Source organism: Corylus avellana, chromosome 1, assembly GCF_965113065.1.
Source record: "Corylus avellana chromosome 1, dhCorAvel1.hap1.2, whole genome shotgun sequence".
Taxonomy (NCBI): Eukaryota; Viridiplantae; Streptophyta; class Magnoliopsida; order Fagales; family Betulaceae; genus Corylus; species Corylus avellana.
The window spans coordinates 25,088,571-25,160,659 of NC_142490.1; the positions used below are offsets into that span (position 1 = coordinate 25,088,571).

The 72,089-nt window shown below is 35.1% G+C and overlaps 4 protein-coding genes and 1 pseudogene across 10 annotated transcripts; 2 read left to right on the forward strand and 3 right to left on the reverse strand.

Annotated features, from left to right (window-relative positions):
- Positions 1-1,418: 1,418 nt before the first annotated feature.
- On the reverse strand, positions 1,419-18,415 carry LOC132169546 (uncharacterized). Of its 5 annotated transcripts, XM_088516022.1 has the most exons (7): positions 17,899-18,415; positions 16,724-16,867; positions 12,557-12,700; positions 7,231-7,302; positions 4,224-4,295; positions 1,955-3,958; positions 1,419-1,771 (listed from the first exon to the last, which is right to left on the reverse strand). In XM_088516022.1, the coding sequence occupies exons 1-7, from the start codon at positions 18,413-18,415 to the stop codon at positions 1,419-1,421; spliced, it is 3,306 nt and encodes a 1,101-aa protein (XP_088372148.1). The 5 variants fall into 5 exon arrangements, with proteins under 5 accessions (XP_088372148.1, XP_088372152.1, XP_088372147.1 ...); XM_088516026.1 differs by lacking the exons at positions 7,231-7,302; positions 12,557-12,700; positions 16,724-16,867; positions 17,899-18,415 and adding an exon at positions 7,377-7,431; XM_088516021.1 differs by lacking the exons at positions 4,224-4,295; positions 7,231-7,302; positions 12,557-12,700; positions 16,724-16,867; positions 17,899-18,415 and adding an exon at positions 7,377-7,431.
- Positions 18,416-21,977: 3,562 nt separating this feature from the next.
- Positions 21,978-24,074, reverse strand: LOC148588168 (uncharacterized; annotated as a pseudogene).
- Positions 24,075-27,724: 3,650 nt separating this feature from the next.
- On the reverse strand, positions 27,725-37,025 carry LOC132168449 (protein DEFECTIVE IN MERISTEM SILENCING 3). 3 transcript variants are annotated; one of them, XM_059579437.2, is made up of 11 exons: positions 36,891-37,025; positions 34,029-34,169; positions 33,549-33,663; positions 32,744-32,972; positions 32,183-32,359; positions 31,773-32,093; positions 30,852-31,077; positions 30,503-30,591; positions 28,606-29,035; positions 28,414-28,518; positions 28,209-28,316 (listed from the first exon to the last, which is right to left on the reverse strand). In XM_059579437.2, exons 1-11 carry the CDS (start codon positions 36,909-36,911, stop codon positions 28,299-28,301), a joined length of 1,872 nt encoding a protein of 623 aa, XP_059435420.2. In that variant the 5' UTR covers positions 36,912-37,025; the 3' UTR covers positions 28,209-28,298. The 3 variants fall into 3 exon arrangements, with proteins under 3 accessions (XP_059435419.2, XP_088372159.1, XP_059435420.2); XM_059579436.2 differs by having other exon boundaries at positions 27,725-28,518; XM_088516033.1 differs by lacking the exon at positions 36,891-37,025 and adding an exon at positions 34,449-34,634 and having other exon boundaries at positions 27,725-28,518.
- A 14,077-nt stretch (positions 37,026-51,102) lies between these two features.
- Positions 51,103-52,722, forward strand: LOC132169549 (protein DEFECTIVE IN MERISTEM SILENCING 3-like). The gene is made up of 4 exons (XM_088514470.1): positions 51,103-51,123; positions 51,610-51,923; positions 52,425-52,593; positions 52,696-52,722. The coding sequence occupies exons 1-4, from the start codon at positions 51,103-51,105 to the stop codon at positions 52,720-52,722; spliced, it is 531 nt and encodes a 176-aa protein (XP_088370596.1).
- A 236-nt stretch (positions 52,723-52,958) lies between these two features.
- LOC148588169 (uncharacterized) lies at positions 52,959-57,865 on the forward strand. The gene is made up of 4 exons (XM_088516039.1): positions 52,959-53,025; positions 53,722-53,947; positions 54,171-54,235; positions 56,615-57,865. The coding sequence occupies exons 1-4, from the start codon at positions 52,988-52,990 to the stop codon at positions 57,708-57,710; spliced, it is 1,425 nt and encodes a 474-aa protein (XP_088372165.1). The 5' UTR covers positions 52,959-52,987; the 3' UTR covers positions 57,711-57,865.
- Positions 57,866-72,089: the final 14,224 nt, after the last annotated feature.

The window sequence follows — 72,089 nt, forward strand, 5'->3', positions numbered from 1 at the left end:
ACTCAACAATTTCCAACTCATGATCGGAGTCAACTCAAATACAATCTATTGCACATTTTTATCTAACAATCAGTTTAATTATAAAATTACCATAAAACCAATATTTTTAAAGAAATCAAATAATCAATTCTTCTTTGTTGTACAAAAAATAGTATCCATTTGTTTCCACGTGAAATGATTTATAGAAATTTTTTTTTCGTATTTTCGAGTATTTGGTTCTACGGAAAATAATAGTTAACGAAAAATATTTTTGGTTTAACCAGAATGCCTTTTTAATTTTGAAAAAATAGTTTTGATTTTTAAAAACTGTAAACCATTTTTCGAGTTTAACCATCTCCTTCTTAAATCAACAAACCCAGCCAAGATGTCACTGAAACCCCGTTTGGACCTAGCCAGGACCTAACCAGGACACTACTAGGACCCGGTTAGGACATTATCGAGACTTAGTCGAGACCCCGCTTGGACCCAGTCGGGACTCGTCAGGACTCAGTCAAGACATTTTCGTAATTTAAAGTGATTGAATATAAAAAAAATAAAAATAAAAAATAAAAAATAAAAAATTGATTTTCTATACGCCCCAAATACTGAAAAATGTTTTCCAAGAAATATTTTTCGGTTGAAAATATTTTTCGACCGAAAAAGTTTTACATCGAAAAAAAAAAAAAAAAGGAGCCTAAGCTATACGATATAAATCCAAAATCAACAAAAACACACTGAATTAGTGAATTTTTGTGTATATATATATAAGTTTTAGAAATATTTTTCTGTTCTATGAAATGTGCTATTCTCAATGCAACTTTCTATTCTATTCCAAACGGTGGCCATAACGTTTAGTCGGATGTAAATACATGAACAGACTCTCTGCCAAAGCAGAATCCTCTGTAAAACTCACATCCATGAGAACTCACGAAACGAAGATTAAAACACAAGTCCTACATAGTACCAAAAACAATAGTCTAAAACACAAGTCCTTATGATTTAATGCACATTTTCAATCAAAAAAATAATTTAACTATAATTTTAAATTAACATGTAACAAATATTTCAAGAAATCAATTCTACATAAAACAACAATTTTAAGCAATCAAAAAATTATGGAAGCTTCGTCTTTATTCTAATAGAAAATGATGATTTTAAAATATTATAATGTAGGTACAATCCCACAGTTGTTCTCATTTGTGTTCCTGAGAGCAAAGCTTTTGTTGCCTTCAACACTTTGAGACTAACTTGGAATACCCATTGGCGGCTAATTAAAGTAACTACAATCATGGACTATAACACTTACAATAATATTATTATCTACCATAGCAAAGCAATGGCTATAAACAAATCTCTTTAGAGGAGTCCCACTACTGTTATATTATTTCAAAAGAATAAACATTAAAAGATCTATAGACAAACCAGATGTTCTCATATAACTAGCTTCCTTCTGTATCTTTTAGAAATTTCGATTTGACCTTGTTGAGCGTGATTAAAATATCTTTTGCATTAATCCTATGTTCAGATAACTCTGCACAACAATGCAACGCCAACTCCATTATGGATGATATGCAATCTTCTATAGAAGTATAATCTCTTCCGGTGCTTAACAAAGTGGCATCGACTACATTAGTTGCAGAAAGGCGTGATGATTTCTCGATCCAACACTTCAAACTCATTTCTCCAGCAAACATGTCATCAGTAGGTTTCATTCTTGTGAAAGTTTCCATCAACAAAATACCATAACTATACACATCGCCTCTTGTAGAAACAATTCCTTCTGACCCATACTCTATTTGCAACATGAAAATTAATCATGAGAATATAATTTTGTATTGCGCAATAGTCAATGAAATTATTTTTAAAGATATAAAGTACTAAAGTCAATATTCTACCAAAAGGTTATAGTTATCTGTGTATGCATGAATAGAATGACAAATATTCCAAGTTCAAGTTGTAGGTAAAAAAACATCACCTGGTGCCATATACCCAATTGTAGCAAGAGTCATGGTTCGCATCATAGAATCCCCATCACCTAACAATTTGGCAATGCCAAAATCAGCAACATGTGCGACCATATCTTCATCTAACAAGATATTGTTGGGCTTCAAATCGCAATGAACAATAGGTGTTGAATAACCATAATGAAGGTATTCCAGTGCTGATGCGACATCGGTCATTATATTTAGTCTTTGTAAGATACTTAAACAATAGTTTTGAGCATACAACCACTTCTCTAGGTTCCCATTAGGCATGTATTCCAATACAAAAGCTTTGAAGTCCATGTTACTACATGTGCTGATGATTTTGACAAGATTCCGTTGTCGAATATTGCGTAGTACCTCACATTCTGTTTCAAAACTCTTGAATGACCCTTCTACTACCAAGTTAAAAACTTTTATTGCAACAATCATTCCATCTGAAAGTGTTCCTTGGTATACTGATCCAAAGCTCCCTTTACCAAGTAAGTTGTTTGCACTGAACCTTTCTGTTGCTTGTAAAAGTTCTTGTTGGGAAATTCTTCTCCATGTCACTAGTGGTAACAAGGTTATCTCCTGTGGAAGTTTTGAATTCCTTTTTCTGCATCTTGTCCATAATAATACAATAGCAACTACAAGTATTGTTAACCCAATTGTTGGTAATACATACTTTAGTATACATGATCTTGCAGTGTTTTTTGGTCGAGAAGCACCTTCTTTACATGGGGGAACTTGCAGTCGAGGAGGACCACAAAGTCCATCATTTGATATAAATGATGCAGCAGAGAAGTTTACAAATGGTCCTCTCATAGGAACTTTTCCTCGTAGTCTGTTAAAAGAGACATTTAGATATTTAAGGTATGATAGTGCTTCTAAGGACTTGGGAATCTCTCCAGATAAATTGTTACTGGAAAGATCCAAGAATTCCAAGCTTATCAATTCACCAAATGATTTAGGAATTGAGCCTTCTAACTGATTTTGCGCCAATGAGAGAATAGCTATATCTTTGAGGCTAGCAATTGTTGTTGGGATATTGCCGGATAGTTGATTTCCTGATAACACTAATACTCTCAAGACCTTCAAACTTCCAATCTCAAATGAGAGAGGGCCACTTAGAGAATTTGATGAGAGGTGAACCTCCAAGATATATGTAAGGCTCCACAAGCTCAAGGGAATCATGGAAGTTAATTTGTTGGAATATAAGTAAAGACCTCTTAGAAAAGTGAGATTATTTACACATGCAGGAATAGGTCCAGAAAGCTCATTATCACTTAAATCCAATACAAACAAGCTCTGCAAATGACAAAGATTAGATGGGATGAGACCTTCTAGTCTATTACTAGAAAGATTGAGAGCTTGAACCTTGTGCAATCTTCCCACTGTAGTTGGAATAGGTCCAGAAAATTCATTGACCATTAGGAGCAAACTGATCAAGTTGCTTAAATTGCCTATATCTGCAGGAATGTTGCCCTTAATATTGCAATTAACAATGTGAAGTGTTTGAAGAGAAGTAGACAGATTTCCAATGGAACTAGGAAGGATGTCATTCAGTGGATTATCTGACAATCCTAAGGTGCTTAGATATCTTAAATTTGACAAAGAAGAGAAAAAGTTGAACTCTGGAGTAGAAGATTCAATCGTCAAATTATTTGCTGTTAGGCTGAGATATTGGAAGAGCCTTAAATTACCAAGTTCTTTAGGAATTAAACCCGAGAATGAGTTGAAGCCCAAATCTAGATTAATGATTTGTGAAGCATTGGAGATAGAGCTAGGTATTGTTCCTCCCAGCTTGTTTGATGCAAGATAAAGACCCTGAAGATTTGGAAGGAAGAGGCCTACATTTGATGGAAGATGGCCCGAGAGGTTATTCAAATTCATATCAATTTCTCTTATTGTAGAGATATTAAAGATCTCAAATGGAATTGGACCAGTAAATTTATTTTCACCGATATCGAAGATCTCAAGGTTTCGTAGATTACCAATTTCACTTGATATTGCACCTGCAATGCACAATATGAATAACCATGCATTATTATTCGAAAGAAATACTAATGTGCTTTGTGATCAATAATTTCGGTATTTTAACAACAAATCATGGAGAGAATCAATTATATTTATGTTTTTTTTTTTTTTCTCTCTACTTCTTGAGCTAAATTATGATAGCATAACCTTAATAAATGACCTCGCAGGCAAATAAGAAGGCACATAACCTTAATAAATGATAGCATCCATATACTCAATAAGCTAAATTATGACTTAGCATACCTTCAAAGTTGTTGTTGCCAAGGTATAATTTTGTGAGCATAGTCAAGTTTCCAATTTCACTTGGTATTGCACCTGCAATGCACAATATGAATAATCATGCATTATTATTCAAAAGAAGAAATAATGTACTTTAAATGAGTCGTACATACACTCAACCAAAACTTCAAATTAAGATCTAATTAATACCTAAGCCAATCCACCCGCTATTTTCACTCACAAGCCTATTGGCCACCTTGTCAGTTAAGTGTGCATTTTATTAGTTAAGCTATGCAATAAATATTGTTAATTTTCTATTAGCATGAGCCATGGAAGTTGTATTTTGTAAGTCTTAGATTTAAATTTGCAAAGAAGAGGAGAAAGAAATAAAGGAAGAAAGAAAAAGAAAAAAAAAAATACAAGAGGTCAAGACACAAGTTTTTTAAGGTCACTTTTTGTTTTAAATTAATCAAGTACTGGTTTGGTTAGTGACTTAGTGTATTCAATTGAGTTACGCAAAATGCATGCCAAAATAATGGTGGGCACATTTCTTATTGTGTAAAACATGCTTTAAGAAGGCAATACACAATGGCTTAACTTGGTTAAGTACTGGGTGTGGACTAAGGAAGCAATGACCATTGCTTACTAGTCAATGAGCCCTAGGGTTTCACATCCGATGAAAAATTTCTCAGATGTCTTATTGAAGTAGTACATTTTTCTGTGACTAAAACTGCCAACAATGTTTTTTGATTAATTCCTTTTGTTTTTTACAACAACCCATGGAGATAGTTAATTATATTTGAGTGTTTTTTTTTTTTTTTTCTTTATTGAAAGATATATAAATAAATAGTTTTGAGATGAACTAAAGTCAGACTAAACATACCTCCAAAGTTGTTGTTGTTAAGGTATAACCATGTGAGCATGGTTAAGTTCTTAATTCCTGGATGTACTCTTCCTGTGAATTTATTATACGATAACTGTAAACTTCGCAATTGTTTGCACTTGAACAAAGTGGATGGAATCTTCCCTGTAAAACAGTTACCATTTAGAAACAAATATTAAAGTTTCCTAAAAGAACAATAAACATATTGTGAGCATGATATAGTTTCTAAATCTTGAAATATGTCTTCAAAAATTAAGAAGGCAATACACAATGGGCATTAAAATTGACGGAATCTGTGGCACTTGACATTGAAGCATTTTTCTAGTGACAAATTTAGCCTGAATTGAAATACATAGTTTGCAATTCCTTTTTTTAAGGAAAAAAAAAAAAAAAAATCCTTGCTAATCCTTGTCTCTATTTTCTTGTGCAAGGAGGCCACTCGCTTGTCAATGAGGATTGGTTGCTTATGGATATAGGGCCACCCCCATGTTGACGATGAGCGGCCACCCCTTGTTATATTGTTCGAGGGGCTGAGCAGCCACCCACCTTGTTGTGTTCTGCATGGCCACCCCTGTTGTGTTTGTGTAGGGGTTGTGGATGGAGGGAGAGCCTAAGTAGCCACCCATCATTGTGTAGTGGGTTCAAAATAGTTCGTTTAATGTGGGAGCTGGACAATGGGCGAGTATCGAGTAGGGGTGAAAAGATGGGCGGTTAATTAACCGCTTTTGAAAGCGTTTAGGAAAAACCACTAACCACTCCGCTAACCATTAACTGCTAATCGCCTTTTCACCCCTAGTATATCTAGTGCCAGGCATGCGACTCACTTTCGACCCATATTTAATGCTTAGATCTTACTCAGAAACCTAATTGTAACAAAGTAGTAGTTTAAGGGGTCGAGTTATAGTGAGTCATAGTTATAGAAGTGTAATTGCAAATGATGTGATAGTTTGAGGGAGGAATAACGGAATTAACCGAAAATATATATATATTATTAAATAACTTTAAAAAAAAAAATTTTGACATGTCCACACAAGAGGAGGGAGAGGGGGGATTTGAACTATTGACATCCGCTTCCTGAGGCGTAATTCCCGCCAATTGAGTTACTTCTTGAAAACATTAAATAACTTTAAATTATTTTCATCTTTATGTCAGAATACTTTCTCGAATTAAAAACAAAAAACTGACCATAAAGCACAAAGCACATTAATATATATATATATATATATATATATATATATATATATATATATTATGTTTCAAAAAAAAAAAAAAGAGTCTTTAATAATATAAATTGTATTGTACTATAAGGGTATTTTAGGAAATTCATTCACAATATAATTCCATTCACCAACATATTGCATTGTACCAAACGAAAGAATATGAATAGCTTGTTTATTCCAGCGTTACAACCAAACAAAGGAATATAAATAGCTAATATATTCTACATTCTTCTACTCCAGTAGTAGCTAATCATTTTTCAATGGACTAGACATTCTACAAACCAAACGAGGCCTAAGTTGAACAATTGATTTGGAATAGATTTTTGAACCAAAGGAACTAACTTAGGCACCGGAGGAGAATCCACCGGAACATTAGCGGTGAGTTTTTTTGATTGTTTATTGTGCTGTAGGTGTATTGGAAAGCGTGAAGAGTTGGATCGGGGAAGAGCTCATATACAGCATACCGGAAACTGTATAAACATTATGTATTTATGCTCTGTTATTTAATCTCTTTTCAGGTAAAATGATATGTGATTATTTTGTTGCTTTTGGTGAGAAAAACGAAGCATATATGTTTAGTATTTTGTTAATTTTTATTTTTATTCCTACAGACTACAGAGTGACTGGAATCACATCTTCACTGCATTGCTTGATTTGTGTTTGCAAGTAGCCAAATTAAAGAAGCCCAACCGACATACCCAACCCAATGGGGGCACACCATAGCAGCAATAGACAATTAGATTACCATCTGTCCATCCTCAAGAAATTTCGTTTTTTCCTAAACCTTTTGTTTCCTTGTATGTTGAGAATATTATTTTCTACTTTAAATTGAAAGGTACCCAATTCAAAAGAAACAAAAGGCACATATCCTATATCAATGATGTCATCCATATAAACAATCAACTAAATCATGACTAAGCATATATACCTTCAAAGTTATTTTGTTGAATCCATAAATGTTGCAGTTGATTGCATGAAAACAAAGTGGATGGGATGGTACCTATAAAATAGTTTCCATTTAGAAACATATATTGAAATTTAATCTACAAAAGGCTAAAAGAACACTAAACAAACCTTCAAAGTTGTTATCGCTAAGGTATAAGTCGGTAAGCATGGTTAAGTTCCCAATTTCCAGAGGTAGTGTTCCTGTGAAAATACTAACCAACAACAATAAATATTGTAGGTATTTGTATTTGAACAAAGTTGCAAAAAATGTTTTTAGTTTCCAATTTTCAAATGTACTATTCTTTTGAATTTATATAACAACAACCAAAAAATTTGTAGTTGTTTGCAAGTAAACAAAGTGGATGGAATAGTACCTATAAAACAATTTCCATTTAGAAACCAATATTGAAATTTAATCTTGAAAAGGCTAAAAGAACACTCAACAACCCTTCAAAATTGTTATGGCTAAGGTATAACTTGGTAAGCATGGTTAAGTTCCCGATTTCTGATAGTAGTTTTCTTGTGAAATTATTAACCCACAATAATAAATATTGCAGTTATTTGCACCTAAGCAAAGTAGATGGGATAGTATCTATAAAACAATTACCATTTAGAAACAAATACCGAAATTTCCTAAGTGACTACATACTATAAAAACACTAAATGTTATGAGTGCACGTGTTGATGTTGTACACCATATTGAGGAAAAATAAACAATGTGAGTAATTAATATACATAAATGAATCAAAACCCATTAGCTTAAGCTTTTGGGTAAACTCTGTAGCCTAGAGTCTAGCAGTAGTACTTAAGCTTCTCTTCTTTGTGTACTATTTTTTTCTTAGTTTTTTCTGGGGTTTCTCAATTGTTTGGCTTCTCTATTTTTCAATTTTGTTCATTTTAATATTTTTCCTTTGGAAATTTCTGAGTAAATAAAAACTACTATAGTTATAAAATAACAATTAGAGGACAATTGTAGTGTGCAATCAATTGACTTAAGACTAAATTTGATTGTTTTGATTTATTTTAAGTTTATTTTTTGGTTGTTTTGGTGCCTTAACTTACATGCGTTAATGCACATATAATAATTAATTTCACTTTGTGGATTTATCAATTGACTTAACACCTTGTTTCATTTCCACATAAAATTTATTCAAATTAGAAAAATCTTTAAGTGTAAACTAAAAAAAGCTTATGGTCTCACATAATTACCTCAATTGATAAATTTCATATATATATAAAATTAAAATTGTAGGGTTTTATATTCAAAAAGAATGGATCGATTATAAGGAAACCTTTTCGCCAGAAGCCATGCTTAAATTCATCTGAATACTCTAGGCCATCGCCACTCATTTTGACAATGAGATTTGGCGAATGGACGTCAATATTGCCTTTCCGAATAGGCAACTTCATGAGGACCTCTATATGATGTAGCTAGACGGGTTTATAGCTGAGAACCAAGAGGATATGGTATGTAAGTTACAAAGGTCCATCCATGGACTTAAGCAGGCATGCCAGTCATGGAATATCAGGTTTGATAAGACAATCAAACAGTTCGGCTTTAAACAAAACCAAGATGAACCATGTGTGTACAAGAAGTGCCAAGATAAAGTAGTTACATTTTTGGTGTTGTATGTTGATGATATCTTGCTCATTGGACATGATGTGGTGACATTATCAACAATAAGGATCGATCTGATTGTCTAAAAAGCTTGATATGAAGGACTTGAGAGAAGCAAGGTATAGCCTTGGAATCAAGATCTTGTGAGATCATAGGAATATGATGATAGGTTTATCCTAAACTGCATACATACACAAGGTCATAGCAAGATTTAGCATGCTATGACCTTATGTATGGAGTTCCTCTTACTAAGGAGCAGTGTCGTAAGACACCTCAAGAGTAAGAGCAGATGAGGGTTATTCCTTATGCTTTGATTGAAGGAAGCCTCGTGCATGCTATACTATCCAGTAGATGAGATATATGTTTTTTAGTTGACATGGTGAGCAAATATCAGTCAAACCATGGGCCACCACATTGGGTAGCGGTGAAGCATATACTCAAATATCTTCGGAGAATGAGGGATTGTATGCTTGTCTACCCTTGTAAGGATTTGACAGCTATTGGTTACACACATGTTGACTCTCAATCAGATCGTGATTCCCAAAAGTCTACCTCAAGGTATGTCTATACCCTAGGTGGAGGAGCCTTTAGTTGGAGAAGTGTTAAGCAATCATGTATTGCTAGCTCCACTATAGAAATTGAATGTGTTGCAGCTTGTAAGGCATCCAAGGAATCCAATATGGCTTAGGAAGTTCCTAGTTGATCCTAGTTGGAGAAGTGTTAAGCAATCATGTGTTGCGGCTTGTAAGGCAACAAAGGAAGTCTCTAGACTCTAAAAGATCAACAAGTCTCCAGCTTGTCCTCCTAGCTCGACAATCTTCATGGAGTGCATTTCCTTACCAACCATTCGGTAGACTTTTTTACGGTTGCAGAAGCGTATGGTGTGGTTTAAATCTCAGCAAGCCTTACTTGGTACAAACAACGGCAAAGGATATCACCTCTATGAGAGAAAATATCACAACCTTCTTCACCGGAAACCTCCGAACTCAGAAGAGCATAAATGGAAATGGAGGTTCAAAAAGTTCTAAAAACAAGACAGGCATTTATAGATCTATAGTTTTCTTTCCTTGCATCTTAACGGGAGTTAACTCTCGTTCTGACACGAAGAGAAAAATGTCATGGAGCTAACATTTTGAGATATTCTCGTTATAACGGGAGTTAATTGTCATTAAGACTCAATGAACAAAATGAACTAGATCTTAATACCTGTCATAGACCCGTCATGACGTGCCATCCAACGAGAAAGCTGAGAACTTCTTTTGGAGTCTTGTCACAAGCCCGTCATGACATGCCATTTGAAAGAAAACATAAAGCTTTCCTTTAGTGCTGCCACGAGCCCGTCCTGACGTGCCATCTGACGAGAAAATAGGGAGCCTCCTTTTATGTCCTATCATGAACCCATTCTGACGTGCCATATGATAGGAAAGACGAGAGCTATCCTTGAGTCACATCACATGCCCGTTCTAATGCCCCATCCAACGGGGAAGGTAGAGCACTTTATCAAACATCCAACGGGGAAAGTAGAGCACTTTATCAAACATCCAAATCTTCACCTCGACATTTGGGAAGAATGAGAATTTACAAAAACACATGTTTTGATTAATAAGGCCAAAATAAGCCTAACAAGGTTGAAAAATTTCTTCATGAGGTGCACCTTGTGTTGTCTGACGGCTTCTCATACATGCTCGACAAAGCTATCATTAGACCTGGTGTGGTCTTCTCCTTTACAACGTTATGCGCGATTGATTTTGACAATGATAATCTGATAACTGCTAGGGCATTACGATCAAGCAGAGCCCACTCACTATTATACATGTTGTCGGGTTGTTCTCCCAAAAGAGGTTGATGAAGGTCCTTCTCATAAAGAATATCTTCAATTTGAACCTTCCAATATCCAAAATCTGTGATGTTAAACTTCTCGATCCCTATCCTTCCTTCTTATCTTGCCATCGCTCCCACTCGAACCAAAAAGCTCTGATACTAGTTGTTAGGAAATTAATCATATTTCCCAAGACCCGTGAGATGCGAAAAATAAGAACGTAGAATAACAAAGATAAGCAATCACACATGACACAAAGATTTAAGTGGTTCGACTTAACAAGCCTACATCCACTGTCGGAGACAACCATAAAAAAAAAAAAAAAATTCACTATCAAAAGATGAGTACAAAAGAATAATAAGGCGAGAAAACCACTCAAACCCAAAGCCCTAATACACCAAATTCTCACTTTCACCCAAAGGAGGATAATAACATAAATAAATAAATAAAATAAAATAAAAAACGCTTTAGGTGCTCACCTTTTTTTTTTTTTCTCTCGATTGTTGGCACACCAAAACACAAGGCAAATTTTACTTTGTTTTTGCTATACACTTGCCGCACAGCACCTTGTCCATATATAGAACTATAGAAGCACATAGTCAGCTACTTTCTCCTAGTAAGTCCAACAAGGACACATGGAACCCACTACCACGTGGGACTAGTACTCGAACTTCAACTAGGAGAAGGAATTCCAAAACTTGTAGAACACAAAAGAAAACCGGTTGGGTCCCACCCACTAGATTCAAGGCACACATTCTAAACATCTCATTCGTGACAAAAAGGAGAATATTGAAAGTGGTTTGGGAAACATGCTAGGGAGAGATGCTGAGTTGAGGGGGAGCAGGTGCAGAGCTGACAAATATATACTGATTTTTGATGTATTTGTTTAGATTCTTGTCATGTACTAAAAATATTTGTTTGAGATGTATTGAGATACCGATATTTGTCGTTAACACAATTTTTTTGGACATTGATCTTGATATTTGATTACAATGTTTGATCTTGCATATGTAGATCCGAGCTTTTTCTGTGACTGGTGCAACCACCGGTGGTTGCACCAGTGGGTACCTACGGGTGGATATTACAATTGCGGTATCACTAAGCGTGCACACCCAGGGCATCAATCCAGTTGAAAGACTGGAAAGGGTGGCTTGCTATTGTACCAAATGTCTCATGGGACGCGCAAACCTCATAATACTAAAGTTATAACTACTTATAAGCCCAACTGCAGAAGGGGTATGATATTGTTATTACACTTATTATATTGTACACTTCCATCACCATGATTTTTTGTGTTAAAATTACTGCATCTTTTCTTTAAGGATGTGCCTTGAACTTCCTTCTAAATGTATTATTTTCCATTGGCATGATTACTGGTATATTTTCATTTGTGCATAAAATGTCCTTAAGATAGCCCAATTACAATTTAAATAATTTGTAACATTTGTGCATAAAATGTATTAGTAACCACTTCAACTTAATTACAATTTAATTAATTTGGAAGAGTTATGGGTGACACTCTGTGTTAATTTACAGTCAATTAACTTCAGCACTGATTCAAGTAAGATAGCCCAATTTCGTATACCTAATTCTAGGAAAGGAAATTGTTAGTATTGTAGAATTGTAGAATGGAGAGTCACTTTTACCAACCTAACGGGTCATTTATACGTAAATGTAGCAATAGACAAATATACTATTATCCATTCAAATTTCCTTTTTTACTACATAAATCTTTTTGTTTCCTTGTATGCTCGGGACAAATTTTTTGTACTTTTAATTGAAAGACGCCACATTGGAGGCAATAATGGGAAAATATGTTGAGTCAATTATGTTATTCATGTAATCAATCAACTAAAGCAAGACTAAACATACCTCCAAAGGTGTTGTTTCCAAGGTATAACTTTGTGAGCTTGGTTAAGTTTCCAATTTCTGGAGGTACTTCTCCTGTGAATTTATTACCCGATAAAAATAAATATTGCAGTTGTTTGCACTTGAACAAAGTGGATGGAATAGTCCCTGTAAAACATTTATCATTTAGAAAAAATAATTTTAAAGTTTCCTAAGTGAGTAAAAACTAAAAGAGCAATAAAAATATTATAGACTAGCTATAACTTTGTAAGCATGATTAATTAAGTTCACAATTTTCAAATGTACACTTCTTGTGAATCTATTAGTCAACAACAATAAAATAAGTAGTTCTTCGCACTTGAACAAATTGGATGGGATAGCAACTAGAAAACAATTAGCATTTGGAAAAGAATATTGAAGTTTTCTAAGTGACTAAAGAATTGAAGTAGACAAAATCTTGAGAGCGCACATGTGAGTGTTATTTTACACATGAGGAAAAATAAACACCATGAATAATTAATATATGTAAGTAGACTCAAACCCATTAGCTTAAGATTTTGAGTAACTCTGTAGCCTAGAGTCTAGCAATAGCACTGAAACTTCTCTTATTTGTGTACTATGATTTTTTTTTTTTCTCTCTTTTTTTTAAATCTTAGCTTTTTGGTGTTTCTGAATTGTTTGGGTTTTCATTTTTTTTAATTTTTTTTTCTTTGCTCATTTCGTGGGAAACTACTTTAGTTATCAAATAACAATTAGAAGCCAATTGTAGTATGCAATTAATTGACTTAAGACTCCATTTGATTGTTTTGGTTTAGTAAGCTCTGTTATATATTTTGGTTATTTTGGTGCCTTAACTTACATCCTCTAATACACATATAATAATGTATTTACATTTTGGTAGACCGTAATTGAAGCAACTCTTATACGCTTGTTGGGTCGATGCATAAGAAACTTACACGTGAGGGAGAGATTTTTTATAAGTGTTGTGTCCCACGTTGAAGAAAATAATGTTTAAGATGGAAACTATCCATATGCTATGATCTTTCGATTTATGCTTATTATTGTGATTTATTTTTTATTTGATCTCACTGCAATATAATCAGATAACTTTTTGTTTGATCCAATTACAATAATGTTAGAGATGGAAACTATCTATGCGCTATGAAGAGATGTGATTTTTTAATAAGGATTAATAACCTTTTTAGTACCTAAGTTTTCACTTTTTTTATTTTTTCCCGCTTAGGTCTTAATTTGTATCACAGATGATACTTAACTTATGGGTAAATACCGGTTTAGCATCACCGTCATCATTCCATTAATAAAACTAACGGACTGACATGCGTCGTAACAAAAACATATTACGTGTCATAACAAAAATAAAAAAATCATTAAAATAATTAAAAAAATTAAAACTTGAAAAAGGAAAAAGACAAATATGAGATGGCCCGACCACCCCATTTTGGCCAATGCGAGTGGTTGGCCACCCCAAGCCAAGCATGGGGTAGCCGAAATTAGTTCGGCTCACGGAATGTGACAAAGGTACTAAATTGGTCTTTACCCATAAGTCATGTACCGTCTGTAATATGATTTGAAACCTAAATGGGAAAAAATAAAAAAGTGAAATCCTAGGTACTAAAAATGTTATTAACCCTTTTAAGAAATAAGTAATTAAATTACTATTGAATAGAATTTTCTTTTTCCCAAAACTGCTTAAATTCTTTTTGTTTCCTTTTGTATGCCCTGGACAAATTATTATGTACTTTCAATTGAAAGCTATCGTTTTGGGGGCAATAAAAGAGAGTAGCGTAGAGAGAGCATAACAGAGTAGGAGGAGGGAGTTTTCCAGCCCCCTTTTCCTTCGACCTCTTTTTTCCCGCCTTCACAGTAGATCGACTAGGGTGCGTGTGTCAATGGTCCTCGGAATGCCTTTTAGCTGTACATGGCTGGCCGGCAGTGGCGCGTGGAACTCATGAGGGTGTATTGGGTTTTTGTTATTGTATTTTCGTTGTTTTTAAATAAGAATGTATTCTTTCTAGATCTACTTTTAATAGCAATGTATGAGTGAAATTTGATTCGTTTTCTTAGATTTTGGTTTCACAAATCCTTAAGAATAACAGAATTAGTTTCTAGTCGGTTTTTTGTTTTCTTATGGTTCCTTTTCTAGGAGCAAACTATAGACCAATAACGGAGGGGTTATCAGGCAATAAGAAGAATTGTCACTATGATAGAGGCAGCGAATGGGATTGTGATTGATAAAGCATTAGTAGAGGAGAAAAAAAAAAAAAAGCCAAGGAATCAATGACCTAGCACCGGATAGAGACGCGATTTGTCGGAATTTACTGTAGATTTGAAATTGATTAGGATGGTGACTTTTCATAGATATTGTCTTATAATAGCCCGAGAGACTAGTGTATATATCATAGATATTGTTTGAGTTATGAAGATTCCAAATTGTATTTTTGGCATTGTACTGAGCATTTTGCCTCATTTGATTGTTAAATCAAAGAAGAGATAATTCGTTTTTTTTTTAAAAAAAAAAAAAATTAAATAAATAAAAGGCAACTTTGTTGAGCCAATGTTGTCATCCATATAATCAATCAACTAAAGCATGAGTAAACATACCTCCATAGTTAATGTTGTGAAGGTTAATATAACTCTATGAGCATGATTTAGTTTCCAATACGCATCCAATGAAATCATTATTTGCCAATGATTAATATTTTGCTCGATTGCACTTAAACAAAGTCAATGGCACTGCCCCAAATATTTAAAATCCCAAAAGAATGCATTTTCTCAGGCATTAATCACTTCTATGATGCAATTGTTTCTTAAAATGTTACAACCTTTTTTTATTGAAAAACAACAAAAAATCTTTAACTTTTTAACTCTGACCAAAACATTCAACCATGGACCACCAAACGTTCGATGGAAACCCTATCATTGAACGTTCGACCCTGGACCACACAAACTTCCGACCTACAACCCCAGAACAGTTGGGTAATAGTATATTGAACGTTCGAAACATATTACCAAATGTTCGAGACTTCCTGTATTCCTTAAATTTGCCATTTTAAATATTCTAAATATTACAGTTGGGTTCTAGTATTCTTTAAATATTACCATTTTCTCCTTTTAACAATTTTTATTTTCCCCTTAGAGAATTCTAGTTCGAGACTTCCTGTATTCCTTAAATTTGTCATTGGCGTTTTCTCCTTTCAACTTTTCAACTTCAAGTATTCAAGCCTTCAAATCAATTTATTCAACCTTTTCCTATAAGAAATGAGGTATGTAATTAAATTTTTATATTTAAACTTTTTTTAAAATTAATTATTTTAATATTATATATTGCTCTTTTTGATATATATATATATATATATAGTTTTTGTTTCATATTTTAATTGTATAAAATATATAATTGTAGTTATATGAGATTATGGAAAACAACAATGATTCTATTAAGCTCCAATCAAATTCTAAATAAGCTCGTATCGAAATAGATTTAGAAAATATGCCAGGAAATTCTTGCTTAAGAAAAAAAAAATTTGCGATTATGATTCTAGTAATAGAGACCAAATTTGAATAGCTTATAGACAAATAGGACCTTGTCAATCAGTTAACCATAATTTTCTAGAAACCCCTTACTCGGCTAGCCAAATGTTGTACGTATATGCCCACCTACCAAAATCGTCATCTCCACTTCAAGTCGAAGGAAATGACTCCTGTCTGGGCCAACTGGGGTATATTCCATCGGGCGTGAGCGGTACTCCCTTACTCAGCTACCCAAACAGTGTATGGGTATACCCATGAGTCAAAATCATCATGTTTACCTTGAAAGTGTCGGCACTAGTTCCCGCCTAGGCCAACTAGGGTACATCCCGCCCGGTGCGAGCGGTACTCCTTTACTCAGCTACCTAAACAGCGAGTGGGTACAGGGCCCATCGCGACCACACATTTCCACCCAGGCTCATTCTAAGTGTTAAGGGTTATCAATTTTTTTTTTATCAACATGTGCTACCGCATATTCCAACCCAACGGGGTCATTTACACATGCTAGTAGCAATAAACAATTATGTTACTATCCATTAGAATTTCCAGAATTTAAAGATATTGCATTTAAGGCAATAAAAGGAAAATATACTGAGTCAATGATTTCATTCATATAATCCATCAACTGAAGTAGATTATGCATACCTTCAAACTTGTTGTCAAAAAGGTATAACCCAGTGAGCATGATTAAGTTTCCAATTTCTGAAGGTACACTTTCGGTGAATTTATTATCCGCCAACAATAAAATTTGTAATTGTTTGCTCTTAAACAAAGTTAATGGGATAGTACCTACAAAATGATTACTATTTAAAAACAGGTATTGAATTTGAAGTTTAATCTACAAAAGGCTAAAAGAACACTAAACAAACCTTTAAAGTTGTTAGAGTAAAGGTATAACTTGGTAAGCATGGTTAAGTTGCCGATTTCAGGAGGTATTCTTCCAGTAAAATTATTAGCCCACAACCATAAATATTGCAGTTGTTTTCTTTAGAACAGAGTGGATGTAATAATATCTATAAAACAATTACCATTTATAAACAAATTTTGAAGTTTCCCAACTGACTAAAGACTAGGAGAACACTAAATGACGTGAGTGTATGCGTGCGTGTCATATTCCACATTGAAAAAAGGTAAACAATGTGAATAATTAATATACATATGTAAACCCAAACTCATTAATTTAGCTTCTGGATAACTCTGTAGCCAGAATCTTGCAGTAATAAGTGTCAGAGTGAAGATAAGAACGTGATCGAGTCAGCCAACAAGAAGATGTGTGAAGATCAACGTGTGTGGAGAAAAGAAGATTATCCTAGCAGATCAATAAAGGGTAGTTCATCATATTGGCTACTAATAATTACTCTAAATTGACACTTTTTAATGTTTAAATTTAAGGGTATGATTGCAAAAATGATAAAAAATAAAATAAAAATAAGGATAGTAAGTAAAGTTTCCCTACAATTTTCATGAAGAAAAGTAGTTTTCAACTTTTTGAATCAAACCAAAATTAATTTGGATCTCAAATAAAAAACTTTTAGAGATGTGATTTTTTTAATAAAATCATAGCCCAATTACGTATATACCCAATTCTAGCAAAGGTTAACATTAGTATTTTAACTCATTTTCACCAACATTTGCAACCACGTCTCCCGACCCATCGGGTCATTTACAGAAGCTAGTAGAATTTTCTTTTTTCTAGAATTGCTATGGTCGGATTTGTACTTTCAATTGAAAGATACCACATTGAAGGCAATAAAAGGAAAATATATTGAGTCAATGATGTCATTCATATAATCTATCAACAAAAGTAGGATTAATCATACCTTCAAAGTTGTTGCCGGAAAGATATAAATCCGAGAGCATGATTAAGTTTCCAATTTTTGAAGGTAAACTTCCACTTAAATAATTATTCGTCAATGATAAATACTGCAATGATGACATGTAGGAAATATTGGAAGGCATCGGACCAGAAAGCATGTTATCACTGAGATCCATTCTTTTCAAGTTGTATATGTTAAAGATGGAGGATGAAATGGAGCCCGAAAGTTGGTTATAACTAAGATTAATAGTTTGTAATGAAGATATGTTAGATAGAGATGATGGAATAGTCCCTCTGAAATTGTTACCATGTAGCAACAAATTTTGAAGTTTGGTTAACAACCCAATCCATGTCGGGATTTCTCCGCCAAACTTATTGAATCCAAGGGATAGGTGTTGCAACTGGTAAAGACAGGCCAACTTGTTGGGTAGAGAGCCATGAAAACTATTGTTTTCGATGCTAAGACTGACAAGAGATGAAAGGTTTCCTATGTTTGGAGGAACGGTGCCTACAAGACCCATGTAAGAAAGGTTCAAAGCGATGACTTCTTGATGGCCGGAACCACAAGTGACACCAACCCAACTGCAAATGGAGGTGCTGACAGACCAGTTGCTTGTCAAAACATTATGAGAATCGTAAGAAATTTGAGCCTTTAAGGCAAGAAGAGCGTATTGATCGGTGGTAATGTTGGATACTGTTGCGATAGCTAAGCTTGCCATGTTTCATTGTGATTGTATCAAGAGAAGGGCCACAGAAAGGGAGAATAGGAAAGAAGTTTTCTCCATGAGTGTGTATGTTGGTTGAGGCGTTGGGGACTAGTGTGGCTACAAGTGAAACTTAAATATAGATCCGAAAATGAGAGGAAAAAAAAGTGTGGATTTTTTTAGGAAGAAGCTGTTTTATTTATAATAGTTATTTATTTTATTTTACATATAAAAGAAGAGGAAAACTATCAGACCTTAAACTGTGAACCAATTGAAGAGAACTTTGATGCTTCGAATGAATCCTCAGCTGAATGTGGAAATAATGTTTAAGATGGAAACTATCCATATGCTATGATCTTTCGATTTATGCTTATTATTGTAATTTATTTTTTATTTGATCTCACTGCAATATAATCAGATAACTTTTTGTTTGATCCAATTACAATAATGTTAGAGATGGAAACTATCTATGCGCTATGAAGAGATGTGATTTTTTAATAAGGGTTAATAACCTTTTTAGTACCTAAGTTTTCACTTTTTTTATTTTTTCCCGCTTAGGTCTTAATTTGTATCACAGATGATACTTAACTTATGGGTAAATACCGGTTTAGCATCACCGTCATCATTCCATTAATAAAACTAACGGACTAACATGCGTCGTAACAAAAACATATTACGTGTCATAACAAAAATTTAAAAAAAAAAATCATTAAAATAATTTAAAAAATTAAAACTTGAAAAAGGAAAAAGACAAATATGAGATGGCCCGACCACCCCATTTTGGCCAATGCGAGTGGCTGGCCACCCCAAGCCAAGCATGGGGTAGCCGAAATTAGTTCGGCTCACGGAATGTGACAAAGGTACTAAATTGGTCTTTACCCATAAGTCATTTACCGTCTGTAATATGATTTGAAACCTAAATGGGAAAAAATAAAAAAGTGAAATCCTAGGTACTAAAAATGCTATTAACCCTTTTAAGAAATAAGTAATTAAATTACTATTGAATAGAATTTTCTTTTTCCCAAAACTGCTTAAATTCTTTTTGTTTCCTTTTGTATGCCCCGGACAAATTATTATGTACTTTCAATTGAAAGTTATCGTTTTGGGGGCAATAAAAGAGAGTAGCGTAGAGAGAGCATAACAGAGTAGGAGGAGGGAGTTTTCCAGCCCCCTTTTCCTTCGACCTCTTTTTTCCCGCCTTCACAGTAGATCGACTAGGGTGCGTGTGTCAATGGTCCTCGGAATGCCTTTTAGCTGTACATGGCTGGCCGGCAGTGGCGCGTGGAACTCGTGAGGGTGTATTGGGTTTTTGTTATTGTATTTTCGTTGTTTTTAAATAAGAATGTATTCTTTCTAGATCTACTTTTAATAGCAATGTATGAGTGAAATTTTATTCGTTTTCTTAGATTTTGGTTTCACAAATCCTTAAGAATAACAGAATTAGTTTCTAGTCGGTTTTTTGTTTTCTTATGGTTCCTTTTCTAGGAGCAAACTATAGACCAATAACAGAGGGGTTATCAAGCAATAAGAAGAATTGTCACTATGATAGAGGCAGCGAATGGGATTGTGATTGATAAAGCACTAGTAGAGGAGAAAAAAAAAGCCAAGGAATCAATGACCTAGCACCGGATAGAGACGCGATTTGTCGAAATTTACTGTAGATTTGAAATTGATTAGGATGGTGACTTTTCATAGATATTGTCTTATAATAGCCTGAGAGGCTAGTGTATATATCATAGATATTGTTTGAGTTATGAAGATTCCAAATTGTATTTTTAGCATTGTACTGAGCATTTTGCCTCATTTGATTGTTAAATCAAAGAAGAGATAATTCGTTTTTTTTTTAAAAAAAAAAATTAAATAAATAAAAGGCAACTTTGTTGAGCCAATGTTGTCATCCATATAATCAATCAACTAAAGCATGAGTAAACATACCTCCATAGTTAATGTTGTGAAGGTTAATATAACTATGAGCATGATTTAGTTTCCAATACACATCCAATGAAATCATTATTTGCCAATGATTAATATTTTGCTCGATTGCACTTAAACAAAGTCAATGGCACTGCCCCAAATATTTAAAATCCCAAAAGAATGCATTTTCTCGGGCATTAATCACTTTTATGATGCAATTGTTTCTTAAAATGTTACAACCTTTTTTTATTGAAAAACAACAAAAAAATTTTAACTTTTTAACTCTGATCAAAACATTCAACCATGGACCACCAAACGTTCGATGGAAACCTTATCATTGAACGTTCAACCCTGGACCACACAAACTTCCGACCTGCAACCCCGGAACAGTTGGGTAATAGTATATTGAACGTTCAAAACATATTACCAAATGTTCGAGACTTCCTGTATTCCTTAAATTTGCCATTTTAAATATTCTAAATATTACAGTTGGGTTCTAGTATTCTTTAAATATTACCATTTTCTCCTTTTAACAATTTTTATTTTCCCCTTAGAGAATTCTAGTTCGAGACTTCCTGTATTCCTTAAATTTGTCATTGGCGTTTTCTCCTTTCAACTTTTCAACTTCAAGTATTCAAGCCTTCAAATCAATTTATTCAACCTTTTCCTATAAGAAATGAGGTATGTAATTAAATTTTTATATTTAAACCTTTTTAAAAATTAATTATTTTAATATTATATATTGCTCTTTTTGATATATATATATATATATAGTTTTTGTTTCATATTTTAATTGTATAAAATATATAATTGTAGTTATATGAGATTATGGAAAACAACAATGATTCTATTGAGCTCTAAACAAATTCTAAATAAGCTCGTGTTGAAACAGATTTAGCAAATGTGCCAGGAAATTATTGCTTAAGAAAAATATTTGCGATTACGATTCTAGTAATAGAGACCAAATTTGAATAGCATATCGACAAATAGGACCTTGTCAATCAGTTAACCATAATTTTCTAGAAACCCCTTACTCGGCTAGCCAAATGTTGTACGTATATGCCCACCTACCAAAATCGTCATCTCCACTTCAAGTTGAAGGCAATGACTCCTGTCTGGGCCAACTAGGGTATATTCCATTGGGCATGAGCGGTACTCCCTTACTCAGCTACCCAAACAGTGTATGGGTATGCCCATGAGTCAAAATCATCATGTTTACCTTGAAAGTGTCGGCACTAATTCCTGCCTAGGCCAACTAGGGTACATCCCCCGGGTGCGAGCGGTACTCCTTTACTCAGCTACCTAAACAGCGAGTAGGTACAGGGCCCATCGCGACCACACATTTCCACCCAGGCTCATTCTAAATGTTAAGGGTTATCAATTTTTTTTTATCAACATGTGCTACCGCATATTCCAACCCAACGGGGTCATTTACACATGCTAGTAGCAATAAACAATTATGCTACTATCCATTAGAATTTACAGAATTTAAAGATATTGCATTTAAGGCAATAAAAGGAAAATATACTGAGTCAATGATTTCATTCATATAATCCATCAACTGAAGTAGATTATGCATACCTTCAAACTTGTTGTCAAAAAGGTATAACCCAGTGAGCATGATTAAGTTTCCAATTTCTAAAGGTACACTTCCGGTGAATTTATTATCCGCCAACAATAAAATTTGTAATTGTTTGCTCTTAAACAAAGTGAATGGGATAGTACCTACAAAATGATTACTATTTAAAAACAGGTATTGAATTTGAAGTTTAATCTACAAAAGGCTAAAAGAACACTAAACAAACCTTCAAAGTTGTTAGAGTAAAGGTATAACTTGGTAAGCATGGTTAAGTTGCCGATTTCAGGAGGTATTCTTCCTGTAAAATTATTAGCCCACAACCATAAATATTGCAGTTGTTTGCATTAGAACAGAGTGGATGTGATAATATCTATAAAACAATTACCATTTATAAACAAATATTGAAGTTTCCCAACTGACTAAAGACTAGAAGAACACTAAATGATATGAGAGTATGCATGCGTGTCATATTCCACATTGAAAAAAGGTAAACAATGTGAATAGTTAATATACATACGTAAACCCAAGCTCATTAGTTTAGCTTCTGGATAACTCTATAGCCAAAATCTTGCAGTAATAAGTGTCAGAGTGAAGATAAGAACGTGATCGAGTCAGCCAACAAGAAGATGTGTGAAGATCAACGTGTGTGGAGAAAAGAAGATTATCCTAGCAGATCAATAAAGGGTAGTTCATCATATTGGCTACTAATAATTACTCTAAATTGACACTTTTTAATGTTTAAATTTAAGGGTATAATTGCAAAAATGATAAAAAATAAAATAAAATAAAAATAAGGATAGTAAGTGAAGTTTCCCTACAATTTTCATGAAGAAAAGTAGTTTTCAACTTTTTGAATCAAACCAAAATTAATTTGGATCTCAAATAAAAAACTTTTAGAGATGTGATTTTTTTAATAAAAACATAGCCCAATTACGTATATACCCAATTCTAGCAAAGGTTAACATTAGTATTTTAACTCATTTTCACCAACATGTGCAACCACGTCTCCCGACCCATCGGGTCATTTACAGAAGCTAGTAGAATTTTCTTTTTTCTAGAATTGCTAAAATCCTTTTGCTTCATTGTATGGTCGGATTTGTACTTTCAATTGAAAGATACCACATTGAAGGCAATAAAAAGAAAATATATTGAGTCAATGATGTCATTCATATAATCTATCAACAAAAGTAGGATTAATCATACCTTCAAAGTTGTTGCCGGAAAGATATAAGTCGGAGAGCATGATTAAGTTTCCAATTTCTGAAGGTAAACTTCCACTTAAATAATTATTCGTCAATGATAAATACTGCAATGATGACATGTAGGAAATATTGGAAGGCATCGGACCAGAAAGCATGTTATCACTGAGATCCATTCTTTTCAAGTTGTATATGTTAAAGATGGAGGATGAAATGGAGCCCGAAAGTTGGTTATAACTAAGATTAATAGTTTGTAATGAAGATATGTTAGATAGAGATGATGGAATTGTCCCTATGAAATTGTTACCATGTAGCAACAAATTTTGAAGTTTGGTTAACAACCCAATCCATGTCGGGATTTCTCCGCCAAACTTATTGAATCCAAGGGATAAGTGTTGCAACTGGTAAAGCAGGCCAACTTGTTGGGTAGAGAGCCATGAAAACTATTGTTTTCGATGCTAAGACTGACAAGAGATGAAAGGTTTCCTATGTGTGGAGGAATGGTGCCTACAAGACCCATGTAAGAAAGGTTCAAAGCGATGACTTGTTGATGGCCGGAACCACAAGTGACACCAACCCAACTGCAAATGGAGGTGCTGACAGACCAGTTGCTTGTCAAAACATTATGAGGATCGTAAGAAATTTGAGCCTTTAAGGCAAGAAGAGCGTATTGATCGGTGGTAATGTTGGATACTGTTGCGATAGCTAAGCTTGCCATGTTCCATTGTGATTGTATCAAGAGAAGGGCCACAGAAAGGGAGAATAGGAAAGAAGTTTTCTCCATGAGTGTGTATGTTGGTTGAGGCGTTGGGGACTAGTGTGGGTACAAGTGAAACTTAAATATAGATCCGAAAAAAATAATAATAATTAATTAATAAAAAAAAAAGTAAATTAAAACTTCTCCGGTGCAATTATTAACAAAGTCTAATACTAGTTATTTCCATGACTTGTCAATTGTTTGGGTGAGAACGCACCACTTTTCCAAACTAATCTGACAAGATTGTCATGAAAAATATGGCAGGGAATTACTCCCTAGCCCATAACCCATGGGATTGAGATCTTCTACCATCCCTAGCCCATAACCCATGTGTCTATCATAATTATTGGTCTGAGTTTTATTTCAAGTTTAATTTTTTTTCCAACAGGCCACTCCCTGCATCTGCAACTCCCTACAAAAACCAAAGTGGGGTGGGGTTATGCACAACACAACAAGAGGGTTGTATTTCAGCCCCTATGCACTATACAAAAAGTGGTAGCCGAGCAACCCCTAGCTGCATCCTATACAAGGGGGTGACCCTATATCCACAACAAGCGGCCACCACCCCTTATTGATAAGAAGCAGGTGGCTGCCCTACACAAGAAAATCAAGGGAGTGGCTACATGTACAGCCACTGCTTGCATCCATAACAGAGGGATGGTCGCGTAGCCACCCCCTAGAATAAAGGTGTTGTCACATGGCCACCCACTAGCTACACAACCTGGGTTGGCACTCCCTTGCATCAACAGGTAATCTTGTTCGTCGACTGACTAGTCCCTCCACTAGCGACACCCATCATGTAATTAAAAGATCAAGATAAAATGATGGAGAGAAGAGAAACCAAATATTAACTCCTCCTTTTTCTTTTTTGCTTTTTAAGGAATTGCAAACTATGCATTTAAATTCACTGTAAATTTGTCATTAAAAAATGCTTCAGTGTCACATGCGACGGATCCCGTCAATTTTGACACTCAAATATGACTTATGGAGCTACTTGTAACAAAGTGGTACTTTAAGGGAACGTGTTGCAAGTGAGTCTTAATTTAAAGGTGTAAATGCAAACAAGATAGTACGTAGTTTAATTAAGGGAGAGGGGGGAGGGGGTGGAAATGTAATATTTAACCCTATGTTTTGAAAAGATATATAGAAGAAGAGAGTTTTAAGAATGAAGTAATTTTTCTCTAAGAGCACATAAATCCGATATAACTAGTATTCATTTGACTATGCAACACAAAAATATAAAGATAAATTTCTGAAAAACTTGTGTCTGGATCACCTCTTGTAGTTTTTTTTTTGTCATTTTTTTTCCTCTTTGCAGTTTTAAATCTAAGACTTACAAAATATCCCATCCATGGAGCTCAACTAATAAAATAGTTATCACTTGGCACGTGAAACAAGGATAGAGGGCCAAGTGTTGGCTCTTAATTTGAAGTATTAATTAGTTTAATTTTTTATTGCTTAAAATTGTTGTTTTATGTTGAATTGATTTCTTGAAATATTTGTTACATGTTAATTTAAAATTATAATTAAATTATTTTTTTAATTGAAAATGTGCATTAAATCATAAGGACTTGTGTTTTAGACTATTGTTTTTGGTACTCTGTAGGACTTGTGTTTTGATCGTCGTCTCGTGAGTTCTCATGGATGCGAGTTTTACAGAGGACTCTGCTTTGGCAAAGAGTCTGTTCATGTTTTTACATCCTACTAAACGTTATGGCCACCATTGGGAATAGAATAGAAAGTTGCATTGAGAATAGCATATTTCATAGAACAGAAAAATATTTCTAAAACTTATATATATACCCAAAAATTCAATGGTGTGTTTTTGTTGATTTTGGATTTATATTTTATAGCTTAGGCTCCTTTTTTTCGATGTAAAACTTTTTCTGTCAAAAAATATTTTCAGTCGAAACATTTTCTTGAAAATTATTTTTTGGAAAACATTTTCCAGTGTTTGGGGTGTACGGAAAATCATAAATTTTTTTTTTTATATTCAATCACTTTAAATTACGAAAATGTCCAGATTGGGTCCTGACAAGTCGCAACAGGGTCCAAGTGGGGTCTCCACTAAGTCTCGATAATGTCCTAACTGGGTCCTAATGGTGTCCTTGTCCGGTCCCAACTAGGTCCCAACGGGTTCCAGCGACATCTTGGCTAGGTTTGTCGAAACTCGGAAAATGGTTTATGGTTTTCAAAAATCAAAACTATTTTTCGAAAATTAAAAAAGGCATTTTGGTTAAACCAAAAATATTTTTCGTTGACTATTATTTTCCGTCGCACCCAATACGAAAAACTTTTTCCATAAATCATTTTACGCCGAAACAAATGGATACTATTTTTTGTGCAACAAAGAAGAATTGATTATTTGATTTCTTTAAAAATATTGGCTTCATGGTAATTTTATATTTAAACTAATTGTTAGATAAAAATGTGCATTAGATTGTATTTGAGTTGACTCCGACCATGAGTTGGAAATAAATATAGAAGTTATTATTTGAATAGCAAGGGATGATCAAGATCATGATGTTGTTCATTTCCAGGCCGTGTGCCCATCAAGAGTGATTCTTTGCAACGTCATCAAAGGTTTTTTCTCGATTATTTTGTTGTTGGTTCACCAGTATATTTGTCAAATTTATTTTGAAGAAGGTTTCGGATGACTCATTCTCTTTTTCTTTTTATTCAATATACATTAAAAGTTCATGAATAATAATTTGTTCAAAAAATAATTGTGCTGGAATGCTCAGTTCGTCTTCCATTCAAACGATGACAGTCGCACTCAAAATGTTCGCTTCAAACGATGACAATCGCACTCAAAATGTTCGCTTATAGAGTAGCGACTGTTATAGACAAATATGTCAAGATTGAAGAAAGAAAGCGTCACAATAGAGAGTCTAGAAAATTTTGTTAAATAGGTGGTTTCAATTTTTTTCGACGAGTACTTAAGGTCACCGAACAACATTGGCATTACTAGATTGCTAGAAGTTGGCGAAACACATGGTTTTTCAATGATGTTGGGGAGCATTGAGCGCATCCACTAAAGATGAAAGAATTGTCTGAATACATGAAAATGTCTGTTTTTTGGTCATATTCATGAACCAACAAATATTTTGAAAGCAGTGGTTCATTTGATATTTGGATGACACGTGTTTTTTGGGTTACCCAATTCTCAGAATGACATCAACATGCTAGAAATGTCTTCTATATTTCTCGAGCTCGTTGAAAGGAGTGCTCCAATCAATTACTCAATCAATGGGATACTACTTGGGCAATGGTACATATCCACAGTGGTCAAGATCAATTCTATATTTACAAGGAAATATGAGAAAATATTTTGCTGCAGCCAAAGTCAACAAGGACGAATATATAATGCAGTAATAATAATGCATTACATGATCATTGAAAATGAATGAAATATCGACCATGTTATTGACTTCGAATATGAACAACTCAATGAAACTCCCCATATACCAATCTCTCACATTAGAGACGAAGAAACTCATTACAACTCTAATTGAAACTCGTTAAGCATTTGTGAAAATTGCAGTCAATCGTAAAAACTTAGTAATTTGCAATACTTATTTAGCATTATTGTATTTTTCAGTTTTTTCAAGCTTAATATCATGCCAATCCATTAATATCATTTGTCAAAACTAAAATTATTGTTATTAAATTTTAATTTCCTCGTTTAGTGTGTTTTTTTCAGAATCAATTATCTACCCAACATAAATTATAGACAGTGACTATCTATTTGATCACCAACTACATGACATATTATATAAAATTTACAAAGATGAACTAATCCCTACACATCATACTATCACTTCAATTTGTTCAACACCAATAACAAGGTAAGATATAGAATTTCATTTAACAATTACCTTAAAAGAAGATGAACTATCTTCATAGTAGCATGACCAGTTAAATACTATTTCCTCCTTCGACTTTCAACGATTTTCATTTGGCGATGTTGAATATATTCTTTTTGAACTTTAGACAAGCCGCTTGTATCCATCAGCATAATTTTGTCATCCTTCCTCGCTTGTTCCGCTCGAAGCTTTTCTTGCTTAAATCGAAGTCTCTCTTGCTCGTGCTCGAGCAGAATACGAAGTCTCTCTTGCTCTTGAACAAATGTTTCCCCAATAAGTTCCATTTTCTTCTCTTCATTTACCTCATTTAGTATCCCTGCAACATCCACACTCACACTATTTTTGCTATTTTGTTTATTCAATAGTTCATTTTCAACCTTCCCGCCTAGTGGTCTCTCCGAATCTACAAAGTCATTGGTGAAGATATCATTTTCCCCAATATTTATCGAATCTGGAGTAGGAGAACATGTCATTGCAAATAGTCTTTTTCTTGATTTTACCTTGTCATTAATCCATTTTGGTTGGCACCTCAACACATTCCAACAATGTTGAAATTGAAATGAAGTTTTCTGAAATTTGTGAAACATAAGTTTCGCCTTGGCAATCTGCAAAATTAACAAATAGAAAATAATTAGACCCCTATCACTGCTGGTGTATTGATGCATTGACGCAACATTCAATAGCATTTATACCTTGTCTTGCTCATTCATACCACTTTGATGCATTGCTTCAATCTCGGCCAAGTATCCACAAAACTTCGCTGAGCTCTTATTAATTAGCGACCATCGATTCAATAGAGATAGCTGCGTACGTTTAGAAATGAAGGTCTTATTCTCATGGAAGTACTCCCAAATTCTCCTCCAGTATGTAGTATGGTTTTGCTCATTTCCTTGCATTGAATCCAAATTAGTATTTAGCCACGCCGATACAAGGAGATTATCTTCTTCTATGGTGAAGTTACTACCCCGTCGTCTCCTAGCACTAGATTCTATTTCAACTGGGGACGGAGACATTTGATCCATTAGATTTGAAGATCCCATCAACTCATTATCAAGCTGAGACCCCTCATGCAAAAGATTGGTTAAGTATGAGTCTCCTTCCATTTGCGAGTCCATTAATAGCCTACACACAAGTTCATTTTGGAAAAGAGGTATAAATTAAGAATCATATTGTTCATTCTAAAAGTACATGGATGGAAACATAATCCATCATATACCATAAATCCAATATATTGCAGGTCTAAAACAACAGGAATAGAAACATAAACAGGTCTAAATTACTTGCACAAATTGAAGCAAGTAATGCACTCCATTGTCCTTTGCAATAAATGATAAAAACCCCCATTCTTTTCCACAACCCAAGTGATGAAAGGCTTTAATATGGAGGGGTATTAGCATCATCAAAGAATAACGAAAGAGGCTTTTAGAAGGTAAAAGTTGAATATCTATTCCTCACGATCTTCTCCTTTTATCAGTAGGAGCAACCTATCTTTGATTTGATATGTGATATTACACATGGCAAAGAATTGTTTGATTCATCTATCCATCATTTCTATGAGGAGAAATATACCCCACCATATCAAGTTGAATTCCAAGAATCACAAAGCATTATATGCTGCAAGGTCCGCATGCCCAGCTTTGAAACAGAAAAAGGTCCAACACCTATTGACCCTGTTGTGAGATCCCCCTTTGGATTCTAGACACATTCTACAGTGCCCAAAGGATGTGACTATGAAAAAGAAGAATCACAATGAGTAAAAATTGCCGACTAAAGTGAAAGATGAAAGCTAAAAAAGATAATTATCTGTAAGAAAAAGAAACAAGAGACGCAATCTTCTTCATCTTAAAAGGTACCAATCACGAAAAATGAACAAACAAAAAATTACAAGTTAAATGACAGAGGTATCTGAAATTTTTTTCTTGACCAACCAGTCAGGGTTCAAAGATATAAAACAGTCTTTTGAACCCGTTACTGCCAATATATTGCAGTTCAACCATCAACCGAAACACACACACACTATCAACCATCAAGCCAATATACTGTAATTCAATCATCTAACTGAAACACACACGCACACACTGCTTCTCCCAAAACAAGCCAAAACATTGCAAAATTTACCTTTGCAGTCCAACCCATCAAACTAGGACAGATCAACAGAAATTTTTGGAGAAACAAACACAAAAAAATCCATCAATACCCATTATAGAGCATTGATAATTTTTTCCAAACTACTCCCTCCTCCTTACAGTGAAAATCTCTTGGTGTTCGAGTAAATGACTTGAAAAAAAAAATTAAATTAAATTAATTATACTATGCAATGAATAGATAAGAGACGTGTGACATTAATTTGGTATGCTAAAAATGGTGAAAAGAGGCAATCAAAACAGACCTTATAATCCATTTATGTTGCATCTTCCTACTAAATATGTATCAATAAACCCAAACGTAAAATTTATGCAAATGAGGAAAAAAATACCCTTTGCCTAGTGATTTCCTTACTAAAGTAACACTCCGTGAATTCGAAGTTAAACTCAAGTAAGGGTACAAAAATAATGAGAGATATGGGTCTTGAGACTCGGATGAACTCACCTTGAAGATGGCATGCTCGTTTTGATTATAGGGAGTTCCTTTGTCAGGGAGAAAGAACTGCAAAGTGGAGGCTTTGGAGCAGAGCAGTTCTTCATAAACGAGAGAGAGATGATGAACGTTTAATGTTAAAATAATAAATGAAGATGCTTCGTTGATTATTTTCTAAAAAAGAACCACTGTAGCATTTTGTTGGTATGAAGAGGTGGAAGAGAGCCTTCTCGAATGAGGTTTTTGAGTCTTAATAGTTACAGTTCAAAGATTTTGGTCCTTTAAATACTCTTGGAGATGCTCTTACTTCCATTGGTAAGATTCAAATTATTGTTAATTTATACTAGTTCAAGGCAACTACCTGAGTTGCATAGGATGAGCTTTGAGCAAGGGACTTGAGAAACTCTTGCTTCTTTTTATCAAAATCAAACTTTGCAGCGTGCAATAATGCTTCTTCTCTCTTCATATCTTCCAGCATCTTTTCTTTTTTCCATTTCATCTCCTTGACCTGACTCTCAGCTTCAATGTAGTTTTCACATAGAGTTGATGTCACCAAGGGCTTGGGGAATTTCACATCTACATCTTCCCTAACATCAGACAGAATCCAAAACTAAGATGTAGCAGCATAGGAAATCCCAACTGATCAACCAGTGACATTCACATCCAAAAGGTTCAAAAAATTTATCTTTAAATTTACAACCGTTTATGACAACTTACCTGTAAAAAGAATTAAATTACAAAATTTTATCCATAATTTATAATAATTCACAAACCTAAGCTATAAAGTTCAGACATATTAAATATTGCTAAAGCCTTAATATTATAAAGTATAACATGAATTCTTCTCCTAATTGTGTCAAATCAACTTATATGGGAGAGGAGTTTTTAAGAAAGTATTAATAATTTTTATCCTAAAAAGCCACCATACTTGCATATTAATAAACGAATAACATCATTGATCCAGATTTTAGGACTTCACAATTCATAGATCAGTGGCTGAACAAGAAACATGAAAACCACAATGTTTTTAGCAATTATGATTTGACATTTGGAACACCAGAGGAATGAAAGAAACTCTACAAGTCAAGCAGCTGACCTGGCAATTTAACTAATTTCACTAAAATTCCACCTGGTTAAAGAGAAGAACCTTATTTATAAAGGCATTTGCATTACAAAAATACAGCCAACATCTGAGTAAGTACAACATTGAATTTTGAAGAGTGAAAAAATGGAATAAATGGTAATAAATATGCATTTCACTTGTGATAACAGAGTTTCTCACCGATTTCCCAGGGAAAAAACACCCGTACTCCTAATCATCCCTCCATCTAAAGAAAGAGCTCCATCACTTATACAAGGAAGAGCAAGTAACATTTCTGCCCTTGTTCTATATACTTGCAGACGAGAGAAGAGATTATAAAATAGCATCTCCCGGAGACCGTACCCGCTGGCTGTGAGACAAAATAAGTTTGTGTTGTCGACATTGATCATATTCACAGCAAACCCAAGAAACCCAGGTGGACACTCCCCATTAGGTAACCTTGGCTTTATAATATCGAGCCTTCTTTGTGGGTCACCAGCTACAAACCCACCCACATATGGTCTGTGAAAAGGGGGGAAAAAGATTAGAAGTTTCACAAACTACAAGTCCAGATTGTCTGAAAAAAAAAATACAGTAGCTGAGACTCTTACATTAGATTTTCAAGACAAATAACGAGAAATCGGCCATCCAAAGCCCCAAGCCTGTGAAGACCAGAACTTTTATTTATGCAGCCTTCATTGTCATATGTTTCTAGAGCTTTAACACCTTCGTATGTCTTACAGACGATCGCCAGCATGGTCTCCACTCCTAAGTACTCTGCGAAAAGCCTGCATTCCAAATAAGTAAAACGACCATTATGTCAAGCACAGTGTAGGACCATTAATAGTCAACTGTCACTGTGTCCCTCGATTAAGACACCCCATCCCCAACCAGGTAAGTAAACAGGCCACCCCAATCATCTGAACCTCACAATCAGTAAGTCATTTCTTGCAATATTTTATAGCACCTAAATTCACTCTATCCCATTCTAAAGTACACACAAAAACCCCTACAACAAAGCTTCAATGATGAAGCTAATAAACGATTGTTACTTATTTTGGATGAAAATATAACCATAAATGATCAAATGAGCTCATGATGAGATCACGACTATACAGAAAACCAGAAACTGAGAAAGACGCACAGAAAATGAAATGCAAAGTCAAAGAAACCTGCTAAGATTATCATCGTCTACTTTTCCAAGTGTAGCAACAATCCCCAGCACATCCTTGGTCAATGGAAGATGGGAAGCCTGAGTACCATCCAGTTTTTTCAATTGACACAAAATGCCAGCAGCAGATTTTTCATGCTGTAGAATCTGTTCAGTTGTTTGCTCCTCAGTCTGAAGTTGGGAGTTGTTCTCATGTTCAATCTTAGAAGTTCTTGAGGTACGACACTTGGCTAAATTAAATGAGGAAACTTGTAAGAAAATAAATTTGAAACAAAGAGTCAAAGACTTATACATTTGAAAATTTTAAACTTAAATTAATTGGTATCCAAGGTGCACTACATTGACGCCATTTTTTTTTTTTTTTTTTTTGATAAGTAATCGAAATGTCAATAGAAGCGTAAGGCGCCCCTAGGTACACAGGAAGTATACCTACATTGACCTTAATTCAAACACTTTTAAGTGCTTCATTATTGAGTTTATAACTTCTTTAAATTTATTGAGAAAATTTCCCATCTAGGTATAAACCTATACAATGATGTCAAGAATGAGAGATGGTTTCCCAAGTATCTTCTTGACAACCAACAATTAAACCCGTGTGACAGTTCAATCTAACAATTTGGGTGCAATATCTAACCAAAATTTAGATATTTTACATGATAATTATAATTATATCCTTGATAAGCAGAATTTTATCTCTAGTCTACAAAAACTCGTCATTTGCCAATTTCAACTGGATTCATTCAATTTTAAGATGGATTTGCTCTACATTCACCCTGAATCTATTGCAAATGAGAAAACGATTATACCTTGCAAATCAAGAATATAGTCATCTAACTTGTTATTTTGAGTCTTCAGAGATTTTATGTTTTCCTCGTGCTCTTTTATTTTCATCCCTAGCATATGTAGATCATCTTGAATCTTCTGCACAGATTAGGCATTGTGAAGTTAGTTTGGTTAACTTAAACAGAAAAAGAACTATTTCCTTGATACATTACCACTCAAAGTAAACTATTAAAAGTGACATATACAAATGAATTTTTTATTCTTTTTTTGATAGGTGAATAAACACTCATGCATCCGAATGGATTGAACTTGTGACGCCACTCTCCATCTAGTCCAAGGATCATTAGCGACATATACACCATGAACTAAGAAACAGATTGAAAATTTTGCATCATTGTTATGACTCATTACCTTGATAAGAATGAAAGATCCATTATTTTTATCAACAGACACAGAAACAGAAAACCACCATATTAAAGCAACTCTACAATAATAGTCACCACCTTAGAATGGTGTATGATGGTTTCGGCATGCGCAGATCCACCATTTTGCATTTCATCCTTCACAACTACATTGGTCTCGTTCTGATCAACTTGCATGAGTGTTGATGAATCTTTGATGGATATTGGCTTTTCAATCGCAAGCTGCAAAGAGAGGGAAATCATCAGGTATTTGAAGATACTCTTTGAAAGCGTAAACGCTAAAGAAGGGAACAGCCTGCATGAACACAGCTTTGTCCTCTCATTTTTTACTCTTCCAAAATGTGGTGTTTGAAGATGTAGAAAAATTAAATAAATAAATATAATTTACAATATATATATAACCATGTATTATGCAAAAGACTGGATAGTTCTTGTTTGTTAGAGTTTTATTGATTCCCTTGATGCTAATCATGCATATATGCATTAAAAATTTATTTTCACCATCAAGGAAATTGCCTTCAGGGAACATCCAATTCACTGGCCTAGTATATGCAGAGCTTCTACCCATAAATCAATGAGAATTTTAAGGCATCTGAAGGAAAGAGCAGACTTTAAGATATCCAATTCACTGGCCTCCATGAATCACTGATCAGAAATTGGTATCAGCACACAACTTGCTCAGTGAGAAGCTTTAGGCTCTGTATAACTAGTTTAATAGTCTTTCTGGCACTGAAAGGTCAAAATTAGACTTTCACAAAATGGTGAAAATATTGAACTTGACCGGAATTGAAACTTGCACAACATGCAGATGTAGAAAGTCTAAATTTCAAGCAGGAACAATTCACTGGTTGAAAATTTCAAGCAGAAAGGGGGCAGGAGATACACAAATGTAAACACATCCCTGACTTTAGAGCCCTTCATCCTATTACTTGAATGAAAATTCACTACCCAAATCCTCTCACTAAATAAATTCCTACAAATAAGGGAACATACTTGACATTACATCAATAGGATATTAACTTTTCATCATAAACTCAAGTATTCCTTGTTTACTTATCAAAAAAAAAAGTATTCCTTGTTTACCAATTAAAGGCAGTTTTGTATCATTCTCTCTATTAATTGCAACAACAATGCACTGTCAAATTAACTTCTCTTGTCAGTGCCCTTGTGGCTTCAGTGACAGATCATTTTCAGTTTTCCAATGAAAATTTATTTACTAATAAAAAAAATTTTCCGATTACATTTTACACTGGAATATCACTTTTATCATATTAGTGCATGATTGGGAGGTAAAGTTGATTTCTTCGTTCTTTACTCTTTTGTATTCTCTCAGGTTGAGAGGAGGTGGCGAGGAAAAAATCTATTGGACCCCTTCCAAAAAGATGGACGTTTGAACTCAAATCTTTTTATCATATGCTTAGTCCCCCTCTAATAGCTCTTCATTTCTTTGAAAGCGCATTTAGAGAAATAAGGCTCCTTTGAGGGTGGCATTCTTTGTATGGACGGGAACTTTGGAGAAGAAGTTAACTTTGAATAACTTGAGAAAGAGGCACATCATAGTGATGGAACTGTGTTGCATGTGTAAGAAGAGCGGGAAAGCCACTGATCATCTTTGCTCCATCGCAAAATAGCTGGAGTCTTGTGGGTATCGATTTTCCGTCTTTTTGGGATAGAGTGGATCATGCCCCAACAGGTGGTGAAACTACTGGCCCGTGGGAGAGGTCAGTTTGGAAGTCATTGCAATTTAGAAGTTTGGAGAATGGTCCCTTTTTGGTTAATGTGGTGTATTTTTAAGGAGAGCAACGATCAAAACCTTGAAGATTGTGTGAGGACGATGATAGAGTTACAAGTCATTATGTTCAAATCTCTTTATGTTTAGATGGTTGCTTACAACAGTTCCCAATTTTCTAATTTTCTAGAATTTCTATATTTGTGTTCTTTTTCTTCACTCTAATTGGGTGTTTTCTATTGTATACTTCTTGTGTGCTTGAGTTGCACCCTTCTGCGTTTTTTACAAGATGGAATTACTTATCAAGAAAAAAATGAGGGTAAGTTTCCTAGTTTAAAATTAATCAGCAGTAGCTTCCAACTTTTAATGCCTCCTAACTGTCCTACACCACAGAATGAATGTATATTTGAAAGCATATAAGCTACAAAAAAAATACTATTCCCCAATCTCTATCCACCAAACTACATAATGTGCTTGCTTGAGAAATCTCTTCAACCCATTAGGCCATTACAAGAGCTTCATAAACAAACAGCCAGAAGGAAATGTTCACTTCTAAATTAATATTTCTGTAAAAAAAAATATACAGCCCCAATTCAGTCACAAACTGCTGCCACAAAGAAATGAATAGTTTCATTCTATATATTTTTACAATAACAGTGTCTTTTCAATTCTTCTCTTCAATATGGCCAATGCAGTGTAGACATCTCATCACCACATACTCACAGACTGCTTAAAACTAAAAACCCACATAGTTTAAGAGTCACCCACTCTTACAGAGCTCTCTCCAGAACTGCTAATATCAGTACCATTACAAACCAAAGCTTCAATTTCAAATGAATTCACTTTATGATCATTTCAAAACTACCCAGAACAAAATACTCCAAAAAAAAATAAAGAAAGAAAGAAAATCAGAAGACTTGAGAGCCCACAAACTATAATTGAAGTTCCTTCGCATTTCTTGGAAATTAAAGCTCTAAACAACTATAAAGAAGAAAACAGACGCATGCATTAGAAACCTAATGGTCTGTTTAATTGCTGAAAAATGTGGGAAAAGAAAAGAAAGAAAAAAAAAAGAAAAGTATGGAGCCGTCCTGTTAGCAACAAATACAGACACTGTTTATGAGATTCCAAATTCTTTCCTTATCTCATTTTCTCAGATTTTCTCAGCAACCAAACACAGTGAGAATCATTGAAAGTGTGGAAAAGGGACTGACCTGGTTACTTGGTTGAAACATTGTTGAGTTTGACTCTCTCTCTGTCTCTCTCTGTCTTAATTTTGCTTGTATTCGTCTATTTCGTCTCTTTCTATATTAGGAATCTCCTCTGTTTTTTGGAAATATCACCGAGTCACTCACCTCCCTTGTACTAACTGAAATATCATTAGGTGAAAATTATGGGAAACATATATAATTAGTCCGCGTTTTTCTTTTCTTTTTTTTTTTAATATGTTCGTACAAAGGAAACAAAAGAGAAAAGGGAGATTTAAATAAATCCGCATGATAAAAGCGTAATTTTCAACTGATTGAATTTTCTTTTAAAAACTAGTCCACGTTGTTTCAGTGAGTACTGTGAGCTACAAATAACTCTGGAGGATATAAAAAAGTGCCCTAAAACTCTTCACGGTAAGAAAAAAAAAAATCATAAATTGGTCTTCGAATATGTGTTGTAATTGAAAATTGGAAAAAATATTCATACTCTCGCCAAACTATCATTAAATTGTCAATGTCTCTTCAAAATTACCAGTTGTGTCAATGCCTCCTTTAAACTGCTAAAACAATGTCAATATCCCTCTAACGAAAAAAATAATAATAATAAATTTTAAAAAAAAATATATGGGGGTTATTTTGATTTTTTTCTTTTTTAATTTTTTTTTTTTTTTTCTAATTTATAAGGATATTTTTGTCTTATTGACATTTTTTATAAGAACACTAACAAGAGCTTCCCAACCATTTTCCCTACATTTAAGAAATAAAACTACTCATGTCAAAAAAAAAAAAAAAAGAAAAGAAGAAATAAAACTACTCTTTTTTACTCTTATCTATATTATTTTTTTATCTTTCTTCTATTTATCATTACACTGTTTTCATGAGGAAGCGTGAAGGAGAGAGGAGAGAGAATGATTTGTTTATAATTTAATAAAACATTAGATAGGTACAGTGTTTCTTAATGCATTGGGAAATACTGTAGTTGGTGTAGGTTAAATATGGGGATTTGATGTGGGTGTGTTTTTATGTTTTTATTTTTATTTTTATAGGGTATTTGTTGTTAGTGCTCTAATACAATTGGTAGTTTGAGAGAAATATTAATAATGGGGTGGTAGTTTGATTTTTCCCTTGTGACACTTGTCTTCTATAATAAAAAAATATATGAAAGCAAAAATATAAAATATAAAAAAAAGAAAAAGAAAAGGAAAAAATAAAAAATAATAAGGGGGGGATATATTTTTTTTATTATAGGTATTTTTAAAAAAAAAAAATTGAGTTGGGGTGCACCGCAACAAATGAAAATATTAGAAATTGAATATAATTTTAAAAGAAGGAGAAATAATATTTAAAAGCAAGTAGAAAATATAATAGAAAATCTGTTGGTGTGTAAAAAGGGTAGAACCTAAAATAAAAATTTGTACTGTTTCATTAGGTATTTTAGCTTGAAAAATGCTAGGTGTTCTCATTTTTTTGGTTATAGATAGATATTATTTTCTAAAAATAAATAATAAATAGTAATTTTTTAAAAAAAAAATGCTGGCCCAACCAGTTCCTTATTTTTTTTTACCCAATTTAAAAAAATAATAATAGTATTTACCTAAAACCAAGAGAATACCTAGGCAGTGTAAATTATTAGGCTGACGAGTAAAAATAAAATAAATGGGCAACTTAACAAGGGTACATGTACATCAACGGACGAAATAGGAAAGTTGGTTAAAATATATTGGTGAGAGTGGCGTTGCGACAATGATTGTGTTATGAGTTGTGTATTGCACTGGGTGATACGGTGGTCCATCAAAGATTCAAAGGCATCGTGAAGGATGACTGGCAGTGACTTGGCATGGTGGATTGTGTGTGAGCTTCCTTTCAACAAGAAGAAGAAGAAGAAGGGTGTTTGGCTACATGTGAATTTCTATTCTTTTCTTTTTTTTTCTTTTTTTTTTTTGTGAGAACATAAGCAAGCAAAGCAGACAAAAAACAGGAGGGTCCTTCCTGCTAATGATAGGAACCGGATGAGGAGGAGGAGGAGGAAAATGGGAATGTGGCCAAAAAAGGATCTGGCTGTAACCTAATGTGCAACAAAGTAGACAAAGAAATTTACACTTCTATTGATTTTGATGGCATTCTAAGAACAGAAAGCTGAAATGATATCAAGAGTGTCTGAGATGAAGGGATAGATGCACCAGTCTTGAGGAATGCTAGGGTGTTGTGGAGCAGAAATGACGACTTGCAAGTCACCTTCCTAAATAAAGTTTTCAAGATTGAGAGAAAAAGCAAGTATCACGGCAAGGTGGGCAGCAAGGGCTTCACCATAATTTGACTGACAAGGAGGGCTAATATTGGAGATTATTCTGATAATGTGTCCCTTGTGGTTTCAATAGACAACTGCTTGTGCAGAGAAAGAGTCTCGAATGGCCATTGAGACTTGTAAGGCATCAAAAGTGAGGTCATCATGGAAAGCTTCGTTACGGAAGAGCCACATAAGATCACAAGACACAACAATGAAGATTTGAATCTCGTGGTGGTATTTTTTGGGAATACCAAGGGAGGTACTCAGTGAAATAATAAGTTTGATCTAGTCACCATATTAGAAAAGTTGAGAGCTGCCGAATTTAGAGGCTATAAGGAGTTGTGCCATACTACCCTGGCAAAGACACAATTAAAGAACAAGTGTTGAAGCAAGATGTTGTGACAAATACTACCTAAATTAATAGATAATATTTGCTACGTTTTAACTCGCAAATGCACAAAATCAAACAATGGTATAGTGTGGCAAATACGAGATCATTCCCACGACGATTGTTGATTTTGCTTAAAATTAATCTTCTAAATTAAAATCTCAAAATTGTCACGAAATTGATATTATGAAAAGAAATAAAGATAAATGAAAGGGTAGGGCTTTGATATCCACCACTAATCATACTCAAATAATATAACAATATGCCAAAGGTCCAATCATATCAAGATTACTTAATGTTTGTCAACCTAAGGGCATGGATGTCTACTCCTTAAGCTATTGATCTCCCTAAGCAACGAATTAGACATGCGTGTCTACTCTAATTCTTTTCTTTCTCAAAGGATTTAGCATGGATATCTACTAAGTTGTTCTTTGAAAAAAACATAAATTTGTGGAAATATATGAGGCCTATGATATGGGTGTCTACTCCCGATCGCCATGTTGATTAACCCAAAAACCCCAATGACGAGATTCCTTGTTACTCTATTAAGCCCAGGAGTCGATCATCCAAATTGACTTAAATAACTAATTCATACTACATGCATATGCTGGCCAAACACATTCATATGAGGAATTCAATAAAACAAGAATTAATCAAGTTAAACATCACAATATGATTATCACAAAGGCGCCAATATTGAAATATTAAAGAGACATAATTAGGGCTTCAATCTAGGCCTACTAAAATATTTAGTTACACATACGTTTGATGCTAATCATCTTAATAATAAAATAAAAAAGAAAAGAATAAACCTGAAAACACTTCACTGAAGAGTCGTCAATTCTTCTCCCAAAGCTAGTCTGGAATTGTATCTGGAGTTCTATATTAAATTGTTAGGCTTATAGGTCTATTTATAGGCTTAGAAAAACCCTAGAAGCTCTAGGAATCCCAGAAAAATTGGACTTCAATCTCCTAGTCAAATTAGGAAGCAATCCAAGTAAAAATCAGAATAGGATTCGTTCAGATTTGCGTTCTTATATTGCGGGACGATTTTGGCATAACAAACGTCTGAATTAGGAAAATTATATTTCATAATGATTTTTATTATTTTGAGTTAGCTTTCCAATGCCGCTATAATCACCTCAATTCGATATTGAGCAGAAAGTTATGTTTAAAATACTGAGATATGTGCAGAATCCAAATTTGAATCTAATCCGATTTTGACTCAAATTAGAGAAATTCTGATTTCACCATTTCCTTAATTTGATTAAACTTAACCATATCTTCTAGGTCTTCTCAAAGTGTGCTTTAAGCCCAAAACTTTCCAAAAACACTTCATTTTCTTCAATATCCACAAAACTGAAAGAAAATACAAAAAAGAAATAAAATAGCACAAAATAACAAGACTAAAAAATTAACAATTGTAAATTATGGGGCTTGTTGAAGCAGTTTTCCGAATGATGACGTGGAAAAAGGGGCCAGCACAATATTTGATTACCGAACGTTGAGCTGAGAATGAGATAGAAAAAAGGGATCAAAGCTGCCGGTGTTGTCCGGCCGGTGTAAGCTCCGATGCCTAAGTTAGTCAAGTTGTTCAAAAGGAAGATGAACTGGAAGATTATATATCAAGGAAAAGATAAGCAAGTATTTAAATCTGAGGGTCAAAAGAAGTTACCGAAATAATGAGAGGGGAGCCCCCTTTTATAGGCATCGAATTGTTCATGTTCATCTAACACTGTGGACTTACCGAGGGTCCACGTGTTGACAATATACTAAAACAAGATATTTATTTCTGACATTCTAATATTTCCGAGAGTAATACTCAGTACCTGCCTCAAGCTCGGTTGGCCGAGCTTGATGGCCGAGTGTCAATAATACAACCAAATAAAGCTGCCCTGTCGAACATGAGTTTGTTTTGAACAGTAAAAATGACCAAGTATGGGGAATGGGCCGGTAAATTAGAACTGGGCCCAAATAAGCCAAAATTTGACCCAACAGTTACCCCCCAATTTCCTTTTTCTCTTTAACAGAATAAGGAAATTATATGTAGGAAACCGAATGTAGGTCAGTTTCTATAAGCTCAGTTTTGTCGTTCGGCTAAATGATGCGAGTTGGCTCTTGAATTTCAAATTTTCAAATTTTGAATTTCAAAAAGAAATAAAACTGAATCGTTCGAGATCCTTACCTTCGCCTTTTGAGAACCACGTGTGGGTTTCTGGGTGGTTTCACATTTCCCGTAATGGCCACGCGTCAGCTTCTGCACCGAGCAAGAAACGTAAAAACGTCGCTTCGCCGAACCCTAGGCCCTAGGGTATTAAATGCGTCGCTCGGTTTTCCCCTTTCGCAGATCTTTTATAAAAACCTTCTTCTTCTTCATTTAAAACCCTACTATCGTATCTCGCAGAAGCCATTGTTGCTTTTTCGGATTTCCATCGACCTTCTTCTTTCTTCTTTCTTCTCAACTTGGTTTCTCTTTTGTTACCAAACTTTTCTGCTGAACATTTCTTTCTAAAGGCTTTGTATACTCCAGAATTTCGATTGAGTTTGCACCTCTTGCTTTGGGCATTTCATCTTCCTAAACCGTTTCGTTTTCAACTATCTCATCTTCTTTCTTCCTTCACGCTTTATTCCTCTTTTATCAATACCTGATGAGTCTTAAAGCTGAAGAAGTTCCTATGGAACTGGGCGAATCACACCCGGTTACTTGGCAAGCAAAGCTCTTCGAGCATGATGAGCCCAAAATACGTGAAGAATGGCAAATCCCAGATTCGGTTCAACCACGCTTCGACACCGACCGTGTTGGAGCAATAGCAGATGTCAATAGCAATGAAATTTGCGTATATCTGGAGATGTTCCGAGCGGGGCTGAGGCTCCCTTTTCCTAGAATAGTTCGGGTTTTTTTTTTTTCTAAATAATAAGCCATTGAAAAGCAATTTGATTAATAATAGATTATCTACAAAATAATAAGGCCTACAAAATAAAGATCTCCCAATTATTTCGGTTTTTTTTTTTTTTTCTCTCTCTCTCTCACCGATTTAACTTCTTTTTTTGTTCTCTCTCTTCCCATGTCTCTCTCTCAACTCTTCAAATATAATCATGTCAAAAAAAAAAAAAAATTCTTATTTTGAATTAAAAATAAGTGTATGTAGAAAAAAAAAAAAAGTATATGTAGAAAGTATACTTTTTCTAAATTTGAATTAAAAATATAGAAAAGTATTGTAGAAAAAAAATCGTCTTCTCTAACCTATTTTAAATTTGAATTAAAAATATTAAAGCGACTAAAAGTATTAATACATAATAATTTGCTTTGTATTATTTGTTTCCTTATTTGATTTGAACATTAATAATACTTAATATACGCATTAAATGTTTGAATTTAATGAAATCACATATAAAGAAAATTATTGAAATATAATTAAATGTCTTTAATTAAGCTAATTTAATGATCGATTCACTATTGAAAAACCGGTTTATTATTTACAAAAAAATGGTTCACGCCACATGTCGTAATATTAAAGCACTTTTGAGAGTGATTCGACTTATATATATATATATGAGATAAGTGTTGGGTGGTCTCTCTCTCTATAAAGAAGTCGCTCTTTCTCTCTTGTTTTTCTTTTTTATTGCCTTCCCTCTTTCTTTCTCTCTCTCTCTCTCTCTCTCTCTCTTAGTTTATCTATGTGGCTCCTTCACTAGGGTTTTTGCTTGAATGTTCAATTACTAAGCTTGGAACAATCAGCTAAAAGTCAAAATTCTTATTTCCAATGAACCCTAAAGAACTTAGTAAATCCATTAGCCCTTCCAAAGTAAATCACAACCTTAATAAACACTCGGCTTGCTACACCTATGTTGTCTATGAGTGGCTTTAACATAGCAACGGCGAGGTTTTTTTTAAAAAAAAGAAACACGTGAGTATTAGTCAAAATCACTAATGATTTAAATAATAGCTGAGATCTTAGCCTTCACTGTAAATCAAAGGATGATGATCCTAGTTTCCACACACTAAAAACATCTGACTTCTACAAGTTCAACTTTAAATCAAATTTTTTTGGGACTACACTATATTTCTGTAAAATTCAATGGATAGATCAATGTCGTGGTTTTAGAATCTACGATTTTAATAGGAACTACTGCACATAAAGCTTTAGGAATATTAGAGCCAATAGTACATGTAAATGAGTAATGCTATAAACTACATCGGCATGATTTTAAGAAATTTACATGTACCATTAGCTCTAACAAAACAAACCCCTAAATTGTTTGTGCATTGGATGAATATTAAAAGGAAAAAACACCTAACTTTTGCTCAGTCTTTTTAGGGGGTTTAGTGTTAGCTAGTGAAACAGTAAGCGGAATTTTTTTTTTTTTTTTTTGGTGTAATTTGGTGTAAGTGGAGGGATTCACCCACCAAAATAATAATAATAAAAAGAATCCGTCACTTTCCTAGTGGACATCAAAGGATTTATCAAATCCAATTTAAGATTTTGCACTTTTCTGGAAGGAAGAGAACTGTTGTGGTGGAATATGCCACGTAGGATTGGGCCCCACAGCTGCCCGATTGACTAGGGCTCCTTTCTTCCATATTTGTGGATTCGACTTCTATGCGGTAGTTTGCATAGCTGCAGTAGTGCAAAACTGCACCGTTTTGGGCTACCGCAGAAAGGAATTAAGGAATGGGTAATGGGTGAGCCCACCACTCAATAAAATATAATAAATTCATTATTAAAAAATAAATATTATATACAAATCAATAATTAAAAAACTAAAAATATTAAAAAAATTAAAACAAAAAAACCTTTCAAAATCATGAGCATCTTAAAGTTCTCCTTCTTCTCCTCTTCCTTCTATCCACGAGTTACAAAGCCTTGCCAAATCTCCATGTGCCCGCAAAAGCATCCCTATTCGATTTCCCTTCCGACAAGAAGGCCAAAGCTGCGGTTATCCTGGTTTCAACCCGAGCTGCAACGGTCAGAGTATAACAATTCTAAAACTTCCTTCCGCCGGAGCTCAACCCAGACCTCTCGAGTGCTCCCTCTCTCTCTCTCTCTCTCTCTCTCACACGCAGAGAAAAAAAGCTGCCCAATGCTCTCTCTCTCACACACACGCAACAGCAGAGAAAAAAATTTATGTGTTGCTCAGTGCTCTCTCTCTTTCTCTTTCTCACAACACTAGAAATGGCGATGTGGTGTGCCTGCAGAAGATCACATGGGTTTTGAACCGCCCTAGTATACTTGATAAAGAGACTACCTATTTATTTTTATTTTTATTTTTTTTCCTTTTCCTGGTTTTTGGGGAGGGGAAAAGTGGCTAGGAAATGTATAGAGAGAGAGAGAGAGAGAGCACACAACCAGAGATTGAAACACAAATTTTCGGTGACTCAGAACTTTTTTTGTTCTCTGCTACCACCAGTGAGAATGAGAGAGAGAGAAGGAGCACCAAAAATCAAGTTTGGTTTTCTTTTTTCCTCTATTTTTTTGTGTTAATTTTTTAATATTTTTAGTTTTTTAATTATTGATTTATTTATAATTTTTATTTTTTAATAATTTATTTATTATATTGATAGGTCCCAAGCAGTAAATAAAAACAAAACTAATATTTAATATAATATAAAGATAATACACGTTACAAATCTCTACTTATGGCTGGAGTTCTACCACAATACAAACACATAAACAAGATAATACGTTTTGATACCCTAGTAGGTCCCAGTCAGAGCAAGATAAACAAGATAATACTCCACTTAGGGTGGGAGTTGAACACAACAGAATTAGAACTCTACACCAAATCCTCCCCTCTCAAGATTTAGTCCCTAGTTTAAATACAATAACTAATAATCTGATAACTGATAATAACTTCTCCACTAACACATTACATAACAATTTTTCCCTACTAACTTTGAGACCTACGTGGGCCATGATGCCTATCATTTGTCCTCCCATCGAAAGGAACCTTATCTTTAAGGTTCTGTGTAGTTTGTTGCTTTAGTATGACCATATCCTCTTCGATTGCTTCATCTTGCCCACAGCTAGTTGCGTCAATGTTGCGGATTTCTTTTTCAATAACAAAAACGTGTTGAGCTGGACATTTGTGGCCTAAAGTATAGCGATCATTACAATGAAAACATAGTCCCTTCTCCTTCTGTCATTGCATCTCTTCCCATGTGATTTTCTGAACTGTCAGTACATTGGGTGGATATTTATTTGTGGTTTGCAATTCCGACTCATTGGGCCTCCTTTGCCGACACAATTGGTCATCTTTCATGCGAGCCAAACTGATAGTATCTTTGAGCGTCTTGGATTTGAACATTTGAACCCCTTATGCAATCTCTGGTTTAAGACATCCAAGAAAGTTGCCTATCAGGTGCTTTTGAGTACACCCTTGAACTTTATTCCTCAATCTCTCAAACTCCTTTTGATAATCACGTAAGGATCATACTCGTGTTAATTTCATCAAAGACTCGTCAAAATCTTTATTGCTAGGCAAAAACCCGCTCAACCTGCAGGCCCGACCCGCCCAGCCCGGCCTGTGCAGGTTTAGTGTTTCTTTTCGCGGGTTCGGGTTGGGAATATCCAACCCGTACGGGGCGGGGCGGGTTTCGGGTTTACTAATATTTCCTATGCAGGTACCCGCCTTGACCCGCTCCTAAAACACACAAAAAAAAAAAAAACCCTAGACTTAAGAGACCCATTCGGCTTTCTCCCTTTCGCCTAGCACTCAAGAGTCAAGTCCTCAACACAGCCGTCAGCCACACCGCACGAGTGCACGACCACACCTCTCGTCCTCTCGATCTCATCTCCCATCGGACCCATCTCACTCCCCGCACGGCACCACCGTCGACCACACCTCTCGACTCTTGATCTCCCATTGGACGATTTGGACCCATCTCACTCCCCGCACCGCACAACCGCACCTCTCGATCTCCCATTGGACCCATCTCACTCTTGAGTCTCGCCTCTCGATCTCTCACTCTCACCTCTGACCTCTCGATCTCAGAAGGGTACTCTCTCTCTCTCTCTCTCTTTTCTGTTTGGTTCTTGGGAAAGATGAAATGAAAGGAAAGAGAGAGAGAGAGAGTAAACCTGACCTGACCCGCAAACCCGCAAGGTGCGGGGCGGGTGGAAAAAAACCCGATACCCGCCCCGACCCGTGCCCAGCCCTAAAAATCTTCATAGTCAGTTGGCCCAAACCTAGCTCATAATTCTAGTTCAAATATTTCCCAAGTAACCGACATAGCTTCCTCTAGATGAGGCTTCTATAGCCACTGCAACCATTGGTTAGCCTTACCTTCAAGATGGAAAGATGCCAACACCACCTTTTGATCCGAGGGCGTGCCATGATAGTCAAAGAATTGTACCACCCGATTCAACCATTTGGTGGGATCATCTCCTTGATAAGGTGGAAAGTCCATTTTGGCATAACGTGGCACCACCGCTTGTCGCCCAGTTGCCCCTCCTTGATGAAAACCTCTTGAAGGACCACCCTGCTCATACGTGCAGTATGGTTGACGATTAACTGGTCCATGTTGTACTGACAGAAGAGTTGAGATTTCATTTAAGGCTTCTTCAATTCTTTGCATGCGATCGGCAGAGCTAGTTGCTCCTTCCTTCAAGCGTTGAATGCCTTCCTTAACGTCATATACGTCTGCCTCCAAAGATTCAATCCTCTCACGATTTGTCGCCATACCCTTGCGCTCTGATACCAATTGATAAGTCCCAAGCAGAGAATAAAAACACAACTAATATTTAATATAATATAAAGATAATACACGTTACAAATCTCCACTTATGGATGAAGTTCTACCACAATACACACACATAAATAAGATAATACGTTCTGATACTCTAGTGGGTCCCAGTCAGAACAAGATAAACAAGATAATACTCCACTTAGGGTGGGAGTTGAACCACAACATAATTAGAACGCTACACCAAATCCTCATCTCTCAAGATTTAGTCCCTAGTTTAAATACAATAACTAATAATCTGATAACTGATAATAACTTCTCCACTAACACATTAGAGCATTCCCAATGGAGGAGCCAGATTTTTATGTAAAATGGCTTCTCAAAACTCACTTTTATCTAGTTTACCTAAGCCATTTTTATGTGTCTCTACATTCGATTAGCTATATTTCTATTTATTCTATTAAAATATTATTAAAAGCAATAAAAGTTTTGGGAAAAAAGAGAACATGTGAGAAGAAAAATGAGAAAGGTTTTGAGAAAAAGAGAACATGCAGAGAAAAAGTAGGAAAAGATTTGGGAAAAAGAAAAAATAGGTGAGAGAAACAATGAAAAATAAAATAGCTCCCTTGAAAAGTGCTGCTACATTTAGCATTTTTTTTAGCTTTTCCAATCAAATATCTATTTTACATTTTCTTTTGGCTAATCCAATGTAGGGGTTTTTTTAAACATTTGAAGAGCTATTTTAGATAAAAGTAACATTTAACTCTTCCATTGATAATGCTCTTACATGGCAGTTTTCCCCACTAACTTTGAGACCCACGTGGGCCATGATGCCTATCATATATTTTATTGAGTGGTGGGGCCCAACCATTACCATCCATCTAATTCCTTCATGCGGTAGCCCAAAACTGCACCAAAACAGTGCAATTTTGCACTACCGCATAGAAGCCGAATCCCTCTCTTGAGTCCCTCTAAGAATGATGTGGCTCTTAAAATCATTATTGGGCTTGTGATTGATCATTATTGAATTTTGATCAAATGATGATTTTAATAGGTACATCATTTTTGGAGGGATTCAAGAAGGACACAATAGAAACTTCTAAAATTATTCATATCTTACATTTTACAACAATTTTTCGTACTCTCCAAAAAATTTAACTCCCAACATTCTTACTTTTTACATCACATCAATTAATTTTATTATTATTTAAATAAAAAAATTACTACAAAACAATTTTATTTTATTTTATTTTTTATCAATTTTTCTACGATTCATGTTCACTAAACTAACCATCTGTTGCCAAGTTACCCCGAGTCTGTTTTTCTTAAGGGTGAAATTTAAAACCACCTAACCATAATCGCAACCGCTATAACCGCCTAACCGCCTAACCGCTTTGAAAGCGGTTAGTAAAAACTGCTAACCGTCTAGGCGGTTGCGGTTAGCGGTTAGTGGGTTTTGGAAATCTGCTAACCACTAACCGCTACCCACTAACCTTTTTTTTTTAAATATAATATATATTTATATTATATATATATATTTCATATAATTAATCACAATGAGGCGTTGTAGCATAGTGGTACATGCACTATTTTTTCACCAACAATTCCGAGGTTCGATTCCCCCAAATCTCAATTTTATTATTTTTATTATATAGAAGTGCAAAACAACGTCGTTTTGCATTTCTATATATTCCTCTCTCCTAAACCTATTTCTTAGAGACTCAGCCTTTTAACTCGTAAGCTCCTTGCATCTGCGGCTCTGCTCTCAACTCTCAAGCCAAAAGCTCTGAAAGAAAAATTTTCACTAGATTTCTCTCTCTCTTCCTCCATATTGACACCATGCATTCTCAACCGTGTCCAATATAGCAGCATAGGTAAACAAAAAAATCCATACTTTTTTTTTTTTTTTTTCATATTCATATGACCTGGAAATATTTAGATCATTATATCACCGGCTGGTTTGATACCATCGGAACCACCGGCAAGTCATTGAAGCCGAGATTGGCGCTACAGATCGAGATGCAGACCACGCCGACCGTGGGTCATGGCAAGACCCATGCCTGAGTCTGCCGTGACCTAGGCATGGATCACGGCCTGACACACGCTTGGGTCGGGCTCCCCTCCGGCGTGGGCCTGGCTCCCCTCAGCCGCATCCCCTCCGGCGGCGTAGGTCTCTCTTCGGCTACCCACTGCAAAAAAACCATTTCCAGATCTCTCCGAAAAAACCAAAACCAGAGAGAAGAATGTGCATTGGGTTTAAGTTGATGGTTCATTGTTTGTACAAGAAGTTGAATCCTGGATGAGTGTGATTCCCGATCGGGGCTAGTTTTGATTGTTTCAGAGAGAATTCTTGGTGGGTTTTGTTTTTGTGAAATGGGTCAGGGAGAGTTTTGGAACCTCATGCTGGGGGTGGCCGGCGCACCACCCCTTGGCCATGGGGTGGCCTACGCCACCCCCAGATGTTGGCCCACAAGGCCACCCCATGGCTACTGGGGTGGCCGGCCAGTAGCAATTTTTAATGCTAAAATGGCCATGAAAAGGGAAAAAAAAAAAAAAAAAAAGGTTCAAAATGAGCAAAAAAAAAAGAAAAGATTAAAGTGAGCTCAAAACCGGTCCAAAAAAAAGCCCAAAAAAACGGTTAGAAAAAAGCGGTTATCTTAAAGCGGTTAATCGTTAATCGGGCCGTTAACCGCCTAGGCAGTTAACCGCTACCCAGTTAGCGGAGGCGGTTAGTAAAAATTACTAACCGTTTAGGCAGTTGCGGTTAGTGGTTTTAGCCACTAACTGCTATTTCAGCCTTACTTTCCTCGCGTTGTCAAGCAAATGAGACGATTCCCATTCTTTGTGCTTGGCCTGTTTCTCTTTAAGAAAGGTCTCTCCTTCGATGATTGTTGTTGTAGGTTTTTGTTTCTATTTGTTTTACTAAGAAACAACACAAATTATTAACTTAGAAAACACCTAAACAAATTTGGGCCTTTATTTATTTATTTTTTTTTTACAGCAGAAGATGTGATGTAGTTTTAGCTATGGGTGAACATGTCCCCAGATGTTTTTATTTTATTTTATTTTATTTTTATTTTTTTATATTAAAAGCCTAAATAAAAACAAAAACAAATTACAGGACCAAACAACATAAAAAACAAAACAAAAATAACTCAATCAAAATAGACTACAAGCTCTAAATGAAACTCAGGAAAGTGAAAATCACTTGAGAATGCAGTATGTGAAAATGGGAACCCACTAAAATTGATAAAACCATTGTCATTAAGAAAAGAGGAAGGATAGAGATACAATTTTAGCCAAATTTTTCTCTATGTGATATTTAAAAAAAATATTAAATAATAAAAAAAAAAAGACCACATTAAGGTGTTATTACTTCATTTTTTTTTTTTAAAAAAAAGAAATTATCTTAAAAGAAACCCAACATTCTATGAAGAAGAGAAAGAACAGCCAAGTCCCCAAGAGGTAGCTCAATCGGCTGGGACCACATTTAATAAAGTGGAGGTCACAAGTTTAAATCCTCCTCCCCCTCTTGTGCGAACATAAAAAAAAAAAAAAAAAAAAAAAAAATCTCCAACGCAGGAAAAATAAAATAAAATGAAGCTTAAACGGTTGGGATTCCACCGGAAATAAATGCAAGATAGAAACTTGATAGTTTCAACGCATTAATCTCTCGGGAATTTAAAAGAATCCATGCGCCCGCCTTTCAGTCTGTCTGATCACGAAATTTCTCTTTTATTTCCAAGAAAGCGTGCGAATTGACAGGAAATGTGTTGCCATCTGATTGCTGAGGTCTGCGAGGAAAAGATATATATGAAGAGTAATCGAGAGAGAGAGAGAGAGAGAGTTAAACTCAACAATGTCTCAGCCAAGTAAGCAGGTCAGTCCCTTTTCCACACTCGATGTTTCTCAGTGTGTTTGGTTGCTGAGAAAATATGAGAAAATGAGAGAAGGAAAGAATTTGGAATCTTGTAACCAGTGTCTGTATTTGCTGCTAACAGGACGGTTCCAAAGTTTTCCTTTTTTAATGCATGCCTCTGTTTTCTCCTTTATAGTTGTTTTTAAGCTTTAATTTTCAAGAAAAGCGAAGGAGCTTCAATTATAGTTTATGGCCTCTCAAGTTTTATGTTTTTCTTGATTTTTTTGGGACTATTTTTTCTGGGTAGTTTTGAAATGCTCATAAAGTGAACACATTTGAAGTTGATTTAAAATGCTCATGACAAAGATGCAAAATTTTCAATCTGTTTCTTAGTTCATGGTGTATATGTCACTTTAAATAGCTTACTTTGAGTGGTAATGTATCAAGGAAATTATTCTTTTTCTTTGAAATTAACCAAACTAACTTTGCAATATCTAATCTGTGCAGAAACTTCAAGATGATCTACATATGCTAGAGATGAAAATAAAAGAGCACGAGGAAAACGTAAAATCTCTGAAGACTCAAAATAACAAGTTAGATGACTCCATTCTTGATTTGCAAGGTATAAATGAGAACAACTCCCAACTTCAGACTGAGGAGCAAACAACTGAACAGATTCTACAGCATGACAAATCTGCTGCTGGCATTTTGTGTCAATTGAAAAAACCGCATGGTACTCAGGCTTCCCATCGTCCATTGACCAAGGATGTGCTGGGTATTGTTGCTACACTTGGAAAAGTTGATGATGATAATCTTAGCAGGTTTGTTTGACTTTGCATTTCATTTTCTGTGTGTCTTTCTCAGTTTCTGGTATCCTGCATAGTTGCGATCTCATCATGAGCTGCATTTGATAATTTATGGTTATATTTTCATCCAAAATAAGTGACAATCATTTATTAGCTTCATCATTGAAGCTTTGTTGCAGGGGTTTTTGTGTATACTTTAGAATGGGATATAGTGAATTTAGGTGCTATAATATATTGCAAGAAATGACTTACTGATTATGAGGTTCAGATGAATGAGGTGGCCTATTTGCTTGCTGTTACGATCTTTGTGTAGGTTAAGTCTAATTTTGACAATGTGTATATAAGCTCTTGGACACCCTTCCCTTGTAAGCTGGTTTTCAAGCTAGTTTTCAAGGGTGAGTTCTATCCAAAGTTTGTAACACTTGCCTCGTCAAAGGTTTGTAACACTTGACAGTTGACTAATGACGGTCCTACGCTATGCTCGACATAATATTTGTTTACTTATTTGAAATGCAGGCTTTTTGCAGAGTACTTGGGAGTGGAGACCATGCTGGCGATTGTCTGCAAGACATATGGAGGTGTTAAAGCTCTAGAAGCATATGACAATGAAGGCTGCATAAATAAAAGTTCTGGTCTTCACGGGCTTGGGGCTTCCATTGGGAGGGCTTTGGATGGCCGATTTCTCGTTATTTGTCTTGAAAATATAATGCACGAGTCTCATATGCTGTATTTTTTCCTTTTCCGGACAATTTGGACTTGTTCTAAAATCTTTTTCCCCCTTTCACAGACCATATGCGGGTGGGTTTATAGCTGATGACCGACAGAGAAGGTTTGATCTTATAAAGCCAAGGTTACCTAATGGAGAGTGTCCACCTGGGTTTCTTGGGTTTGCTGTGAATATGATCAACGTGGACAACACAAACTTATTTTCTCTCACAGCTAGCGGGTACGCCCGGTACGGCCTCAGGGAGACGCTATTTTATAAACTCTTCTCTCGTGTGCAAGTATATAAAACAAGAGCGGAAATGTTACTTGCTCTTCCTTGTATAAGTGATGGAGCTCTTTCTTTAGATGGAGGAATGATTAGGAGTACTGGTGCTTTTTCCCTGGGGAATCGGTGAGAAGCTCTGCTATCACAAGTGAAATGCATATTTATTACCATTTATTCCATTGTTTCACTCTCTCTTTAAAACTTAATGTTGCACTTACTTAGATGTTTGCTGTATTTTGGTAATGCAAATGCCTTTATAAAAAAGGTTCTTCTCTTTAACCGGGTGAAATTGGTTAAATTGCCGTGTCAGCTGCTTGACTTGTAGACTTTCTTTCATTCCTTTCTGATGTTCCAAAAGTCAAATCATGATTCCTAAAAACGTTGTAGTTTTCATGTTTCTTATTCAGCCACTGGTCTATGAATTGTGAAGTCCTAAAATCTGGATCCATGATGTTATTCGTTTATTAATATGTAAGTACGGTGGCTTTTTAGGATAGAAAACATTTATACTTTCTAAAAAAACTCGTCTCCTATGCAAGTTGATTTGACACAATTAGAAGAAGAATTTTTGTTATACGTGATAACATTAAGGCTTTAGCAATATTTAATATGCTCGAACTTCATAGGTTACTAGGGTTTGTGAATTATTATAAATTGTGAAAAAAAAAATTGTAATTTAATTATTTTTTGCGGTAAGTTGTCATAAACAGTTGTAAATTAAAAGATAAAAATTTTAAACCTTATGGATATGAATATCATTGGTTAATCAGTTGGAATTTCCTATGCTGTGACATCTTGGTTTTGGATTCTGTCTGATGTTAGGGAAGATGTAGATGTGAAATTCCCAAAGCCCTCCGTAAGATCAACTCTACGTGAAAACTACATTGAAGTTGAGAGGCAGGTCAAGGAGATGAAAGGGAAAAAAGAAAAGATGCTGGGAGATATGAAGAGAGAAGAAGCATTATTGCATGCTGCAAAGTTCGATTTTGATAAAAAGAAGCAAAAATTTCTCAAATTCCTTGGTGAAAGCTCATTGAATGCAACTCAGGTAGTTGCCTTGAACTAGGAGCATCTCCAAAAGAGTATTTAAAATACCAAACTCTTTAAAATTTAACTATTAAGACTCAAAAACCTCATTTGAGAAGGCTCTTCCAACTCTTCATACCAACACAATGCTACAGTGTTTCTTTTTTAGAAAATTACCGCTGTAGCATCTTCATTTGTTATTTTTCTAGCATTAAATGTTCGTCATCTCTCTCTCTTTCATGAAGAATTGCTCTGCTCCAACGCCTCCAAAGGAACTCTCTATGAGCAAAACGAGCATGCCATCATTGAGGTGAGTTCATCCGAGTTACTCAAGACCCAAATCTCTCAATGTTTTCTTGAAATTTCTATTGATTTGTTCAGAGTCATTTTAGAAGGGTTTTTTGGTGGTCATATGGGTTTTTGAGGGGTTTGATGTGTTGAAGATGGAAATATTTTATCCGTGATTTCTCTCATGATCTGGTATGATTATGTTTTTATTTTGTTTGATATGATTGTAATATTTCATTATTTCTTTCCATTTTAGTTTTAAGGTACATTGCAAAATATACCTTTGCAATCTAACCCTGCAGATTTGGTGGGTTAGATTGCAAACTTATATTTTACAGTGTTTTAGCTTGTTTTGCGGGAATTGATGTGTGTGTGTGTGTTTCAGTTAGATGTTGAACTGCAATATATTGGGTTGATCCGTTGATGGTTGATAGTGTGTTTGTTTGAACTACAAAATCTCTATGTGTGGGTGTTTCAGTTGATGGTTGAACTGCAATATATTGGTAGTAAAGGGTTCTAAAGATGGTTTTATATCTTTGAGAAAGAAGAAAAGAAGAAATTGGTCACTCAGACAGCTCATTCATTTAACTTGTAATTTTTTGTTTGTTCATTTTTCATGATTTGTACTTTTAAAGATTAGATTAGTTGGAGAAAAGAAGATTGCATCTCTTGTTTCTTTTTCTTATGGATAATTATTGCTTTTTAGCTTTCATCTTTCACTTTTAGTTAGCATTTTTTTACTCATTGTGATCCTTCTTTTGCATAGTCGCATCCTTTAGGCACTGTAGAATGTGTCTAGAATCCAAAGGGGGATCTCACAACGGGGTCAATATGTGTGGGAAGGTACTAAGGTGAGACAAGTTAGAAGGTCGATAGGTGTTGGAAGGCACTGTAAGATCGGCCTTGTCCACATGATGAGGGATGTAATATCTCGATTAGACAAGTTAGAAGGTACTAAAGCTGTTCTTAGAGATAGAAGGAACTAAGTTAGGAGAGGGCGATCACTCACGCATTGAGGGGGAGTGGTAAGAGACCTACTTAGTATAGGTGGTCTTTTAGCATGCTTAGGTTTGAGTCTCATGCGTATATATGCATCCTAGGACATGCATGTTTCATTTTTTTTTTTTTTTTTTTTTAAATTTGCTTCTATGCCTCGAGTATTTATTTTCTTTATGAGTCTTGTGTTTTATTTTAATTTTTAATTAAAAAAATAGGACAAATTGACCAATCTGCTAGTTGAATTTAGGACATAAAACCAGTGTTCCTAAATTGTTGAATTGACCAACCTACGCATATTAAAATAAACCAGTGTTCCTAAATTGTATTAATTAGTGAACACTTCACTGTCAACTAAGTTGTTTTCAATGTCCTTAAAGAAAAAGTCAAGTGTTTTATTCTTTGCGGAAAAAGAAAAATACTCGATGGACATTATTACAATTAGTGCTCGATCTTAGGGGAATGTGTGAATGAGTCTCTAGACCCTAGACATAAGGTTTGACTTTTGGCTTAAGTGGCTTGTCTTACTTCTCCTTAAGGTTTCTTTTCACAGCCTGAGCTCCTCACCAAAATCAAGTCTTAGAGTGCTTGTGAAAGCTTTCATACTATGAATTCCTTTTTTGTGTTTCTTTATGTCCATCAATAGTCTGAAACTTATGTTTTTGCTACACGTATTAGACATATTGGATGAGTTTTCAATTCATTGGGTGTCAATTGTTTTGAAATTTGAATTTATTATGCAAACTATCTTGGGTAATACCCCCGAGGGGGGGGGGGGGGGGTGCGGTGTGCTGAAGTTTCTACTGATTTTTGTGTTTGACTCTGCATTTTTGGTCAGTCACGTCTACACGAGTCCTAGTTTTTGGGCTTATAAATGTGTGCTTGTGTCTGGACCCTTTCACTTACCTGCTTGGACAGACACGATCCTGTCGGTTTTAAATCACTCAGAACCACAGTTTGTCCCTAATTTTTGTCGCTCTTCTTCTTGCACTCACCGATTTGTCCCTCAAATCATCAGTCTCTTATCACATCCATATTAAGGCAATGACGATTTCTCGTGTTTCTCTCTCCTTTTTTCCCTCTTCTGATTTCTATTCCACCTACACGAATTAGGGCTTAGATTCACACTTGAGACTTCATATTTGTTGTTATTTTTTATTTTTTTTAATTGTTTAAACATGGTGCATTTGTCATATCTAAGCATTGGAGTATGTGGTGTCCATTGGGAGCTTTTGCACACTTGGGTGCTTTTAGCTTAGGTGGTGGTCTAGACTAGTTCACAAATGTGCACGTTAGAGTTGGTTTGTGCGTCATCGTTTGGATCTATGATTTGTCAGTGTGTGCCTTAGGTGATTGACTTTTTTGTTTGGATTTGTGAGTTGGTTGATTTTTTTTTTTTTTTCAGGAATATGGACGAGTCATCCAAGAAGCGCTCTCGCGATACGGTAAGATTTGGAAGTGAAGCTGCTGATTTGGCTTATCATGAAAGATTTCAATCCCGGCCATTGATTTTAGAGAGACAGATTGCCGATTCTGACTTCGAGGAACCCCAATTTGCTTTCATATTACATACCTTTGAGTCTAGGGGTTGGGATTCTCTTGTTTTAAGACGATATTTTGCCTATCCTAAAATTGTTCGCGAATTCTACGCGAACATTCATAAGATTAAGATGGACCCTCCCTCTTTTGAGACTTACGTTCGGGAGGCCAAAATTGTGGTCAACGCCAAGCTTCTCTCAGAGGTTGCACAAATCCCTCTTGTCCCTGAGCCTGGCTATCCTTTTGGCAATCCTGAGCTACCATCCAAAGACACCATGATGACCAAGTTCACCTCTGCGGACGGTCCTTCATGGTATGAGCATGAGAACTCCATCCCTTTAGCCCGTTTCACTCCAACCATGTATCTCCTAGCTCGGATAATTCTCCAAAATGTGTGGCCTATAAATCAGCACACTGAAATGGGTGTTGAGAGGGCTAAGTTTATGTTTGCTATGGTAGATGAGGTACCCATTGATTTCTGCACTCATGCCATTGTGGCTATGATAGAGGCATTCCATGATAAAACTACCTCTCTTCCTTATGCTGGCCTCATCTCCCGGATTGTCATTCATAAAGGAATTCCCATCCCAGATTTTGAACGTCACCAATTTTCCTTGGGGTCTTTTGGGAAAGCCACTGTTAAGGAATCTCTTGCCCAGTGCTCTCTACAGCCAAAACAGGGATTGCCACAAGCTCATAAGTTCCCTGCACCAGCCGCTGGAGGTGCTTCATCCTCTGTTTCTATGTCTGCTCTCATGAAGGAAGTTAAAGGCCTTACTCGGATGATGGGCAACATGGAAAAAAGGGTGAAAAACATAGATGAGCGCACAACTAAGATGGAAAAGAGGCAAGAGCCCAGGGGAGAGCACTTTAAGCAACATTTGGCAGCAGGAAGGAATCAGCTGAGTTATTCATCAAAAAAAAGAAAACAAATAGTGGAGTCAGACTCAGACTCAGACTGATCCTGCAGTGGAGCAGTGATGGGATGCTGGCTTAGTTGCTTGATTGATTGTCTTTGTTTTCTCCCTTTTGGCCTTGGTGACAAAAAGGGAGAGATTTTTGGGGATGACTTGACTTGTATATCTTGATGATGTATGTAGATGATGGTGTTTTTGGCTTAATGGGTGATAGAGTTGAAAATGTGTATGATGAAGCAAATGTAATTATTATCTGGATGGAATGTTTTGAAGATAATTCATTTATGAAATTCAGGTACTTCAGCTTTATGTGCAATGCTTGTACTTTTCAAAATCCCCATGTGTTTTAAGAGTTTGTTCATGATTTTAGGAATTGAAAGTAATTGAATTCAAGTCTAACATATTTTAGTGGTTTGATTTGAATGCAAATGCCTTTATAAATAAGGTTCTTCTCTTTAACCAGGTGGAATTTCAATGAAATTAGTTAAGTTGCCGGGTCAGCTGCTTGACTTGTAGACTTTCTTTTATTCCTCTGGTGTTCCAAATATCAAATCATGATTGCTAAAAACATAGTGGTTTTAATGTTTCCTGTTCAGCCACTGATCTATGAATTGTGAAGTCCTAAAATCTGGATAAATGATGTTATTCGTTTATTAATAAGTATGGTAGCTTTTTAGGATAAAAATTATTAATACTTTCTTAAAAACTCCTCTCCCATATAAGTTGATTTGACACAATTAGGAGAAGAATTCGTGTTATACTTTATAATATTAAGGCTTTAGCAATATTTAATATGTCTGAACTTCATAGCTTACTCGGGTTTGTGAAATATTATAAATTATTTGTAATTTAATTCTTTGTACAGGTAACTGGGTAAGTTGTCATAAATGGTTGTAAATTAAAGGATAAATTTTTTGAACCTTTTGGATGAGAATGTCACTGCTTAATCAGTTGGGATTTCCTATGCTGCTACATCTTAGTTTTGGATTCTGTCTGGTGTTAGGGAAGATGTAGATGTGAAATTCCCAAATCCCTTGGTGACATCAACTCTACGTGAAAACTACATTGAAGCTGAGAGTCAGGTGAAGGAGATGAAATGGAAAAAAGAAAAGATGCTGGAAGATATGAAGAGAGGAGAAGCATTATTGCACGCTGCAAAGTTTGATTTTGATAAAAGGAAGCAAGAGTTTTTCAAGTTCCTTGCTCAAAGCTCATCGTATGCAACTCAGGTAGTTGCCTTGAACTAGTCTAATCTAACAATAATTTGAATCTTGCCAATTGAAATAAGAGCATCTCCAAGAGTATTTAAAAGACCAAAATCTTTTAAATGTAACTATAAAGACTCAAAAACCTTATTCGAGAAGGCTTTCTTCCTACTCTTCATACCAACAAATTGCTACAATGTTTATTTTATAGAAAACAACCAATGTAGCATCTTCGTTTATTATTTTAACATTAAACGTTCATCATCTCTCTCTCTCTCGTCTATGAAGAACTGCTCCGCTCCAAAGCCTCCACTTTGCTGTTCTTTCTCCCTGACAAAGGAGCTCTCTATAAGCAAAACGAGCACGCCATCTTCGAGGTGAGTTCATCTCTATTCTCAAGACCCATATCACATATTATTTTTGTACCCTTACGTGGGAATGTAATTTAACTTTGAATTCGTGGAGTGTTACTTTAGTAAGGAAATCACCGGGCAAAGGGTATTTTTTTTCCTCATCTGCATAAATTTTACGTATGGGTTTTTATTTATACATACGAGGCTTGATAATGTTTAGCAGGAAGATCGATGTAACATAAATGGATTATAACGTCTGTTTTGATTGCCTCATTTCACCATTTTTGGGGGAATTGATGTGTGTGTTTCAGTTAGATTTTTTATTTTTTTTTATATTTATTTATTTTTTATGAGTAATATTGTATATATCAAAAACGCAGAAGGGTGCAACCCTATTACACAGGGAGTATAAAAAGAGAGCGCCTAGTTAGAAGGAGAGAAAAGAATAAGAAATTCAGAAAAACTAATCAATAAAACAGAGCTAGCCAAGTAGCTGTCCAAGTGAATAGTGTAAAGAAAAAAAAGTGTTGAATTGTAATATATTGGGTTGATGGTTGACAGTGTGAGTTTGTTTGAACTACAAAATCTCTATGTGTGGGTGTTTCAGTTGATGGTTGAACTGCAATACATTGGTAGTAAAGGGTTCTAAAGATGGTTTTATATATTTGAAAAAGAAGAAAAGAAGAAATTGCTCACTCAGACAGCTCATTCATTTAACTTGTAATTTTTTGTTTGTTCATTTTTCATGATTTGCACTTTTTAAGATTAGATTAGTTGGAGAAAAGAAGATTGTGTCTCTTGTTTTTTTTTCTTACGGATAATTATCGCATTTTAGCTTTCATCTTTCACTTTTAGTTAGCATTTTTTCACTATTGTGATTCTTCTTTTGCACTGTAGAATGTGTCTAGAATCCAAAGGGGGATCTCACAACGGGGTCAATAGGTGTTGGAAGGTACTAAGGTGAGACAATTTAGAAGGTCGATAGGTGTTGGAAGGCACTATAAGATCGGCCTTGTCTACGTGATGAGGGATCTAATATCTCGATTAGACAAGTTAGAAGGTATTAAGGCTGTTCTTAGAGATAGAAGGAACAAAGTTAGGAGAGGGAGATCACTCACGCATTGAGGGAGAGTGGTAAGAGACCTACTTAGTATAGGTGGTCTTTTAGCATGCCTAGGTTTGAGTCTCATGCGTATACATGCATCCTAGGACATGCATGTTTCATTTTTTTTTTTTTTTTAAATTTGCTCCTAGGACATGCATGTTTGATGAGAATGCAAAATGTTAAACTTTTCTCCCTTAATGTTTAGTCTTTTATACTTATTTGGTGCCTAAATGTACTCATTATTCTTTTATTTTGATTTAGGATGCAAATGGAGGCATTAAATGCAAAAGAAAGCTAATTGGGCGGTTTTGGACAGTTTCGACATCGCTTCGTAATCTGGGCCTAACTCTCTCATCCAAGCTCCGATTAAGATGATTCAAGATTCTATGGAATACCAAGAAAAAATTCTACAACTTTCATGTTTTGAGTTTTGAGAGATACTGACCACATCAAGGTCGAAATCGGGCTTGAAGTTGCGGCATCTACACTGTTGACGTTCTGGAATGTTCCTTAGCATGCAAATCTAATATGTGGATCTGATGCAGTTTATTTGCGGAAGTTTTGATCTGGTGCACGAAAATTCCAGCTGCAAATACCACCTTCTTAGTTATATTAGTATTTTATTTTATTTTTAATATTTTCCTTAATTAGTCAAATTTGGACATTGTTATTTTAGGATAATATTTAGAATATTTTTCTAGGAGATTTTGGAAGCTTCTAGTATAGGGCATAAACGTGTATAAATAGGGGAATCATTAGACTAGAAGAGCATCTTCTCCCCTCTTCTCTAACTTCTCCTTTGAGTTTTAATCATGGCCTTGCGTGGCTAAACTTTCATAATTGGTCGAAGGAAACGGAAGCCTCGGAATCAATAAAACTGTGAGATCTAATTTGTTTTTGTTGTTCAATTTATGCTTTGAGTATTGGATGTTCTTCTGTGCCTATTTTTATGATTGTCTCGTTTAATTACTAGGAGGCCTACTAGTTTATTATTCGTTGCAATCTACTGCTAGGTTAGATATCAAATCCGTAATTGTTTGATCCCTCCAATTTATGAAGCAACTAAGATTTAATGATTTGCTGCGTCAGAAATTATTAGATTTTAGGAAGAACGTTCGACGAAATTAAATGCAACCGCTTGTGCTTGTGTTGTTTAGCTTCATCGATCTCTCTAATTCTTAAAGCTGCTACTAGATTAAACCCTTAGCGCTTGTCTTGGGTTGTTTAGTAGTTAAGGTTAATTAGATCGTTTGTTTTCTAATTAATTGCGACTAAGGAGAGATAGGAAAATAGTTCCAACGGTGAATATTCAAAGTATGAATTGATATATATTTGCATCGATGATCAGTTGTAAAATTCCGATGGTGGATGTTGACTTAGACCAATGTTTGTTCTTTTGATTGATTTCAATATTTTAATTTGAATTGTTCCTTAGTTGTTCTTCTTAAAATTGTTTTCGTTATACTAAAACCCCTCATCCTTGTTCACGTAGCATAAAATTAGGCTAAATACTCTCCGTGGGATCGACCCTTACTCGCACTACTACATGTATTTTTAGAAGTATAGGTTTTATTTTTGGGTGCCTACGACAGCACACCAATGTTTCATTTTATTTTATTTTTTAATTTGCTTCTATGCCTCGAGTATTTATTTTCTTTATGAGTTTTGTGTTTTATTTTAATTTTTAATTAAAAAAGTAGGCCAAATTGACAGCTAGTTGAATCTCGGACATAAAACTCATACACTACTTTTCCTTGACTAAGAGCACCTACGCATAGTAAAATAAACCAGTGTTCCTAAATTGTAAAAATTAGTGAACACTTCACTATCAACTAAATTGTTTTCAATATCCTTAAAGAAAAGGGGAAAATTCATTTTACCTTCATGAAATTTCAGGTGTTTTTCAATTTAAACCCCAAAGTTTAAACATTGGCAATATAACCTCCTATTGTTTTAAAAATTTTTAATTTAAACCTTCCGTTACTAATTTCCGTTAAATTGGACGGAAATTAAAAAAAAAAAAAAGCCTAAGGGTAATTATGTAATTTTATAGATTTCCATCCAATTTGACGGAAATTAGTAACGGAAGGTTTAAATTGAATTTTTTTAAAACATTAGGGGGGTACATTGCCAATTTTTAAACTTTAGAGTTCAAATTGAAAAACTCCTGAAACTTCATGGGGGTAAAGTAGATTTTTCTCTAAAGAAAAAGTCAAGTGTTTTATTCTTTCCGGAAAAAGAAAAATACTTGTTAGGGATAAAATATGCACATCCACTTATGTTTATTTACCATTTTGCCATTATCCACTCATATGGTGACACGTGTCACCATGGGCTTATAAAAGGAAAAAGGTCCCCTTTCTCCTTAACTTGGTCTCTCTCTCGGTCTCCCTCTCCAGGGGACTCTAGACCCTTTGTGGGAGGACCTCTCCCCCCTCACAAACATCTCATTCTCTCTTCCTTTCACATATCTAACTTCACATATACAAGTTATTCATATCATAGCTATATATTTTTGCCCATATATGAGACGCTAACTTGAGCGTCAGAGGGTCTTCGGAGCTACAATTGGAAACCCCTGACTGTGCTTTTATTTTGTAGAAACACCATTGATGTACATGAATCTCTTTCTCAGCGCAACAACAAAGAACCACTGGGGTGGACCAAAAATTGCACCAATAGTACTCAATGGACATTATTACAATTAGTGCTCGATCTTAGGGGAGTGTGTATGACAGTCTCTAGACCCTAGACATAAGGTTTGACTTTTGGCTTAAGTGGCTTGTCTAACTTCTCCATAAGGTTTCTTTTCACAGCCTGAGCTCCTCACCAAATTCAAGCCTTAAGAGTGCTTGTGAAAGCTTTCACACACTTCACACAATTCAACCTGCATCATACTATGAATGCCTTTTTTGTGTTTCTTGATTTCCATCAATAGTCTGAAACCTATGTTTTTGCTACACATTGGACCTATTGGATGAGTTGTCAATTCATCGGGTGTCAATTGTTTTGAAATGTGAATTTATTATGCAAAGTATCTTGGTAATACCCTTGGGGGTGGGGAGCTAAAGTTTCTACTGATTTTTGTGGTTGACTCTGCATTTATGGTCAGTAGTCCTAGTTTTTGGGATCATAAATGTGTGCTTGTGTCTGGGCACTTTCACTTACCCACCTGGACAGACAATCCTGTCAGTTTTAAATCACCCAAAACCACAAATTGTCCCTCATTTTGGTTCTCATCTCAAATGTTTTTGCATGACATAGTGCATTACTCAATGGTGTATAAACATGGTGCATTTGTCATATCTAAGGATTGGAGTATGTGGTGTCCATTGGGAGCTTTTGCACACTTAGGTGCTTTTAGCCTAGGTGGTGGTCTAGATTAGTCCACAAATGTGCAGGTTAGAGTTGGTTTGTGCATCATTGTTTGGCTCTATGATTTGTCAGTGTGTGCCAGGTGATTTGACTTTTTTGTTTGGATTTGTGTGTTGATTGAACTTTTTTTTTTTAATTTTTTTAATTTTTTATTTTGTCTGGAATTTGGCCAAGTCATCCAAGAAGCGCTCTCACGATACCCTAAGATTTGGAAGCGAAGCTGCTGATCTGGCTTATCATGAAAGATTTCAATCCCGGACATTAGTTATGTTAAACATACTGCTGATGAAGTCCCTGAAGTTTCTGTTATTGCGATCGGTTACAGTTCCTCTGAGCGATCGAGCGCACAAGTAACGACTACTAATTCTGAAGCTTCTGCTAGTGCGATCGAGCGCACTCACTACAAGGCAAAAGTCTCTTGTAGAGCGATCGATCGCACACGTGCATCCTGAACCCTCTAGTAGTGCGATCGAGCGCACTCACTACAAGGCAAAAGTCTCTGGTAATGCGATCGATCACACACTCGATCATCTGAAGTCTTCTAGTCTTATTGCATCTCTTTCTTCTAATACAAACTTACTTCTAATGCAAACAAATAACTCTTTAAGTCATCTGTTTGCATTCTACTTCTATTGTTCTCTTGCTTTTATTTTCAGATTAGTATTAGGTCTTATGTTAGGATTATGTTATTAGTTTTTGAATTCACATCAACTTATGTTATCAAAGTTTGTGATAGATTATAATTGTATTTTCTATTCTATTTAATCTTAATGAGAAAGCAACACAAATTATTTCGCAAAATCACGTTCTCTAAGAACTCTTTTATGGTATCAGGGCCATTATAGGCATATGCCCCATAGCTTTTCTTTCTTAAGTTGCTTTCTTTTCTTTTCTCTTCTTCTCCTGCATCACACAAACTGCTCTTCTATGGCAGCCAATACCTCCTTTTCTGCTCCTTTTTCCCCACCCCTTTCTCAATTCAATGGAAAGCTTGAAGGTCCAAACTATCTTGATTGGAAAACTCAATTCATGCATATCCTGCGCACCCATGAATTAGTAGGCATCGTGGATGGAACCGAACCATGCCCTGTTCAATTTATCACAGATGACAGTGGTAAAGAAACCTTCAATCCAGAATTCACCATCTGGAATAGAAAGGATTAATGCATCCTAAGTTGGATCAATGTCACATTATCTGAGAAGGTCTTGTCCCCAGTTTATGGACTTGATACTTCCAAACAAGTCTGGTCAGCTCTAGCAACCAGGCTAGCTAAGCTACCAATCCCCAGTGGTAAAGACGAGGAAAACAGATTATCAGATAAATCCAGAAACTCGAGGTGTCTCAAGTCAGCTACATTGTCAGGAATCTTGCCCGTTATGGAATTGTTTGACATGGAGAGCTTCACAAGCTTCGTGAGGTTTGCAAATACACTCAAGTCTGCATCAGCAGAGAGAGCCAAGTCATCAAGAACAACCCCAGCAACGTTTCCACCGTTACAGACAATTCCATTCCAAGAAGCAGGGCAGCCATTGAAGTCAATAGACTCCTCATTCCATGAACTAAGGACATAACCGGTGGGATCATGCTTGATACCCTTCTTGAATTCGAGCAGCGCCAAAATGTCCTGTGAAGGAAGCTGCCCCAAGGCACAGAGGAAAAATAGGGATGCCACTAAAAGCTTAATGAGCTTCATATAGTTGTGTCAATGGCTTCACCAAAGTAATGAAAAAGCTCAATGTGAAGAAAACAAAAGAGCTTTTCAGCTTGTAACCCACAGATTCAAAACAGAGCAGAACCCAGCAACAACTCAGCAACCCTTCCCTCCATATTATGAGAAATCAGCCTAATGTAGTCAAGATAATGGGGTTTCAAGCTCACAAAACCGCAAATTTAAACAAACCCAACCAAGTCGCAGACTATTTTTACAGTAAAACAAGAGGCATGCAACAACCCTTCTCCTAAAAATATGAGTAATCACCACTTCGGCAAGCAAAACAAGAACTTAGAACAAAACAAAGCAACCAAAACCCCCATATGTATTCACCAACCCAATACTTTTTCCAGACAAACAACCAAATGTTTGCAGTCCAGAGCCTCAAAAGACTGCTCCTCCTCCGATAAAACTCAGAAAATACATTATTGCTTCAGCAAACAACAATTATTAACAACACAAAGCTGACCCAGAGCATTAAATGACTGAATGTGCTAGGAAAACAGAGTCACTTTCAGAGATCTAACCAAAGCAAACAGAGCATTTTCTTACCAATACCCTTCATCGATGAACAATGTAGCTTCACCACCCTCCTTCCCAAAGATTCAGTCTTTGAAGAGACTAACAAAGTCACTTCCTTGCAAACCTTAGGGCTTTGAACAATCTGATACTATAAACTTCCACATGCACTACAGCAGCCAAAAAAAAAAAAAAAAAAAACCATGAAGAAACAAGAAATGGGCCTCCACCAAATACACAAAGGGAATGCATTCAAGACAAGGGACCCAGAAATTTTTTAGCCATGAGAGGCATAAAAGCTCTTAAAAACAGTACAAAAGCCCTAATCTTTCTTTAAGGAAAGTAACTACAAAACCCTTTTATGTAACAACAAAAACCTTTGAATGAAAAATGCCTTTGTCCCTTTCCACTACAATCTTTACACTTTACAGGTGCATGTGAGATTGTGAAGACAACAAAACAAACCCCAAATTGTTTGTGCATTGGATGAATATTAAAAGGAAAAAACACGTTACTTTTGCTCAGTCTTTTTAGGGGGTTTAGTGTCAGCTAGTGAAACAGTAAGCGGGAAAATCTTTAGGTTTTTTTTTTTTTTTTTTTTTCTTTTTTTTTGGGTGTAATGTGGTGTAAGTGGAGGGATTTACCCGCCAAAAAAATAATAATAATAATAAAAAATCCGTCACTTTCCTAGTGGACGTCAAAGGATTTATCAAATCCAGTTTAAGATTTTGCACTTTTCTGGAAGGCAGAGAACTGTTGTGGTGGAATGTGCCACGTAGGATTGGTCCCCACAGCTGCCCGATTGACTAGGGTTCCATTCTTGCATATTTGTTGGCTGGCCCCAGTCCAGATGTGAAATTGAGACACGGGAGGTGAAGTAGGTGGGAAGCGCAATGATAGAGGAATGGTCTCCATGGTTGGCAGTATGTAATTTCTGTCATTATTACGTCACCAAAAATGAATCATGCATTTTTAATTGTTTATTCTTTAATTTGGAATTTTTTATTAAATTTTTAGATAAATTAATTTGTATATAATATATTAATACTAATTTTAACTATAACATTAAAAAAATACTTTTTTTTATTTTTTTTTTTATTTTTAGTCTAATAACAATTTTATTTAAGTAAAATACTCGTACGTTCTTTTACGAGAATCTTTCATATTCATTCCTTGAAAAAAATGAAGAGTATAAAATTCTTACATCAGATAGCATAAAGCTTTAAGAGCACTGACAGCAGATTTCCAACCATTTTCCTTTAATTTAGGAAATAAAACTACTTTTTGATTCCATATACAAAAACATTTCACAATAAATTCCCTTATTTTTTTCTATATGAATTAAATACTACTTCTTTTTATTATTGCAACCAATGATAGAGGAGAGAAGAGAGAAAATCAATTTTTTATAATTTAATAATGCATTAGGCTTTTGATGTGGGTGCTTTTTGTGTTTTTTTTTAGATTTTTCCTAAACATAGGAAAGGGAATGAGCTATACAGAGTCTGCTGCTAGTGCTCTAATAAATCATAGAAAAGCTATGAGTTTACAATGTCATAAAGACAAACATAAAAATCTTGTAATGAAGTCATAGATATGACTTCATCACTCGCTTAACCCATATCCAAATTTCAGTTATAGAATGGATCTGCTCCAGACAGATTCAATCTAATACATAGGTAGCCTATATTCCCAACTTTTATTTTCTCGGCCATGGGAGTAAAACCCTCAAACCAAAACTAATCCTCATCGACCCAAAGGTCAGGATAAAAACATTCACCTCAAAATATCGCTCATGAAAGTATATTTAAGGAGAAATCAAAACCTTATTAAAAAACACAATAAAAAAAATCAGCAAACAACTACAACAGCTGGGCCGAGGGAAGCGAAGCACATTGGCCGACGCGTGGTGGACGAGGTGGAGCTGTTTTGCGCTGATAGGCAACTGAGGAGCCAATGAGCACAGTGGGCTGGGGTGTGACTAAGTGAAACTAGTTGATGAACCTAGATCTATATTTGAAAAATTAGATACAAAGCACAATCGATTCTCAGGAGGCGAAGAGTGGCATAGCACGGTGGAGGGCGGACGGAGGTAGCGCAGCATAAGTAAAGGGATGGCCGGAGCTGGACAGGTCCAAAAAAACCAAAAAAATAAATTAAAAAAAGAAAGAAAGAAAGCTCCCTCCTACCACAAAAATAAATAAATAAATAAAAAATGACCGTATAAAATAATTACTTAAAAATAAATATGGCATTATATGGCATTTCTAGCAAGTAAATAAATGTAGAAGACCAAAATAATCGGAAAACATATAGTGAAAATGGTTTATATATATATATATATCATTTCATCATTTCATTCATTATTGAAAACTATTTTGAAATTTCAATATCATAACACAGCAAGGAGTTTCCTCTATATAAATCACTTTTTCAATACCGTAGAGTGCACTCTTTCGTTCACCTCCCGTCAAACCAAGGGCGGAGGGAGGGATTGAGAGGGGTCAAATGCCCCCTTACCTTTCAAAAATTCTCCTAACACCCCCCTAGAATTTCTCTAATATCCTAGTTGCCCACCCCAACCATCTATCAAGAGGCAAGTATTTTTCAAGAAAAATAAGATTCACAACTTATGCCATTTTCGTTATGTTCTGTAATTAGGTCAGAGGTTCGGAGGAACTGATGAAGGTTGAAGACGAAGGATAAAAATTGTCTTTTTAGTTCATTAAAAAACACACCGTTTAACTTTACTAGAACTATCGTATAACTAAGGTAAATAAATGCACCGTTTAACTTGGTTAAGCTCAATGCACACGGCACCGTTTTAGTCTTTGGCGTTTGTTTTTGTTATTTTTATTCCCAGGACGTTTGTTGGAGAAGAGGCTTAAATTGTTTCAAATTAATATTTACGAGGTTTTTTTTTTTTCTTTGTTTAGATTTTTAGTAGGGCTTAAAAGGGGTCAAACTTTCAAAGGACGATTTTATTTATGAGAAATGCTAATATTTGGCCCATATTTTCTTACAATCAATCATTAAATTTATAGGGTCCACCATTGACTTATAAAGAATCTACATAAGTCTACAAATCTAATGGTTAATTGTAAAGAAATATGGGTCAAATATAAAATACTTATTAACTCCTAACATTTCTCTTTATTTATTTATTTCTGATTCTCTTTGGCCTTTTTCTTAGCATTTACTGATTTAGATTTACGACTAAAATTAGGAAATTCTGGCAATAATAGTTGGGAGTTGCAAAATCAAATTTTTACAGAGATTGCTTTTAGTGTAGGTAAAAATAGCACAACCAGATACTTAATTTAAGTACATTAGAACAATACATGAATTCAGAAACTTCATAAGTATTTTACGGTAAAATACATTACATGGATCATGTAAATCATATAGATGTAAATAAATGCAAAAGCTAGAAGTCTACTTCCACCCCACATGCACCTTGTAAATTATATAACTATATTAAGAAATGCACCGGATACAACATTTTAAAGCAATACGGTTGACAATCACATTAATGTAATCAGTTGGGAATAGAAAGTTTATGCAACAATTTCCATCAGGTATGAGTAGCTACCTAAGCTGCCTTACAAAGTCAAAATATCTTGGCCTCACATCCTTCTCTTCTCTTCATTTTTGACTTAGAGATATTGCCTAAGCTCCAGCTACATAAATATGCTAGAAGTATCCATTCTACATTTCTACGCAATGTTTTCTAATCAGAAATTCAAAAAACTTCACAATTCCCAGGCATTAAATTGTTGCAAGTACAGGCATAATGAGCATTCAGTATTGGATATGGTCAAAATCAGAATAAAAACCATTCCCCATCTTGGCAGTAGACGTCGATCCGTAGGAAAAACATGAATTAAAAAATCACCATATCAAAATGGCCCTTTGGGTTCAAAAAGTAGAAAACAACCAATAAAACCCTAAAAATACAAGACGGCCCAAAAGATCCACATTTTTTCCCTTTCCCTCATCTTTCTCAACAACCAAACATAATACAACTCAAACAAATGAGCCTATAATGCACTGTAAATACTTGAGATTAATTTATTAGACTCGAGAACTGAAAAAAGTATCAGAAATCAAATTCCAAATCCAAAATTTTAGAAGTACATATCAGAAATCAAAAACCTAAACTCCCCAGTATAAAAATTGCCCAAAATCTCAATACAAAATGAAATATGCATATACAGAGAGCCAAAAAAACAAAAAGGCCTAAGAAGGAGAGAATGAATCATTTTTTTGTTAATCGGGCAACAACCAAATTTGAACTAGGGAAGGAGGATTTGAAGTCCCCCGCCTTACCACTCGGCCATGTCGCCAAAATTTTAGAAGAACAAACCATTTTTCATTTTTGTAAAGGAAAAAAAAAAAAAAAACAGAAATAAAAGAATGAATTAAAAGAAAATAATGAACGCTCTTCATGCAGCAAAAGAGTTCTTTTTTTTTTAGCCAAAACCAAGATTGAATGAATCAATCTTCTAAAATGGAAATAACCATTGTTTAGACCTATGAAAAAGTTCAAAAATAAAAAATAAAAAACAAAAGAAGAATTTTATTTAAGGGGGGGTGCTGGTGGCTTTGCGGGGATGGGTGGCAATAGAATGTGCATATGATGCAGTAAATGAGAGAATATATGCATTGCATACATTTAATTTTTGCATGGCTACCATATTTGTTTTTAGTGCCTGAATATAAAAAAAAAAAAAAAATATAGTGTCATGGCCAATTATTCATTCCATTTGTCTAGAAAAAAAAAAAAAAAAATATATATATATATATATATATATATATATATATTTTTGATAAGTATATATATATATATATATATATAAAAGTAAAAACTATCTAAAAGGAAGAAAGACCAAGAGTTGTGGTACAGGATAAAAAGAAAGGGGTAAATAACAAACATTTCATGCATTTGAAGCATAAGTACGTCTAAGGAAAGCAGATTCAGAGGAAACCTCAACCCCTTTGTACTAAGAAATCAACTACTGTCCATTGAGTCACGTGGACAACAGACTATTAATTGGGCAGTTCAGACACTATTAAGTAATGTTGATATCCCATACGTGAAATCACTGCACTCTGTTTCTTCAAGAATTTGGAGCATCAATAAACTATAGTGAGGTATTGATTTTACATATTCTTTTTCTACGAAAATTTTTAAGTATTGATTTGTTACTTATAAAAAAAAAAAAAAAAACTATAGTGAGGTACTCCAAGCCAAGGATCAGAAGCATATATCACAGAGAAATCAAGATAAATCATTGTATTTTACGCTCTTTCTGATAACTAAGCAAATCCACGTGTGCAAAGGAAAAGGAGACAACTGGAAAATAATGAAAAAATAAATAAATTAAAGCATTTAGAGATAGAAAGCTAATCACCATTGTTCTTATGGAATTGCCAGCAAGAAAATGAAACATAGAGATACATAGGTGGAAGGGTCTGACAGGAACAAACCTTTGGAAATCCCAGTTGGTCGATCAATTTTGCTGCTTATGAGTCACTTTGACATGCGCTCTCTTCTTACACATCATCTAGAGCAACCCCAAGTGAGTCCTATAGAACTATTATCTGCAAAATAATAGTAGTAGTGGAAACATCCCAATCATGTAACACATTCATGTATCAAACAGATAATGAACAATGACAGTTTGGATTTGGCTTAGTTGCAAAGCACTGATTACATGCATTAATAATTGGCCATTTAAGATAGTCAATCCATACGGTTAACAAATTTTTCCCCTACTTGAGCAGAGTACTAAAAATCTTGGCTGAACTGTTATGGACTTATGCAAAATCAAGTCATAAGTTTGTGCGTGAATGCTTAGCGTGTCCGCTTTTGCTTTTGTCGAATCAGGAAATCCCTTTTTTCTCTTCTCATATCCATTTTGCCCTCGTTCTGATAGTAAAGCCTCCGTGTGTGCAGAGGAAAAGGAGACATTGGAAAATAATGAAAAAATAAATAACTTAAAGCATTTAGAAATAGAAAGCTAATCACTGCTGTCCTTATGGAAAATAGTAAAGAAATAAATAAATTAAGGCATTCCCTGGATTCCCGCTCCCCAACCTTGAATTCATAACTTGCATAATGAGTTGCATTGACATCTTCGCCTTTGATCGAA

Coding starts and splice junctions, on each gene's coding strand:
- LOC132169549 (XM_088514470.1), top strand. CDS start 51,103: ATGTCTCAGCCAAGTAAGCAG. Junction 51,124..51,609: donor TGTCTCAGCCAAGTAAGCAG/GTCAGTCCCTTT, acceptor TAATCTGTGCAG/AAACTTCAAGATGATCTACA. Junction 52,594..52,695: donor CTTTGGATGGCCGATTTCTC/GTTATTTGTCTT, acceptor CCCCTTTCACAG/ACCATATGCGGGTGGGTTTA.
- LOC132169546 (XM_088516022.1), bottom strand. CDS start 18,415: ATGGGTCTTGTAGGCACCGTTCCTCCAAACATAGGAAACCTTTCATCT. Junction 4,296..7,230: donor TCAACAAAATAACTTTGAAG/GTATATATGCTT, acceptor TGTGCATTGCAG/GTGCAATACCAAGTGAAATT. Junction 1,772..1,954: donor AATTGGGTATATGGCACCAG/GTGATGTTTTTT, acceptor TGTTGCAAATAG/AGTATGGGTCAGAAGGAATT.
- LOC132168449 (XM_059579436.2), bottom strand. CDS start 36,911: ATGTTTCAACCAAGTAACCAG. Junction 32,973..33,548: donor CTATATTCTTGATTTGCAAG/GTATAATCGTTT, acceptor CATTTAATTTAG/CCAAGTGTCGTACCTCAAGA. Junction 28,519..28,605: donor GTATGAATGAGCAAGACAAG/GTATAAATGCTA, acceptor TTAATTTTGCAG/ATTGCCAAGGCGAAACTTAT.
- LOC148588169 (XM_088516039.1), top strand. CDS start 52,988: ATGATTAGGAGTACTGGTGCTTTTTCCCTGGGGAATCG. Junction 53,026..53,721: donor GCTTTTTCCCTGGGGAATCG/GTGAGAAGCTCT, acceptor GTCTGATGTTAG/GGAAGATGTAGATGTGAAAT. Junction 53,948..54,170: donor GCTCATTGAATGCAACTCAG/GTAGTTGCCTTG, acceptor TCTTTCATGAAG/AATTGCTCTGCTCCAACGCC.